Source organism: Diaphorina citri, unplaced genomic scaffold (assembly GCF_000475195.1).
Source record: "Diaphorina citri unplaced genomic scaffold, Diaci psyllid genome assembly version 1.1 scaffold51, whole genome shotgun sequence".
In the NCBI taxonomy this organism is placed as follows: Eukaryota; Metazoa; Arthropoda; class Insecta; order Hemiptera; family Psyllidae; genus Diaphorina; species Diaphorina citri.
In genome coordinates, this window is record NW_007377488.1 from 266,987 (window position 1) to 328,111 (window position 61,125).

The 61,125-nt window shown below is 38.4% G+C and overlaps 4 protein-coding genes across 4 annotated transcripts; 3 read left to right on the forward strand and 1 right to left on the reverse strand.

The window, feature by feature from the left end:
* The first annotated feature begins 21,855 nt into the window (after positions 1–21,855).
* LOC103516150 (A disintegrin and metalloproteinase with thrombospondin motifs gon-1-like) lies at positions 21,856–51,489 on the forward strand. The gene is made up of 7 exons (XM_026828453.1): positions 21,856–21,909; positions 22,801–22,989; positions 24,639–24,777; positions 25,199–25,269; positions 50,100–50,243; positions 50,742–50,844; positions 51,260–51,489. The coding sequence occupies exons 1-7, from the start codon at positions 21,856–21,858 to the stop codon at positions 51,487–51,489; spliced, it is 930 nt and encodes a 309-aa protein (XP_026684254.1).
* On the forward strand, positions 28,033–29,669 carry LOC103516101 (DNA/RNA-binding protein KIN17-like). The gene is made up of 2 exons (XM_008481057.3): positions 28,033–28,482; positions 28,748–29,669. Exons 1-2 carry the CDS (start codon positions 28,116–28,118, stop codon positions 29,560–29,562), a joined length of 1,182 nt encoding a protein of 393 aa, XP_008479279.1. The 5' UTR covers positions 28,033–28,115; the 3' UTR covers positions 29,563–29,669.
* An 828-nt stretch (positions 51,490–52,317) lies between the features above and the next one.
* On the forward strand, positions 52,318–53,911 carry LOC103516110 (DNA/RNA-binding protein KIN17-like). Its single transcript, XM_008481065.3, has 2 exons — positions 52,318–52,767; positions 52,989–53,911. The coding sequence occupies exons 1-2, from the start codon at positions 52,401–52,403 to the stop codon at positions 53,801–53,803; spliced, it is 1,182 nt and encodes a 393-aa protein (XP_008479287.1). The 5' UTR covers positions 52,318–52,400; the 3' UTR covers positions 53,804–53,911.
* Positions 53,912–54,605: 694 nt separating this feature from the next.
* LOC103516118 (PQ-loop repeat-containing protein 3) lies at positions 54,606–58,651 on the reverse strand. Its single transcript, XM_008481074.3, has 4 exons — positions 58,003–58,651; positions 56,339–56,561; positions 55,690–55,810; positions 54,606–54,947 (listed from the first exon to the last, which is right to left on the reverse strand). Exons 1-4 carry the CDS (start codon positions 58,149–58,151, stop codon positions 54,817–54,819), a joined length of 624 nt encoding a protein of 207 aa, XP_008479296.1. The 5' UTR covers positions 58,152–58,651; the 3' UTR covers positions 54,606–54,816.
* Between the last annotated feature and the right edge of the window lie 2,474 nt (positions 58,652–61,125).

Here is a 61,125-nt window from a genome sequence, read left to right on the forward strand (position 1 = left end):
TACTAAGTATGTCCGTATTATCAGCCGGACATCATTTGAGATTTTGTGCATTTCAACGTTTAATAATACCGCCAATGGTCGCTTCTCATTCAAACAAGTTGCTCAGTAGTCCTCACCAGACTAAGTGCACCGCGAATTTCAAGAGAAAAAAACTTGGCTCCGTCGGGAATCGAACCCGGGACCTCCGGTGTGCAACTTTACTGTGATGCGAATTGTGATGCCCCCTTGGGCACGGAGGTTTGTTTTCAATGTGTTAATACGAAATACGTTGTGTTGAGATGAGCTTGGAACTCTGAAATTCTATACTTTCCAGGTGTTAAGGAACATTTTTACCACCAAGATGTTATGTTGCTTATATGCTTGTGTTCCTAACAGAAGAATATACGAGTACACAGTTCCTTTCTTTAACAGAAGGATGATATGAGAGGATGTAGTGATGTGATGCGATGTTGCAATACGGGATACTTGTTGGTGCCAAGGTGCACGCTTCCTGTGCAACCTTATATGTCACTGGTAGCTTGCCTTATGACTCCTGTGCTCTGTGTTGCAGCATACCCATCCCGTAGTATGCCTCTCATCAGATGGGCGAGATGAGACATTATTATTGTTTTTATTATTATTAAATCAGATGGGCGAAAAGACACCTTATTTTTATTATTATTTAATGAGGTTTGATGGAGGGAACTGTAACTGCTAAGGTTTTTTTATCATCCCGAAAGCGAAGAGAGAAGGAAGATAGGATAGGAGAAAGTCAGTCGTTCCAAGAACAAACCTTATCTATTTAGAGTGTTTAGTTTACGATAAAATCCGTGCCGAGTGGGAAAAAGTAATCATAATAACAGTGCTTATTACTTATTTATACTGCTCGCATAGGACTGAAAAGTCCCTTTACTCCAGCAGTAGGCTACTACTATTATTGTGGTCAAATTCTCAAATTATATTGAGGATAAAATTCCATACCTCGGCTGGGATTGAACCCACGCCCTCCTGTTTACCAGGCGAGCGCCTTAACCACTACATCACCGAGGCATGTAATGTAATGCTCGATCTTAGCGCAGAGAGTTTTCAGTTAATCCAGAGTGCAAGACATACTGGCTTGTTTAAATCAAAGATGAATGCAGAAGAAATGAAGAATTCTACTTAATTAACCATTTGCAATCAATGAACGTTCAAAGAATAAATGTCAGTGTTACTTCTTGAATGATTCATTTGTTGTTCTCAATACTAATTAATCAATTTCATTCCACCTAGAACCTAATTGATGTTTAATTGAATCAAGGTGAAACCATGTTCTTTTTCACTTTGCTCTCATTTTAATTGATTTTTCATGCGAATGAAGGCAAGTGTCTCTTAAAATGCAAATCATTGTCATTGCCTGAGGACAGGAAATTACTGTCCATATATTAATATTTTATTTATTTACTTATATTTTATTAATATTTATTAGAGTAAAAAATTATTAACATAAATTATAACATGTACCTAGCTTTCTCCAACAATTAATGTTGGTTTACTCTTGAACGGTTTGCCCGATTTTGATAAAATGTGGCAGAACTGTTCAATGCTTCGGACATTTGGGAGCCCGATCCCTTTTTCAGAAATGAGTTTCATAGTTCATTGAAACACGTTGGTATGTGTACCTATGTATGTACTATCTACCAACTTGTACAATGTATATACGTCATTGTAATCGTTCTACATAAATATCCTTGTTGAAAGCATATTTCCCAAGCAACCTTTTCCTGGAGTAACCATTTTCCTTTTGTCTGACTACATCAAAATTCCAAGTGGATTTATTTCACTTTCAACTTTCTCCCAGCTTTCCCTAATCTTTTCAACAGTTCATACGTCATTGTAATCGTTCTACATAAATATCCTTGTTGATAGCATATTTCCCAAGCAACCTTTTCCTGGAGTAACAATTTTCCTTTTGTCTGACTACATCAAAATTCCAAGTAGATTTATTTCACTTCCAACTTTCTCCCAGCTTTCCCTAATCTTTTCAACAGTTGCTATGAAATCTACATCATCATTTATTCTCCATTCAAATGACGTCAATGGCAGAGATTCAATTGAATTGTAATTAGTCTTCCTATGAGAAACTACGGAGCTGGTCTAATTTACTTATTTGGTTTCATAGTTCATTGAAACACGTTGGTATGTGTACCTATGTATGTACTATCTACCTACTTGTACAATGTACATACGTCACTGTAATCGATCTACATAGGTATCCTTAATGGTGATAGCATATTTCCCATGCAACCTTTTCCAGTTTTCCTGGAGTAACAATTTTCCTTTTGAGATGACTTGTCTGACTACATCAAAATTCCAAGTGGATTTATTTCACTTCCAACTTTCTGCCAGCTTCCCCTAATCTTTTCAACAGTTGCTATGAAATCTACATCATCATTTATTCTCAATTCAAATGACGTCAATGGCAGAGATTCAATTGAATTGTAATTAGTCTTCCTATGAGAAACTACGGAGCTGGTCTAATTACTTATTTACACTTTTCCTTCACTTTCTGCATAATTGCTTCGTTAAATTTTCTTCACTCTGAAATCTTCCTTACTCCTTTTCTTCTTCTATTCTTCTTTTCTCTCACTCATTTTCTCTTCTATTCTCATTTTCTCTTTTCTCTTCTATTCTACTTTTCTCTCACTCCTTTTCTCTTCTATTCTACTTTTCTCTCACTCATTTTCTCTTCTATTCTCCTTTTCTCTCACTCATTTTCTCTTCTATTCTCCTTTTCTCTCACTCCTTTTCTCTTCCTTACTCCTTTTCTCTTCTATTCTCCATTTCTCTCACTCTTCTATAATTTTATTGATTGCACGTCCCCTTTCTTTTTCTCTCCTCCTCTTTCCTTCTTTCTGTTTCTTCTTTCATTTCATTGTCTTTTTCCTCACTCAGGATCACTTTTTTCTTCCTTTACCTCTTTTCTTTCCTTCTCGTATTTCTCTCTCTCTATCTCTCTCTCTCTTTTCTCTTATCCTCCAGGATTAACTGTCTCAATACATACATACATATTGCACAGTGTACAACTGTAGTTATGATGAGACCATCCTGAAAATTCGTTGTGCAAGTTGTCAGACCATCCTGTAGACTCCTTTTCTCTCACTCATTTTCTCTTCTATTCTCCTTTTCTATTCTACTTTTCTCTCACTCCTTTTCTCTTCTATTCTACTTTTCTCTCACTCCTTTTCTCTTCTATTCTCTTTTTCTCTTCTATTCTCCTTTTCTCTCACTCCTTTTCTCTTCTATTCTCCTTTTCTCTCACTCCTTTTCTCTTCTATAATTTTATTGATTGCACGTTCCCCTTTCTTTTTCTCTTCTCCTCTTTCCTTCTTTCTGTCTCTTCTTTCATTTCATTGTCTTTTTCCTCACTCAGGATCACTTTTTTTCTTCCTTTATCTCTTCTCTTTTCTCTCCAGCATTAACTGTCTCAATACATACATATTGCACAGTGTACAACTGTAGTTATGATGAGACCATCCTGAAAATTCGTTGTGCAAGTTGTCAGACCATCCTGTAGATAGGAATGCCTGAGAAAGTTGAAAAGTTTCACCCGTATTAAAATAATCGAATGAAATTTTCCGACAAACAAACTACACAATTTTTAATGAACAAATTCAACAGAGGTATAACTCTGGTTTATTTTCACAATACCAGCCCAAAGGTAAACAAAGTTTTATAAAAAAGCTAGCTAATTGGAGGAGAATAAAATTATACCAAATTAGAGGAGGGAAAAAACTTTCTGGCCTTTAATGGAAGTTTTTAGGAGCGAGCACTATTCATATTCAATTTTTTGCATTAAGTTTGAGTTTTGAGTTAATTACATAGTAGGAATTGAACTTTTTTCAATAATAAGTATCATCTAAAATTGGCTGTTGATAGGTACTTTTCGTAAGACTTGTCTCAATTGAATCCTACTAAATAACTAAATGAATTACCTAATGTAGGTACTTATTTACTTATTCCTAGTTCATTTTTAGGACCTTTTCAAGTTCATATACGAGGGTGATTTGGAATAGTACCTACCTATCAGGTCAATTTCCACAAAAAAAAAAAAAAATCCAAAGGCTAATGATGTGACAACGACATCAACACGCAATGGCGTCCTTTTACGACAAAAAAGGCCATCAAATCATTTTTCCCTCCATTTCCTGGAAAAAAAGGGAGAAAAAAAGCCTGAAATTCCAAACGGTGTTGATGACTATTCTGTCATCACAGGGATGTGCTCTGAATGACAAAATGTCAGCATCATCATCAGCAACACAGAGGAGCTCTGTGACAACATAATATACAATATGTAATTCAAAGAATATAAAGAAAACCAACGTTGGTATCGGTTGATGATAAAGCCCCTGAAATTTTATTGATAGACTGAGGATATGCAATATTCATACATGATGCATTCTTGTTGTTTTTTTTTCCTCAATCATCAATTCATCACTTTTCTGATTCTAACAATCAAACTATCTTGGAACTAGAAATTTTTCATATTTCATCATGGTAATTTTCATTTACTCAACTTATCGACTCCTTTACTTCCGAGAATCGTACAAAGTTCAAAATTCCCATGATTGAACCGTTCAGGTAATTTTGATATTCATCAATCATTATCATCATCACTTCATCACTATACAACTTTTCAGCTTTAAGCCACAAAAACTTACCTTCGTGAATGCTGGTGCGACCTACATTGTACATTCTAGATAGCTCTCTGAGGAGACTTTACAGGAATTTCCATCGAACTTTTCAGGAATTCCCCGTTCTCCCTCTCCCTTGCAGTACCTACGTCAGATAAAGTTCCTCATGATGCGGAAATTACCCTGAGGGGGGGAAGTATCTCAAGGTGACACAACATCATTAGAACGAAAAATAATCAGCAAACGAGATTTTTGCGCGCGATAGAAAAACTCATTAAAATATTCAAATCTTGAAGGCAGGTATATCGACGACGCTTTCAGCAAAATTTCACTTTATTAGACCTTGATAAAGGATACACGAAACTTGCCGCGATTAACATTAGTCTTAAAACCCAAAGAATTAGGAAACAATAGGTGATTCAAGGAATCCATCACTGTGACAACTTTCCCTCTCGAAGTTTTCTCCCTCTAAGTTTCTCCCTTTCCTCCCTCCCAGCTTCTCGTTTCCCTCAAGGATTACCATACACGGGTGGGAATCCGCATGCTATCGTAAAATGTGAAATTTAGTTCACCAGCGACACACGGGACGGCACGCAGCGCGACGATAGCACGCTAAATGCACCGGTTTTCAATGGATCACTGAAGTTAAGCAACGTTGCGCGTGGTTAGTATCCGAATGGGTGACCATCTGTACAATCACGAGCATGTACAGAAATTAGTTACTGTACGACAGCTCTACGACCCGTGTGGGGAAGCGTTTTCCTCCCTCTGTCCCTTTTCCTAATTTCCTGTCCTTCCTCCTGTGTTCAATCTGACCCTCATTCTATATTTTCTCTTTCATATTTCTCCCTTTATCTCTTCATTCTCCTTCTTCCTCTCCTCCTTTCTTTCCAATCCTCTCTTTATTCTCTCCTTCCTTTCGGGTCCTTTCCCTTCCTGCTCCTACACCTTTTTCCTACCTCTCCTCTTTCTTCTCTCTTTTCTCCATCCTCAGTTTATCTCTCTTCCTCTTCCTTCATTTCTTCTCCCCTTTTTATCTTCCGTTGTCAATAGCTTTCACAATTCCTTTCACTATCGCTTCTCACCTTGAGGTCTCTTTGACTTCCTCCCTTTATCTATTTTTCCTTCTTGTTCTTCCTCTCATTCTCCCTTTATCTCTCTCTTCTCTCTTTCAACCTCTCTTTCCTCTTCTCTTCTTTTCCTTCCCTCGTTATTCTCCCGTTTCGCTCACTCATTTTTCTATCTCCTCCCTTTTCCTACTTTATGTCTTTCCTTCCCATTTCCCTCTCCTTCCTCCTCTCCTCTCTCCATGCTTTCCCTTTCATCTCTGTATCCTCCCGAGGAAAAACAAGGTGGGAGAGAGAAACCTTTTCCACCCTTTCTTTATGAGGATCTTTTGAGCACAGTTTCGTATGTTTTTACTCCGTATAATTTCAAAATCTGGCTGTTTCTTCTTGTTTCAAACTTTTAATATTAGTCATCTCCTTTTCAACATAACTTATGATATTGACCTTTAGAAAGTCATGGTTGACATTTTTGAGGTCCTTAATTTGGTTTTTGACCATTTGGACCCCTATCAGTTGAGATTGAACGGAATCTGTTGTGTTTTTAGATTTTTTAAAGGTTTAGGACATCAAAGGTTTAATTTCCCATATTTCAATTTTCTCTTTCAAAGCTTTCCACTTTAGTATTTTAGGGATTTGCTACCATTCCCGTGTCAGAATTCGCCTCTAAAAAACCCACTAAGGATTCACAGCGTTTCGCTCCAACAGGGACCACAACCTTGGCAAGAGCTCCTACATAACAAGAGCTAGCCGTATCATTATACTATCCTCCCTTCCTCTCCTCTTTCTCCCCCTCCCTCATCCACTTCATTGAAAGAGATGAATGTTGAAATGTTGGTTGTTTTTTATTCAAAAGGAAGAAAGGATGAATTATTATTCACAAATAAATCCAGGGAAATGTATGCGACGCGAAACGCTGTTTTTTGAGGTTCGAAAATGGAGACGCCAAGTCACTTCTTTTTCCTGACATGGTTGCTAGAAGGTCTCTTCGCAATAGGATTTAAAACAATTTATAATCGGGCTGAATGGGTTTTATTTGGTTTTGTATCAGAAGTGGTGTGTTTTCCTCTCGGGAAACTTTCGGAAACGGAAACCGATTCCAATGGCACGCCATCTTGGATTTCCTATGATTTAGTGTAAGGGTCGGCAACCCCGCGCCCGCCAGCTTCAGGACCTGAGCAGATTGCGCCCGTGCATTAAAGGTGCTGACCCCTGGTTTAGTGCTTGCGACAGTTCAATTTCCAAAACGGAACCGGTTCCGTTCCGAAAGTTTATTGAAAGGAAAATACACTTGAGGTCTCTTCAACAGGACTGCAATTCCTTTTCCCAATAACAGCAGAGACATGTGTGGGTTTCAGTTCTTCGGGCAAAAGAGTCTGGGGGGCCGTAAATTCGTTATCCAACTTCTCTCCAAATTTTGGGCTAAAGTTTGTACCACAAAATAGCCCCCCTTATCTTGATTCTCAAAAGTTTGGACTTCAGGGTATTCTCCTCAAGCTCACCCCCCCACATGACTTGGGGGGGGGGGGCTGAGCAACTTGCTTTTGATCTGGAAAGTTCAGCTAAAGTTCACCAGTTACCAAGTTTTGCTCCGATCTACCATTTCCCCATCAAAAACATGAAAGGCGTCCGCTACAAATATCTGTAAAGTTTTTCGACTTTTGCTACAGGGAGGAAAAAAGTTCAGAGGTCCTTTTTTTACCTTTGTAAAAGTTTAGTCTTATTCCTTCCTTCCAGTGGTATAATAAGCCGTATTTTCCTTTTGCAATTACTTGTTTCTGAAGCTCGTTTCCCCTCGTTTGGAGTGATAGGATAGTACCTGTATTAAACCTTGGGAAGAAGAGGGAAACGGTCTTCAGAAGAGGGGGAATTCTGAAATTAAAATACAACTAAAGCTGGCAGTAAGATTCCAATTAGTGGATGTGTCAACTTTACCAAAATGATTCTCCCAATTCTTTATTAGTGGATGTGCTAACTTTACCAAAATGATTCTCCCATTTCTTTATTAGTGGAGACGCCATTTTCACCAAAATGATTTTCCCAATTCTTCATTAGTGGATGTGCTAACTTTATCAAAATGATTCTCCCAATTCTCTATTAGTGGAGATGCCATCTTTACCAAAATGATTCTCCCAATTCTCTATTAGTGGAGATGCCATCTTTACCAAAATGATTCTTCCATTTCTTTAGTAGTGGATGTGCCAACTTCTCACCAAAATCATACTCTCACTTCCTTCTTTCTTTCTTTACTCTTATCTGTCGAACGACCTAGTTCTGTTTTATTTCTATTTTTATTTCTTTCGCCTCTTATTCAAGCCAATTTTTACTTTCCTTATCCTATAATTACTTTCTTTTTCTATGAGGTCGTAAAATCTTCACTGCTTTCTTATCTCTGCCTCGAGGAAAAAGCCAAAAGGTCAAAACTCGAAGGAAATTTTATCAGGAAGTTGGAAGAACACAATCTAATCAAAAATAGCTAAAATAGATTACTAGGAAGAAAGAGAAAGAGAGGTTAGGAGGAGGGAGAGAGAGAGGCTGGAGAGGGAGAAAGAGGGAGAGAATTCTTGGCTAATAAATTTAAAATGAGTACCACCTCCTTCTTATATCTTCACAAACCTTGTTACAAGGACCAATGGCTGAAACTTTGGATTTAGGCTCTAGGGACCTCAAAACATGTTTTGGCACTGTACGTAATAGTCCTATAACTTTGATTTATTATTCATGTAAAGATTTAATTATACATATTACTAAGAATAATGAGAAAATTACGAGTCTAGTTAGCTTGGAAGGTAGCACGCCTGCCTTGTAAGCGCTAGGTCGCGGGTTCGATTCCCGCCCCGTGTGGATGAAATGGAGACTGCGATGGAAAGATATGATCCATAAAGACATTGAAAAAAGAGGTTTAGATCCAACAACTATAATAAATGAAGAAAAGTTTAAAGATAGAACATGGTGGAGAGGCTTTGTTCACAGTCGACCCATTCTTGGAACGACTTAAGATTTGATGATGATTATCACTTTTACACTTGGAACTTTCATTATTACATACTTTCGTGGAACAAGCTACTGGTGATTTGGCGTCTCCACTAGTAGACATAATCTTTGATTTTTTGACTTGCCAAGTATCCGCCCTATTAATGTTAATCAATAAATTCTCTCCGTTTGCAGGGTAACAGAAAAGTGGTGGGTCGATGTGGGGGTTACTGTGGTCACTGCAGTCCGAACAATGGGTCATACTTTCGTGGAACAAGCTACTGGTGATTTGGCGTCTCCACTAGTAGACATAATCTTTGATTTTTTGACTTGCCAAATATCCGCCCTATTAATATTATCAATAAATTCTCTCCGTTTGCAGGGTAACAGAAAAGTGGTGGGTCGATGTGGGGGTTACTGTGGTCACTGCAGTCCGAACAATGGGATCAAACTAGACATCCTGCCCCCCTGACCGTACCAAGTTACCCCGCGAGACCCGTATCTCACTGCCAATACAACACTACTCGCAGCTTAACCTACTTCTTGAGACTGATTTACTATTAGCATTACCTTAATATTTATTATTATTACCTTTATAAATAGATGATACCTACTTTGAGTTTGAATATTCAATACCTTAACTCGTTATTAAGGAGCGCCTCGCCAAGTCAAGAATGTTTGATAGCGCTACTAACTTTAAAATGATGTTTTCGGTTTGAATATTCAATACCTTAATATTTATTAGTAGATACCTTTATAAATGATGTTTTGGTTTAGATATTCAATACCTCAACCTTAATATTTTATAAAGAATGTTGGTTATTAGGATTTTTAGGATTTGAATATTTAACCTGAATATTTTTTACTGTTAGGTACTAAGAATCTTTCTAAAGATCTTGATGGAAGACTCAGTAACTTTTGAAGTTCCATCAGGGCCGGATTACCCATAAGGCAGAATGGCAGACTGCCACGGGCCCCGCGCTTTGAGGTCTTACACTAGATATTATGGATTTTTCAAAAAAAAAAAAAAAAAAATCGCGCGGGCCCCTACTTTTACTAAGAATCTTTCTAAAGATCTTGATGGAAGACTCAGTAACTTTTGAAGTTCCATACGAATTGTGAAATGAAATGACTTATACTCTTCACTTGGGTTGGTAAGATCCCAAGTGAAGAGTATATTTCATTTCACAATTCTTTCTAAAGAGCCAATTTTGGCTTTGAATATTCAACAATATCTTAATTCAAATATGTTTTAATTCAATGAAGAATATTTTGGTTTGACTATTCAGTATTCAATTAGGTACCTTGAATATTTTTAGGTTTTAATGTTTACTGCATTGAATATTATCTTATTCTTTCTGACGATTTCGTTTTATGAAATTGAACTTTGTGAAGGATTAAAGTAAAGAAATGGAGCTCTATTGTTCGAATCGTGAGGAAGCTTATGAAAGCTTGAAGGTTTCCTAACCAAAATATCCTTAGGACTAAAACTTTTTATAGATATTCCTCAAGAAGTGTACTCATTTGGTGGGATCCTATAATAGGTATTACCCTAAGTAGGTAGGTACTCAAAATTATACCTAGCATATGCTACACTTTCAAAGTTTTTGCATATAAATACCCATGTAGAGCATTTACTAGACTATATAAAGTGAAAGCATTTTCTGCTTCGTTCATACGCATACCATCCATTGACTCTTTACTATGTCTGCCTGAGACCAAAATTTGAGTTAATAATCTGAGTATTTTAAACTCAATTTGTGGTACCGGCCATTAGAAGGTTTCATTATTGTACAGTATTAAATTAAAATTTACTATGTAAATACGTCCATGTATGATTTGTGTGTTACGATATATTTTTATGTAATGTAAATTGTTCTCATCTCTTACAGTAGTAGATATGGCCATTATTATTGGGCAGATTTAGCTACGTAGTTGTGAATTTAGGTTGTAAAAGAAATTCAGATTAATTTATTTTTAGAGATTTATGGTTCTATCGTCCTGAAAGCGAAAAAATAAGGAAGGCAGAAGGCAGGATAGGAGAAAGCCATAAGAAAAGCCCAATTATGTCGCTAAATCTGTCCCTTAATAGTAGGGAGTGTTATCTGTTACTTTGTTTGGTGGGATCCTATAATAGGTATTACCCTAAGTAGGTAGGTACTCAAAATTATACCTAGCATAAGCTACACTTTCAAAGTTTTTGCATATAAATACCTATGTAGAGCATTTACTAGACTATATAAAGTGAAAGCATTTTCTGCTTTGTTCATATAGGCATACCATCCATTGACTCTTTATTATGCCTGGGACCAAAATTTGAGTTAATAATTGCTTTATTTTAAACTCATTTTGTGGTACCGGCCATTAGAAGGTTTCATTATTGTACAGTATTAAATTAAAATTTACTATGTAAATACGTCCATGTATGATTTGTGTGTTACGATATATTTTATGTAAATTGTTCTCATCTCTTACAGTAGTAGATATGGCCATTATTATTGGGCAGATTTAGCTACGTAGTTGTGAATTTAAGTTGTAAAAGAAATTCGGATTAATTTATTTTTAAAGATTTATGGTTCTATCGTCCTGAAAGCGAAAAAATAAGGAAGGCAGGATAGGAGAAAGCCATAAGAAAAGCCCAATTATGTCGCTAAATCTGTCCCTTAATAGTAGGGAGTGTTATCTGTTACTTTAGACTCTTTAGAGCATACCGTCATACCGAATGTTGCTGAAGATATACTCCCTACTGTATTTTTGTCTCTCTATATTTTCTCATTTAGTGCCATGTTAATTTTATGTATTATGTAAAAAAATTGCCCTGCCTCGGTGGTGTAGTGGTCAAGACGCTCGCCTGGTAAACAGGAGGGCGTGGGTTCAATCCCAGCCGAGGTATGGAATTTTATCCTCAATATAATTTGAGAATTTGACCGCAATAATAGTAGTAGCCTACTGCTGGAGTAAAGGGACTTTTCAGTCCTATGCGAGCAGTATAAATAAGCACTATTATTATTATTACTTTAGATTTTTCAAAAGGAAAAAAATGTGTAACGAAAAGTCGTATTTTTTTATACTTACATTGCTTGTATATTAGTGTGCATACATATAAAAGAGAAACAATCCATAAAAATTATAACATAATAATTATCTCTCTACTGCCAGCATTTCAAAGTCCCCTTAAGACAGCCGCTAACACTGGATAAGATTTTTGACGTCGTGAGATTGCGCGAACTAAACACATTCTCAATGCGCGTGGTTAATAACCGGATGGATGACCATTTGGCAATCGCGTGCTGCACTGCACGAAACGAATTTTTCTTCGTCAAGATTTTGTTTTCGTAAGGCGCCTGACGTTACGTCGTAAAACTAGAAATCTTATCCCATGTAGGTGCGGACTTGAACGTGTTTCAGGGGATTCTCCATGTACTCCATATTGTACGTAACTTCTTTACTGCCTAAATATATCCCGTCCATACGATGACCCGGAACAATTAATATCTTTTGTAGCCATATGTATATCGTGTTCCATTGTAATTGTATATTTTATTGGCATTCATTAATAGAATAATGTTCATTATAGGTCAACTCAAATAATTAATTTTCATATTTTACGTAATAAGTTTTTATATATATACGTAATAAATAGGCCAATTTGTAAAGCTTGATCCTTATTGCCCAATATGCCATGCCCTATGGGTATTATAAATGAGGTGAAAATAGTCACTCCTTACACTCCTCAGCTATATTTTTTGTTTATACATACGAGTATAACATGCCTACTCATTGGTTTAGTTAGAACTTGGAATTCGCTAGAAGGAGGAAAAGAAAAAGATTGGGTGAAAAATGGAGGCGGAGGAGAGAAAGAGAAGGAGGAAGAGGGGGAAAGGAAGGAAGAGGAGTAGAAGGAGAAGAATATTGCGGTTTAGGATAGGAAGGAGGAGGAGGAGAAGAAGAAGGAGATAGAGAAAGAACGAGAAGGAAGTTTCTATGGGAGAAGGAGGAGAAAAAGAAGGAGGAGAAAAAGAAGGAGGAGAAAAAGAAGGAGAAGAAGAAGAAGAAGAAGAAGAAGAAGGATAATTGTTTTATATCCACAAATCTACAAAACAAGAAATTAGAATTAAAAGTTGAGCAACCTTCTTTTGATCTGGAAAGTTCAACCAAAGTTCACCAGTTACCAAGTTTTGCTCTGATCTACCATTTCCCCATCAAAAACATGAAAGCCGTCCGCTACAAATATCTGTAAAGTTTTTCGACTTTTGCTACAAGGACGAAAAAAGTTCAAAGGTCCTTATTTTACCCCTGTAAAAGTTTAGTCTTATTCCTTCCTTCCAGTGGTATAATAAGCCGTATTTTCCTTTTGCAATTCCTCGTTTCTGAAGCTCATTTCCCCTCGTTTGGAGTGATAGGATAGTACCTGTATTAAACCCTTGGGAAGAACAGGGAAACGGTCTTCAGAAGAGGGGGAATTCCGAAATTAAAATACAACTAAAGCTGGCAGTAAGATTCCTATTAGTGGATGTGTCAACTTTACCAAAATGATTCTCCCAATTCTCTATTAGTGGAGATGCCATCTTCACCAAAATGATTTTCCCAATTCTTTATTAGTGGATGTGCTAACTTTATCAAAATGATTCTCCCAATTCTCTATTAGTGGAGATGCCATCTTTACCAAAATGATTCTTCCATTTCTTTAGTAGTGAATGTGCCAACTTCACAAAAATCATTCTCTCACTTCCTTCTTTCTTTCTTTACTCTTATCTGTCGAACGACCTAATTCTGTTTTATTTCTATTTTTATTTCTTTCGCCTCCTTATTCAAGCCAATCTTTTACTTTCCTTATCCTATAATATTTCTATGAGGTCGTAAAATCTTCACTGCTTTCTTATCTCTGCCTCGAGGTAAAAGCCCAAAGGTCAAAAGTCGAAGGAAATTTTCTCAGGAAGTTGGAAGAACACAATCTAATCAAAAATAGCTAAAATAGATTACCAGGAAGAAAGAGAAAGAGAGGTCAGGAGGAGGGAGAGAGAGGGGCTGGAGAGGGAGAAAGAGGGAGAGAATTCTTGGCTAATAAATTTAAAATGAGTACCACCTCCTTCTTATATCTTCACAAACCTTGTGATCCCCTCGACTTCCTTTCCTTCTCTCCTTCTTCCTATCTCCCACTTTATTTTCTTCCTCTCTTCCCTTCTCTCAATCTAAATTCTTCCTCTCATTCCCTTCCTATTTACTTTATCCCTTTTTCCCTTCCCCTTTACCTTTTTCTTTCTTTATATCCCCCCATTTTTCTTTCTTTCATTCCCCTCTTCCTTTCCCCTTTACTTATTCTCTCTTCCCTTTCTCCTCCTCTTCTTTCTTTCATTTCCCTCTTCCTTTAATTTTACTCTTTTCTCTTCCATCCCTTCTTCCTGTATTTTCCCCCTCCTCTCTATCTACCTTCTTCACTTTCACCTTTACTTTTTTCCCTCCAGTTTATTTCATTTTTCTCTTCTTCTATCCCTTCTTCCTTTATCTCCCCCCTCTTCTCTATCTACTTTCTTCCCTTTCAGCTTTACTTTCCTCCCTCCTACTTTTATTTTTCCTCTTCTCCGTTTCCCTTTATCTCCCTCCCCTCATCTCTACCTGTAGGAAAATAGAATTAAACTAGAATAATGGCACTGTTGCTTCCAGGATAAAATTTATGCGTGAAAGTTCGAAAAGGTTAACGACATTTGGTTACTAAGTAGGCAAGATGCAAGGAGCAGATAAAGATGAAAGGATTTGTTTTTGTTTATTTATTTTATTTTATTATCATTTATTTATTTTTATTATTATTTTTAATTAGGAACACTTGAGATTTTTCTAAAGCCAGATTTACACTACATCCATTGCGGTTGCATTGGAAGTGTAGTCGTGCAACTTTTATCCATTTTTTTTGTTTTTTTTTTTTTTTTTTTTTTTTTTTTTTTTTTTTTTTTTTTTTAAGAGGTTTGACAGAGGGAACTTTAACTGCTATGGTCTTATCGTCCCGAAATCGAGGAGAGAAGGAAGACAGGATAGGAGAAAGCCAGCCGTTCCGAGAACGAACATTATCCCATCAGGATAAAATCCGCCCCGGGCGGGAATCGAACCCGCGGCCTAGCGCTTACAAGGCAGACGCACTACCAACTAAGCTAACTAGGCTTCTTCTGCTTTACAATGTTTGTTAATGACATGCTCAATTCCATGTTTCAGGTGTTCTGGGAGATTATAAGATAGAGCTTAAAGCTCATCATTGACTTGTAGAAGCTGGACGATTTGATGGGCTTGAGATTTCTTCAGTAAACTTATTTATTTACCTACCTATTTAAACAAATAAACTATAATAATTCTTTGAAGTTCTGCAAAATATATCTGCCTTTTGGTTCTCCTTATCAAGTTGACCCACAGAACTTATATATAATGACTGATGAAACCCTCCAAGAGATTACCTATTTTATTTTTTTGCAATTTAGCCACAAGACCATTTGCAGAGTTTAGAGTAACAGCAAGTCTTCAATAACAGAAGGTAGGTAGGTACCTACCTGTTTACGTAAATAGGTATCTACCTGAGTGAGGGCACTAAGTTCAATTGCAGAGGAAATCAAAAGGTTACCAGAAAAAATAACAAAAGTAAAAACCTCACATTCTGATTTCTAATTTGCCTGAGGTTAAAAAAAGGAAAGAAGAAGAAGAAAGAAAGAAAGGAAGGAAGGAAGAAAGAAAGACAGTGGAGCAAAAGACACTGAGGTTGGTACAGAAAACAAAGAAGTTAGGTTTTTCTTCTTCTTCTTCTTCTTCTTCTTCTTCTTCTTCTTCTTAGTATTTCCTTGTTTTGGAAAATTCAATTTTCCATCTAAATTTCTGTGCTTGAAACATGGTGGCTTATTCCACCCTATCAAATCTCAGAGTCCATTATGCCTTGGACACAACAAGTATGGTTCATCCAGATGGATATGGCAGCAATGAGTCATCAACCCAAAATGAAAGAACCAATCAGAATGCGAGAATTCCAACTAGGCTTCTTCTGCTTTACAATGTTTGTTAATGACATGCTCAATTCCATGTTTCAGGTGTTCTGGGAGTGGTGTTTTTTCTATAATGGTAAGTGTTTCAATCTTTTTGGCATGCTTGAATAATTATCGGGTGTTTAAACTGTCAAGCCGATGACTGACACTTCCAATCAGTCCATAGACCCATAGAGGATCAATCCCCTAACAGTGTGAAAAGTTATCAATTTCAGTTTTTTTTTTTTTTTTTTTTTTAAATACCTCTGTCTGTCACTGTCACTGCAGTCTTCTTCATTTGACATTGGTACGAGTAGTGTCCTAAGATCTTGCATTTGTAGCATTGCACGTCCTTAACACGCGGTGGCTGTGACTGCAATTTCCTCTTTTTAGCCGCTGATCCCGGAGTCTTCCTCTTAAAGTTGAAAGCAGCCAGTTCTTTATGAAGTTCCTGTCTTGTGTTCACCTCAGTCATAAAGGTCAGCCGTCTAACCCGTGGGTCAAACTTGGCCAAGTGAGCCAGTGTGAATTTGACGGCCATTTTGTCTCTGTCCTTTTTGGTCATGTCGGAAAAGACGATCGAAATGTCCCTCACACACTTGAAAGCGTATGTGGTCAAACTTTCGTCAGGTTGAGGGGAACTATTTAGTATTCTGTATAGTTCGGCTGCGTCTGTGTTACTCCCGTAGTTTGCTAGGAAATCTGCCCGGAATTCACTCCAGGTGATGTTCGGTTTCGCGGTGTTCATCAGCCATCGGTAAGCCGAGCCTTTCAGAGATTTGAGCAAAGCACACAACAGTTGTTCTCCCTCCAGCGGTGTTTTTTGCAGAATAATGTCTACGATATTGCACCAGGCTCTCGGGTTGGAATCGGGGCGATCCGAAAAGTACAGAGGTAACTGTAGTGAATCCCTTCTCGCATTGTCAACGGCATGTTTCCTTGTTTCCATGATCTGGGACATGAGTGCCGTGAAAAATTGTTTAAATTCCGCCATTGTTTGATCATTGGTGGATGACTGGTCACTACTACCGCTGATTGATGATCCCACTTCTGATTTAATGTCAGAAATGTCTGATTTACCGTCACACATGTCTGATTTAGTGTCACAAACGTGTGATTTAGCGTCGTTAGTGTTGCAAATGTCTGATTTGGTGTCACAGGCGTCTGATTTATTGTCACCAGAGTCTGGCTGTTTTGATGCCTCGCTTTCGCCGTATCCCATTATAGATTCCATTATAGCACTAGCAAAAAAGAGAACACTGATATTCACAAAAAAAGAAAAAAAAAACCGTAACTTGTGACTGAAAGTCAAAATAAAATTGGTCGGATAAAAGATTTTGGTGAAATGAAGTTCCAAGTTCCAAGTGTCGACTATTGGTGTACGACAAGACAAGAAATTTCTTGTCTCATCTCATTTCGAATTTTACGAGACGAGGGATAGATTTTGTCTCGTCTTTGTGATTTTTTCATGAAACGAGAAAGGGCATTACTATAGCTGCGAATTCTGCTATACTAAGAAAAACGATTGTTTGGCAAACAAGACAAATCATTTTCCCAACTTCTTTTTAGCACACCAAGTGTCGACTATTGGTGCACGACAAGACTAGAAATTTCTTGTCTCATCTCATTTCGAATTTTACGAGACGAGGGATAGATTTTGACTCGTCTTTGTGATTTTTTCATGAAACGAGAAAGGGCATTATTACTATAGCTGCGAATTCTGCTATACTAAGAAAAACGATTGTTTGGCAAACAAGACAAATCATTTTCCCAACTTCTTTTTAGCACACCCTCTATACGATTTTCCCTGCAAATTGGAATATTGTCATCGTCTTCTCCTTTATAGTTCTTCATTTTCTTCTTCACAATTTTCTCCCTGTGTTAAAGTTTCAGGATTCATTTTTCCATCATACACAGGTATTACTCAAATCTCTTTGAAGTAGTTTATTTAAAATTCCCGTACTTTTTTTTGCTCTCTCCAATTTTTTGCCCTGACCTTTTTGCTTTTTCTATTCTATTTTCTACATTTATACAACGTATTTTTCCCCGCTTTATATTCACGTCTCTCTCTCTCTTTCTCACTCGTTTTTGTCTACCTCTTCCTCCCACGCGTTCTCTCTCTTTTATCAATTTCTCTCTCTCTCTTCAATCCTGTTAATAATAGATAAAGTATTGTCGATTGGCCTTTGATTTTTTTCACTTTTTGCCTCGCTTTTGCCTATTCGTACGCATAAATTGTCCAATGCGAGCTTCTACTGCTAAAATATTGATAGGTTATTAGATGCATTAGGCCATATCACAGGCATTATAGTGGACGCTGAAAAAGCTTCTGACATCAAAGGTGACTTTCGGCGTCTAAAATGTATGTAGGTACATACATGAATGTGTGCTTACATAATACATATTGTATTTATTTACCTATGTATGCACCTGTATGTTAGGTATAACTATAAAATATGTAGGTAGGTATGTACGAGTACATACATACAGGAATTTGAATTTCATATTTCCCATAGCCTATACCTATGTTAGTCTATACGTAATTTAATATAAAGTCGATATGAGACTGTAGAGAGGGCAGTATTTTAGAGGGAAGCCCCCCCCCCAATCCCCTCAAAGCTTAATTTTTCTCCTTTACTGTAGGTCAGACTCCGAAAATGTGGAGCATCCCTTTGGATTTGGAGCATTCCAGTCCTATCCCAGCAGTTGTAAGCGCTAGGCCGCGGGTTCGATTCCCGCCCGGGGCGGATTTTATCCTGATGGTATATGTAATGTTCGTTCTCGGAATGGCTGCCTTTTTCCTATCCTGTCTTCCTTCCCTCTTCGATTTTGGGACGATAAGACCTTAGCAGTTACAATTCCCTCTGTCAAACCTCTTAAAAAAGATAAAAAAAAAAATAAAAAAATACTAGTAGTGTTATATCCTACCTAAGAGAGTTCTAATAGAAACTAGGTACCTGTTGTCAGAGGTCACAACTGTAGGGTAAGAGAGGGTGAGAGGAACGCTGAGGTAAAAAGTTGAGGGAAGATCCACTATGAAGGTATTAGAGGTAATATAGCTAGCTCAATAAACCATGATAAGTAATAGGTTCTACCCCCACCTTACCCTATCCATAGACGAGATATTTTGAAAGTTTAAATTTTTCATTACCCCTTTTCAGTTTTCCGCTTTCCTCCCTCTTCCCTCTGTCTCTCTCTCTCCTTTCTTTCTCTTCTTCCATTACCCCTTTTCAGCTTTCCTCTTTTCTCCTTCTTTCCTCTTTCTTTCTCTCCTATCTCTCTCTTTCCTCTTCCTCTATCCCACTCTTTTCCCTCTCTTCTCTCCCGTCGTTGTCTTTCCCCCCCTCCTATCTTTCCCTCCCTCTTCCGCTCTCTCTCTCTCTCTCTCTCTCTCCTGATGGAAAATGCACAAGATAATAAAGTAGATTAAGGAGCGCGCGACCACGACCGAGGATGAAGAGGGAGAAGAAGCAGAAGAAAATCAAGACCAAGAAGGAAAAGATCACGATAATGCAGACAAAAACGGAAAAGAAGGATAACAAGAAAAGAATGATATCCTACGGAAATATGAAAATGTGATATTCTTCCCAAAAAAGCAAATACGAGGGAAAGGGAAAAAAATGCTATTGTATTCCTGAATTTTCGTCTTCTTTTTCAATTAGACATTCAGAGCACGTTCTCGGGTGTTTTTTTCTGTTATTTAGCGCTCCGCCCCGCCAAGTCAAGAAAGTTTGACCGCTAGGAGATACCATCGGTAATTCGGTATAGTGGTCGGATTCCTCTTCAGTTTTCAGTTATTCCCTTTCTTTATTCACATCCCAACCAACCTTAGTGGTGCAGTTGTTAACGCGTTGGACTTTGGATCTGGAGGTTGGTGGTTCGAGTCCAAGTCAAGTCATAAAATTTATCTAGGTGTAATTATCGGGGATCGATATTTGTAACAAGCATTTAAATATGCTTAACACAATTAAAAATTCCTTATACACTTCCCAAATCCAGGCTTTTTTAAATGAGATTCGCCTGCAGTGGCCCCATTCGAGTCCAGAATCCCAACACACCCCGCATGGCCGCATATCGGTGATAAAAACCATGGGTAACTTTTCAACATTTCCCAACAAATCACCACAGGGGAATATAACTACTCCGGACTTTCCGACTTTTGTTTTCTCCTCTTTCATTACCCCTCTTTTCTCCTTCTTTCCTCTTTCTTTCTCTCCTGTCTCTCTCTTTCCTCTTCCTCTATCCCACTCTTTTCTCTCTCTTCTCTCCTGTCGTTGTCTTTCCCCCCCTCCTATCTTTCCCTCCCTCTTCCGCGCTCTCTCTCTCTCTCTCTCTCTCTCTCTCTCTCTCTCTCCTGATGGAAAATGCACAAGATAATAAAGTAGATTAAGGAGCGCGGTAGCGCTCCGCCCCGCCAAGTCAAGAAAGTTTGACCGCTAGGAGATACCATCGGTAATTCGGTATAGTGGTCGGATTCCTCTTCAGTTTTCAGTTATTCCCTTTCTTTATTCACATCCCAACCAACCTTAGTGGTGCAGTTGTTAACGCGTTGGACTTTGGATCTGGAGGTTGGTGGTTCGAGTCCAAGTCAAGTCATAAAATTTATCTAGGTGTAATTATCGGGGATCGATATTTGTAACAAGCATTTAAATATGCTTAACACAATTAAAAATTCCTTATACACTTCCCAAATCCAGGCTTTTTTAAATGAGATTCGCCTGCAGTGGCCCCATTCGAGTCCAGAATCCCAACACACCCCGCATGGCCGCATATCGGTGATAAAAACCATGGGTAACTTTTCAACATTTCCCAACAAATCACCACAGGGGAATATAACTACTCCGGACTTTCCGACTTTTGTCATAAACTCCGATAGCAATATATACTTACTAATAGATTTCTCCGAAACGGGGTCAGTTTAGATTGGAATAATACAGTCCCGTTCCCATCTATCCCTACATTCCGTCCCCATCCATCCCTATATTCCGTCCCCATCCATCCCTATATTCCGTCCCCATCCATCCCTACATTCCGTCCCCATCCATCCCTATATTCCGTCCCCATCCATCCCTATATTCTGTCCCCATCCATCCCTACATTCCGTCCCCATCTATCCTCACATTCCCTACGTCCCGTTCCTACATCCACATCTATCCCTACATTCCCTTCTGGCGTCCCGAGTTCCATTCCCTCCTAGTATAGCACAGATACCATCGGTATAGTGGTTGGATTCCTCTTCAGTTTTCAGTTATTCCATTTCTTTATTCACTTCCCAAATTCGGTCTTTTTGTAGTTGGGTTTAGCTAGAGGCAACTACTGAGGTGTTATAGTCCCGTAAGCGAAGAGAGAAGAAAGACAGGATGGGAGAAATCCAGGCGTTCCGAGAACGAACATTATCCGTTCAGGATAAAATCCGACCCGGGCGGTAATTGAACCAGCGGCCTAGCGCTCACAAGGCAGACGCACTACCAGCCAACCTGACTAGGCTGGCGAAGAGAGAGGGAAGAAAGCCAGCTGAGTGAAATGTTCCGAGAACATTTCGGTCTTTTTTTCGGCGTGTGCTGCTGGCACACAGTTTGTGGTGCGAAGTTCCAAGATATTTCTGAAACAGGCGAGGCGCCTGCAGTGGCCCCGTTCGAGTCCAGAATCCCAACACACCCGGTGATAAAAACCATGGGTAACTTTTCAACATTTCCCAACAAATCACCACAGGGGAATATAACTACTCCGGACTTTCCGACTTTTGTCATAAACTCCGATAGCAATATACTTACTAATAGATTTCTCCGAAACGGGGTCAGTTTAGATTGGAATAATACAGTCCCGTCCCCATCTATCCCTACATTCCGTCCCCATCTATCCCTACATTCCCTACGTCCCGTTCCTACATCCACATCTATCCCTACATTCCCTTCTGGCGTCCCGAGTTCCATTCCCTCCTAGTATAGCACATTGCATCTCTGCAACTTTTTTTATTGCTCTGTTATTGTTTCTTCTTCTTTGTTCATCTAAAGTTATAGTTTCGTGCTGAAAGTTGCAAACGTCTCGTGTTATTGGTTTGGTGAGTTTGCAAGTTGCTCCGGAGTTCATAAAAAAGTGTTCGTGCATTCGACGTCATCTTCATTGTCAGACAAAGAAGATGGTAGGTAAATGGAGAGGAAGATAAAAATGGCGAAAAAGCTGGAAATGAGGAAGAAGAAGCTGAAAATGGCAGCTTGGAAAGTATTTAACACAGTTCCAATCGCTTCTTAAGGTAGAAACACACTACTATCATGTCACGAGAGCTCACGTGAAGTCAGAAAGATGTACATAGTTCAAAATTTGCCTATAATATTGTAGGTAATTTCGTTCAGGACAACCACACTCACGTCACGTGAAGTAACGTAACATGATGGCAGTGTGGCTGTTCTGAAAGAAATCACCTACAATATTATGGGAAAACTTTGAACTACATCTTTCGGAGTCACCTGACGCGATAGTGTGTTTCTACCTTTAGATGTTGCTCAGATGGAAACATGGAAATGACTTCGAGCTATTTGCTAGTGAATATTAGCAGTCATTTGCTAGGAGTATTATAGTATTAACAGCTATTTTAAAAATTAACTTGTGACAAAGCATGAGGCACATATCTACCTACTTTTTGAAAAATTTCGCCTGCGGCGCTGAAAATTTTAAGTTCGATCAGCCCAAACTGGGGGCCCCGCGCCTTTGAAACTGCCCCGGGCCCCACGGGGGGCTAATGCGGCCCTGATAGGACTGTGGACTTGAATAGTACTACGAGACTATTGGTTTAGGCATTAATGTTGCCAGTTACTTGAAATATTGTACAATGTATTGTAATTATTACCTCTGACAAAAAGGAATAACAATAATCAACAGAACTGTTTTACCCAAGAAAATAAAGTTCGGCCTTTCTTATATTGATCGGGAATCGAACCCGCGACCTAGCGTTTACAAGGCAGACCAAGGCCTTCTACGTTTAATTCGTGAATATGAGTTTTTATTACAATAAATCAAGGGGTTGAACGCAAAAACGACATACAAGTCTTTGAGCCTATAAGTCGTTTTCACGTCAAATCTCGATTAGAATATTCTTAACCCTTTTGTCCCCAGTGTTCGGTCAGTTGCGGGTCCGGGAAGCAAACCCGGGACTTTTCGTGTCGTCGCATTCGGGACAACACGTCTCTACCCCATCACCAGTGCGACGGAAGGGTTAAACCTCCCGCAGTCCGCGTCTGTCAGATGGAACCTTGTAACGCGGCAGCTAGTGACTACTACTGGGTACCTGGACATTGGCAAGAGGTAAGTTTTACCACGGAGAACCTGGGTTCAGATCCCTCTGGCAGTAGAAAAATAATACCTTTTTTTTAATATATCTAGAGATCTAATAAATACTCTATGTAGTTATGTATGTACATATTTTAAAATGTTTATTGTTTATTTACATTGATATAAAAGAGAATGAGAAAAATAAAGCAAGAATAAAAATTAATATACATATTTATCAATAGAATGAAACACACTACAATAAAACCACCTACACTGGTACCTAATATTGTCACATCAAGCTTGTCGTCCTTGCTTTTTCGTTGGGCTTTCAGCCAGCAGTTGTCCTCACGCTGAGTCCACCCCGAAATAAATAATAATAGTGCTTATTTATACTGCTCCCATAGGACTGAAAAGTCCCTTTACTCCAGCAGTAGGCAGGCTACTACTATTATTGTGGTCAAATTCTATTGAGGATAAAATTCCATACCTCGGCTAGGATTGAACCCACGCCCTTCTGTTTACCAGGCGAGCGCCTTGACCACTACGCCACCGAGGCAGGTTTGAAATACGAGGGCCGAAACATAGTCTGGTACTCCACAGTGAGATGTCAGCATTCTGTAACGTACATGAAAACAAAACACAGTTTGTTAAGTTTTCTCATAGAACCTTGTTGTACTGTTCAATACCCAGGTTTTTGTCGAGGGGAGAGGGGGGGGGGGGGGGGGGGCGAAATAAAATCTTAAAGAAGAATTTACATTACTACAAAATAAGAAGTCAACTTGTAAAATAAATGACACAAGTAGGTGCCTACTTTACTGGTACTGATTATATGGTATCACGTTATAATTAGACAAACAAGGATCTCACAATTTCTCCATCCGTGACAAGGTCTCAAAGGATCTCTATCAAGACTGATTGGGACTACTGGTAGATTTCACAAGGGGGTTGAACGGTATGCCTACCAACCCTCCTATCCTTCCTTTCCCCTTCTAGTCTCAGGATGAAGTAGAGGAGGACCTTTTTTTTTTCAATGAAACGATTCCCTGACTTGGGTTTTTTTTTTAAGAGGTTTTATAGAGGGAACTGTAGCTGCCAGGGTCTTGTCGTCCATAAATCGAAGAAGAGAGAAGAAGGATAGGATACAATGAAACGATTCCCTGACTTGGGTTTTTTTTTAAGAGGTTTTATAGAGGGAACTGTAGCTGCCAGGGTCTTGTCGTCCATAAATCGAAGAAGAGAGAAGAAGGATAGGATAGGAAAAAGCCAGCCGTTCCGAGAACGAACCTTATCTGTTTAGGACGGGAATAAAGTTCGTCCCGGACGGGAATCGACCTCGCGACCTAGCGCTTACATGGCAGACGCGCCACCTTCCTAGCTAACTAGGCTGGGAAATATAGGTACTTACATATGTAGATTAGTTAAATGTCTTCATAATTATTGCACTTTCTTTATTTGGCTTGATTGGTAGCGCGTCTGCCTTGTAAGCGCTAGGCCGCGGGTTCGATTTCCGCCCGAGGTGGATTTCATCCTCATGGGATAATGTTCGTTCTCGGAACAGCTGGCTTTCTCCTATCCTGTCTTCCTTCTCTCTTTAATTTCGGGACGATAAGACCTTAGCAGTTACAGTTCCCTCTGTCAAACCTCTTTCGAAAAAAAAACAAGCAAACTATTTTTGTTTTCAGTGCTCACACCCATGCGGTAAGAAAGGGAAACAGTCAAGGAAACTCTACTGCTATCATCAGAATGGAAAGCGAGTTAACAGACGTCTGTGTGATTGGAACATCAGGCCGCCTAAGAAACGAAGCTGTAACATCAAGAAATGTAAGGAAAATTTTGACGTAACTGGTGATGTTTAGAGTATAGTGTAGAGACAATTAAAATTCCTTTTACTCCCCGATATCAACTTCCCGAAAATACTCCAAAGTAGGTATCTCAACTCTAGTAGGCAACACAACAGAATGAACTCGACAGAGCTGCTTGCTCTCTACCAAACACACGATATGGCGTCATACTGCCATTCAGCACTTTTGCTAAGCGCGGTCTTTTCAACACAGGATATGCGGGGGAGGTGAACCGGGGTACAGAACATCTGAGCTGAGCCTTGATCTCTTACGCCGATATATCTCTTTATATTTTCGATTCCCGCCCGGGGCGGATTTTTTTTTTTTTTTTTTTTTTTTTTTTTTTTTTTTTTTGTTTAGGTGCCGAGAAAAGGACCAAGTTGGGGGGTCCTACAGGGTAGGCGGAGTTACATCATGTGCCGAGTACAGGACCAAGCTGGGGGTTCGTCAAGATGGCGAGTACAAACTGAACATCCTGGGGCGTAATCTAAGTATTTACTGTCACCGTATGAACTCGACGGAACCCCGGGAGTACCTTACAGTTCACTCGGAGACGAATAACTATGCAGAGAAATACGATAGGAGACTGCTAGACCCGGACACTTGTCCCAACCAGGTATTGGTTCATTTCTCTTGTGATTTTCATTATAAACTTTCCTTTAAGTCCGGTACCTACTCACGCTATCGTTACGTCTGTACGTAATATTTGCGCAAATTTCAGGTCTTCACGAGTGAAATTTGCACAAAAACCCGCGCTCACACGCAACAATATGCAGAAAGACAGAGTTTGGAGACATCTCATAATGTCTTTGGGAACTCTTTTTGCATACTGCTGGATTTTCCCGGCCCCACTCACGCTTTAGGAGACGGGGTATTTTGTCATCGAATGAAGGGTAAAACTCTCGTCAGTAAAACCTTTAGAAGTTATAAAGTAATGTTCAACATCTATGTCCAATATCAAACAATTTTTTCTTTGTAATTTTTCAGGATGTAGTATTTTTTCAAAAGGAAAAAAAATGTATAACGAAAAGTCGCAATTTTTTTATACTTACATTGCTTGTATATTAGTGTGCATAGATATAAAAGAGAAACGATCAATAAAAATTATAACATAATAATTATGTCTCTACTGCCAACATTTCAAAGTCCCCTTAAGACAGCCGCTAACACTGGATAAGATTTTTGACGTCGTGAGATTGCGCGAACTAAACACATTCTCAATGCGCGTGGTTGCTATCCGGATGAATGACCATTTGGCAATCGCGTGCTGCACTGCACGAAACGAATTTTTCTTCGTCACGATTTTGTTTTCGTAAGGCGCCTGACGTTACGTCGTAAAACTAGAAATCTTATCCCGTGTAGGTGCGGACTTGAACGTGTTTCAGGGGATTCTCCATGTACTCCATATTGTACGTAACTTTTTTACTGCCTAAGTATATGTATCCCGTCCATACGTAGATGACATGGAACAATTAATATCTTGTAGCCATATGTATATCGTGTTCCATTGTAATTGTATTTTATTGGCATTCATTAATAGAATAATGTTCAATATAGGTCAACTCAAATAATTAATTTTCATATTTTACGTAATAAGTTTTTATATATACGTAATAAATAGGCCAATTTGTGAAGCTTGATCCTTATTGCCCAATATGCCATGCCCTATGGGTATTATAAATGAGGTGAAAATAGTCTCTCCTTACACTCCTCAGCTATATTTTTTGTTTATACATACGAGTATAACATGCCTACTCATTGGTTTAGTTAGAACTTGGAATTCGCTTTGAAAAAAAAGCTAATACGGGTGCCTGAATTTTCCAATTAAAATTGGATTCAAAACCAGCAAATGTCCATTACCTATGTGTTTAATCAAATTTCAACAAAATCGGACTAACCGTTCGAGAGTTATTATGCCAGAACAAACTAAAAGAAAAGAAATTGGAAAAATGTATTAGCTTGGAGATTAGTTTATTAAGCTAGTATTTGTTTTTACCGATAAATATAAATGTTATTATTATTATTTTTTGTATAAAATATTTTCCATAGATTGTTTTATATTCAAAGAATACCTAATGGCTATTTTGTGTGTAAAAATGTTTACTTATGTCCATAGAAAATAAAACAAGTATTCCACAAACGAAGAATAATCTTATCCATTTTTTTTTTCTATATGTAGAGATTTTTTAGCCTAGGTAGTTAGCGTGGAGGGTAGCGCGTAACGCTCCTCAGCCTTGTGAGCGATAGGTTGCGGGGTTCGATTTTTTTTTAGAGGTTTGACAGAGGGAACTGTAACTGCTATGGTCTTATCGTCCCGAAATCGAAGAGAGAAGGAAGACAGACAGGATAGGAGAAAGCCAGCCGTGTATTTGGTTAAAATTTTCGATGGTTAATTTTTAGTTTTGAGGTCCCTAGAGCCTAAATTTAAAGTTTCAGTCATTGTCCGTGTGTGTGTGTCTGTAAACAAAATATTTCGATAACGGTATGAGCTAGAGACTTGAAATTTGGTATGCAGCTGTCAAATATGACAAGGATTTTGGTTAAGACAGGTGCTGCAGTTTGCGGTTCGATTTCCACCCGCCCGCGGTGTATGTATACTTGATCCTAAGGCCATAAACGGTACAGTTAACTTAATTAAGCCAGGCCTAGTTAGCTTGGTTGATAGCGCGTCCGCCTTGTAAGCGATAAGTTGCGGGTTCGATTCCCGCTCGAGGTCAACTTTATCCTAAACAGATAAGGTTCTTTCCTCGGACTTTCTTTTCTTTCCTGCCCTCCTTCTGTCTTCGATCTCGGGACGATAAGAACTCTGTTAGATTGTTACAGTTTCAACTATTAAACCAAAGCCAGCCTAGTTAGCTTGGACCTGCACGTGCATTGTAAGCGCTAGGGTTGCGGGTTCGATTCCGCCTGCGGCGGACTTTATCCTACATACACCCTAAACGGTGTAGATACAGTTTGTTCTTTGAACTACTGGCTATCTCCTATTCTATCCTTTTTCCCTTCAGTTTCGGGACGATAAAAGATCTCCGTTGTTACGGTTCCCATTATCAAACCTAATAATAATAAAAAAATCCAATAGGATAAGGAAAGTCGTGTGATGTTCACACCAGCTTTAAAAATGGCTTCACTTTTTCCAATGTTGCCTTATCTACAAAGTCTTACCTCCTTGAAACTGAGAGCGCGAAATTTTGAATTTCCATATTTTTCGTTTTTATTAAAATTTTGTAATTTTGTATTGAATTTTTTTGGTGTTTTATTTTTTGAATTTTGAAAGTTTATTGAAAAGTGAGTTCTTTATTGAAGGTTTTAGCCTGAAAGATGGGTAAACATGAAGTGGGCACTCCGAAATATATTGCCAACAAAATGAAAGCCAAAGGTTTACAGAAGCTGCGATGGTATTGTCAGATGTGTCAGAAACAGTGTCGAGATGAGAACGGTTTCAAATGTCACACCTCTTCGGAAGCTCATCAGAGACAGTTGCTCCTATTTGCTGACAATGCTGACCAATATCTTGATGAGTTCTCTAGGGAATTTGAAGAAGGCTACTTGGAATTACTCAGACGGCAGTTTAGCACCAGGCGAGTGTTTGCAAACAAGGTGTATCAGGATTACATTGCAGATCGCGAACATGTACATATGAATGCTACGCAGTGGGAGACATTGACTGAATTTGTCAAACATTTAGGTAAGTAAGCTTGGTTTTTTATGTACCTATTCATTATTGGTTCAGTTATTCATGCTTTACTTATATTTACTTAATTTAATTTCCCTATTAATCTGTGGCTGAATGTTTTGGCTCTATGACCAACGTCAGTGATTTTTTTTTTTTTTTTTTTTTTTTTTTCCTTTTTTAAAAACTTATTTTTTTTTTTTCCTTTCGGGCAAAAGGGGAAAATGGGTTGTAGATTTATGTCCTTTATTACATACATACTTTATATTTTTCCTTTCAGGCAAAAGTGGAAAATGTGTTGTAGATGAAACTGAAAAAGGCTGGTTTGTCACATACATTGACCGAGATCCAGAGACCATTGCCTTCCAACAAAAAATGGCCAAGAAGGAAAAAATGGAACAAGACGACAATGAAAGAAACATGGAATTCCTAGAACGCCAAATTGCCTTGGGCAAAGAGAAAGCTGCACAAAATGCACAACAGCAAGATCCTGTTTCTAATGAGCTGATTAGAAATGAAGACGAAAAACTAAGCTTGAAGTTAGAAACATTTAAAAAGCCCAGCTCTAGCAGTATTAGTCTGAAAAAGGTCAATTTAGACAAAGATGTATCTGAATCAGGTCCTAGTAGTTCATCTAAGAAATTCAGTGGAGAAAAGAGAAAATTGACAGCTCTAGAACAAATCAAATTAGAAGAAGAGGAAGCTAAAAAGAAAAGAATTGACCAGGAAAGACAGAATAGTGGGGAAGAGAGTTGGCTACATAAGAATATCATTGTCAAAATTGTAACTAAAAATCTAGGAGAAAAATTCTACAAGAAAAAGGGAACTGTGGAAAAAGTCATTGATAAATATGCTGCCATTGTGAGCTTGTTGGATTCAAAACACAAAATTAAGCTAGATCAGGAACACTTGGAAACTGTGATACCCAACTTGGGTAGACAAGTACTTATTCTGTGTGGTAAATATAAAGGAGAGAAAGCTGTTCTGAAAGACATCAACATAGATGATTGTAATGCCAATGTAGAGCTCATTGATCCTCATTATGATAACAAGGTGGTGAGAAATATTGATTATAGTCACATTTGTAAAATATGAGTAACTTTGAAATAGGTACCAACTATAGGCTGTACAAAAATCTGTGTAATACTTGTAATATACCTTTGTAAAATAATTCAAAAAAGTCATTAGTTTTCAATGTTCAATCACATGTTTTATTTCTAAAATTTATTTGTCAACAAGTTAAAAAGAAGTCAGTGGCCAGCCTAGTTAGCTTAGTTGGTTGTTGTTGTTAACGTTGGCGACTACATCTCCGTCTCCAGGCCCAGGAGCTGCGCCACCTCTACAGGGTTGGTCCATAAGGCTGTTGGGTCCAGGATGGTTGGAAGGTCTGGACAGTTGAACAGGTGGTGGACGTCGTGAGGTGATCCACTGCACCTGGGACATCGATCAGGCACAGATGGATCTATTTTGGCCATGTAGTGTTGCAGTAGTTTGCACCAGCCGGATCTGAGTTGGGCAAGGGTGGCTCGGGTCGATCTTGGAAGTGACACCTCCAAGCTTAGTTGGTAGTGCATCTGCCTTGTAAGCGCTAGGCCGCGGGTTCGATTCCCACCCGGGGCGGATTTCATCCTGATGGGATAATGTTCGTTCTCGGAACGGCTGGCTTTCTCCTATCCTGTCTTCCTTCTCTGATTTTGGGACGATAAGACCATAGCAGTTACAGTTCCCTCTGTCAAACCTCTTAACAAAAAAATACATGTGTTTTTTTTTTTTATCCTGATGGGATAATGTTCGTTCTCGGAACGGCTGGCTTTCTCCTATCCTGTCTTCCTTCTCTCTTCGATTTCAACCATAGCAATTACAGTTCCCTCTGTCAAACCTCTTTAAAAAAAAAGAAGTCAGTGAAGAAGAAAAAAAAAAAGATTTGTTTCTCTCTAAATGGAGTTAATACTGTATTTATCCTATGTATTTTGAGATCGGGTTTCTTGTTCTAAGGTTTGGGACCATACTTAATTACTTGAACTATCAAGCCATTAACATGATATAATATAATGTTTGCAATATGGTAATCAAAAAATAAAAATAGGTTAAGTGAAAAGTGATGAAACAAAAGCATAAACTTACTTTAAGTTGAATTGGCCCAGAGATTATTGGAAAACACCAACTTTTTTGTTCAAATTTCACAGAACAATATTTTGATCTCATTGTTCAATTATTTTTTCATGGTCATGTTTGTGGCCAAAGTCTGAAACAATGCTGGGGACAAAATTCCATACCTCGGCTGGGATTGAACCCACGCCCTCATTACCAGACGAGCGTCTTGACCACAACAACACCGAGGCAGGTCCTTCGAATTTGTTTCTCATGTCAGTCTTTTCGTTGTTCGATTATAAAAATCCCCGCGTTTACTCAGCCTTGGGTTTTTGTTTGAACAACACACAACATAGCGTGATTGAGCAACTGAGTAGCGAGGATAGAGTGAAGTTAGTCAGAAGGAGCCTGTCAGCTGAATCCGACAATATGGTTACGATCCGAGCTGAAAATCAAAACCATCAGTAAGATGTTAGTTTCCTCATTAAATAATAAAGCCAGCCTGGCTAGCTTGGAAGGTAGCGCGCCGGTCTTCTAAGCATTAGGTCGCGAGTGCGATTCCCGCCCGGAGACCCGGAGTGAACTTTCTAAACAGATAAGGTTCGTTCTCGGAACGGCTGGCCATCTCCTATCCTATTCTGCTTCTCTCTTCGATTTCGGGACGATAAGACCTCCATTGTTACAGTTCCCTCAGTCAAACATTTTTTAATTTAGGATATTGAAATTTGACCGTGAGCAAAGATTGCACATCCTTCACATTTCGCAAAATTTTGACGTCACAGCAACTACCATAAAAGTTATTACAGAGTTTTTCTTCTGTAATTTTCCGTCACTCATTATACCTCTTGCGAGAAGCGATTTTTTTGTAATTTATTTATTACTAGTAAATCCTTAAGGCATGGCCGTTCATGTCACTCATCCATTTAGTGGTCTTGCTCGGCAAAGCTTAACAAAAACGAACCGGAAAACAGCCTATAACCTTCACGGGAGTGCAAGCAATAAGTTGACAAAGTTTTATAGCATTCGGATGAGCGGTTTGGCCAGGCATAAAGTTCGAACAAACAAACACACACACATTCATTTTTATATATTAGATTTTATTGATGGAAGTCGGGCCTCATCATCCCCAGGATTAGATAGGTTCGATATGCCTGGGAGCAGTTCGGATTATGTACTCACTAGCATTTGTAAACGAAGACATGAGCCATGTATAGACACTGATGGATTCCACATTTCTCGTCGTCAGAATATGTTTCAACTGGATTGCTTTACTGGAGAGTGATACTGGAGTTGCCAACGACTGGAAAAGAAATGATTCATTTAACAAAATTACCAAAAATATAAAATAAATGCCAGCCTAGCTAGCTGGGAAGGTAGCGCGCCTACTTTTTAGTTGTAAGCATTAGGTCGCAGGTATACAATATATATTCTCACGCGGGGTGAACTTACCAAACAGATAAGGTTCGTTCTTCTGTAAGACCATCGTTGTTACAGTTCGCTCTATCAATTCTAATAATAATAAAATGCCAGCCTGGTTTTAAATGTCGCGACCTGAATTCCTGCCCGGGCCATGTTTATCCCAAACAGATAAGGTTCTTTCTCGGGACGCGGACGGCTGGCTTTCTCCTATCCTGTCTTCCTTCTCTCTTCTATTTCAGGACGACAAGACCATAGCAGTTACAGTTCCCTCTGTCAAACGTCTTAAAAAAAGGATTTTTTTTTATTTTATTATTATTATTTTAAGAAGGAAATTTGCGAGTTTTAGCCTGGGCACTCTAGGCCTTTGGAAGGGGGGAAGAGCGGGCTGAAAAATCTGACGGCAACTTACCACACACAGTCCCAGTATCGAGGAGGGAAACAGTTTGAACATGACCGTCGTCACCAGGGCGGTATAAGCACCGAATATGCCGGCCAGAGTTGTAAACGGCTGAGAGGAAAAGAAGAGAACCAGAGCCACCAGTACCAACTGCTGACAGATGAGCAGCGGATACTCAAAGTACGAGATGAGCTTGTATCCGTTGAGGAAGTTGTAGCTCGCCATTGTGGTGTAACTGAGAAGAGAAGTGGTCAAATAAGAGAAGGTAAAAAAAAAAGATAAAAAAAACAACCTTGATTTACCTACAACAATATTTTCATATTGAACGATTGAAACCCACAGGGAGCCGAAAACATTCAACGCTTTCGGGGAATTAAAAATGATGGACATACATAGGTACGTAACAAAACTCATCGAAGATATCTTGAAAATCTCTCTCACACATATTTACTCGGAAATAGGTAAGTACAATACGAAGTAGTGCATAAAGAATCGGTACCATGGTAGGTACCTACCTCTATTACCATCCATTATGATGGAAAATAAACCCCAAGGTCAATTCAGTTACCTAATCCATTAATTAATTAATTAATATCATCGTAATTATTATTATTAGAGTGTGCCAACATAAATAATAATGATACTTGCTCTTAATTAATTGATTCCTGGAATCGATACGTGTTCTAATAAATGATGCGAAACTAACTCATTTAATTATTATTTTATTAAATGTAAATGTAAATGCAGTTTCTTTGTGTTATTATGTCACAACTTTGGTGCTCACTGCAGCATTGTAGGATTTTCCAATATCTCAATAATCCTAAAATCCAATGTTTACCACCATATTCTGGCACCGGTCGCTATGCGCATTTATATGTCATAGCTACTCATTTTCCTCACGAGGCTGAGTGGGCCCCGCAACAGCCAGTCACGGAATCAATCATTTGCATGATACAAATTTCTTGACCCCGCCGGGAATCGAACCCGGGTCTCCCGCGTGCAAGGCGAGCGCAGTGACCACTACGCCATGGACGAAAATAAATAAACAAACCATGGTAGTAACAACAACAAACAATTAATTGATCAAAGCGTCCTCAACAGAGCCGTGTAGAAAATGAAGAAATTGAGCCTAGTATTTTTTCTGCGATGCATAGTGGGAGCAGAACACCCTAAATCGTGGCCATAAATAAAGTATGGGAACCAATTATGAAATTCATAGATATTGGTATTGATATAGATCAGTATATTCATGGTAAAAATTTGGTGGTGATATCTATAATTTTGAGGACAAAAATCGCTTTATTAGCTTAACGGTTAGGGATATCAAACTTTTTTTATACATAGAATAAAATTTGTCCATTTTTGAACTTTAGGTATACAATTTTACTAACTGGCGGATAATTTCAGACTGATGGAGTTTGTGCCGCCCAACAAACGCTCGGACGAGTACTTCCGTACCGTGTTTGAGGAGAAGGGTCTGGCCGACATTGTCAAGCTCCACATGGCGCAGGCCTCGCAGGAGGCGAAGAAGGAACTGCAGGAGCAACTGGAGGAGCAGATCAGCGAGGGCGCCTCCATCAAGGACATCGTGGCCGACATACGGGAGATCGCCAACAAGCACTGCATCCCGGACCAAGAGCTTATAGTATTGGTGAGTCTGAATTCAATAAGGAATAGAATGGACCAGGCCTACCCAACCGGTCGATCGCGGATGCCTGAACAATTCCATGAACAAGCTCTCAGCTTGGCTGAACAATTCCACGAACAAGCTCTCAGCTTACCTGAACAATTCCATGAACAAGCTCTCAGCTTACCTGAACAATTCCATGAACAAGCTCTCAGCTTACCCGAACAATTCCATGAACAAGCTCTCAGCTTACCTGAACAATTCCATGAACAAGCTCTCAGCTTACCCGAACAATTCCATGAACAAGCTCTCAGCTTGCCTGAACAATTCCACGAACAAGCTCTCAGCTTACCTGAACAATTCCATGAACAAGCTCTCAGCTTACCTGAACAATTCCATGAACAAGATCTGTTATTTATGTGCTCGGTGGGAAATGGATCAAATATTTCGGAGGGAGCTCAAAATACCAATAAGATAGGTCTGTGTGTGGTACTGAGTAGGATTTCCTAAGTAAGATTCGTAGGCTTTCCAAACAAGAAATTCAAATTTCAATTAAAAAATACATAGGTACTTGCTGAAACTCTACTTGTTAATGACATTAGTATGATTTGCCTACCAGCTTATCTCCATACACAAAAAGCCCAAGGCTTAGGTGTAGGGGCAATTGCCCCAAAAGATGGGTTTTGGGTTAAGCTCATACACATCTACAAATGATTTGCCCACATTATGGAACACTCGTAAATCACCACAGGTGAGCTCTAACCAAATAAAGTTACGGCCTACATAATTATGTAGTTGGGATTTTCCACCACGTTCCAATATTCCAACAAGCAACAAGTTTTTCCCTCGTGCAACTTATGACTACTGAGAACTCGGTGGTGTAGTGGTCAAGGCGCTAGCCTGGTAAACAGGAAGGCGTGGGCTCAATCCCAGCCGAGGTATGGAATTTTATCCTCAATATAATTTGAGAATTTGACCACAATAATAGTAGTAGCCTACTGCTGGAGTAAAGGGACTTTTCAGTCCTATGCGAGCAGTATAAATAAGCACTATTATTATTACTACTACTACCTAACCTCTTCTGGACTTTCAACTTAAAGCAACGAGTGTCCATGATAAAGTAAGTTTTTATGGGTTTTACCCGTTGATTTGTTAATCAATAAATAAATCAATCAATCAATCAATCAATCAATCAATCAATCAATCAATCAATCAATCAATCAATCAATCAATCAATCAATCTATTATTTATGGGTTTTACCCGTTGATTTGTTAATCAATCAATCAATCAATCAATTTATTTTATTTATTTTTAACTTGGGTACACCGACTCCGGTAGTAATGACCAGAATATCAACTGAAAGTTCAATGAATTTCAAATTTGACCTTCTACTGCACGAACATGATCAAACAAGTTCCTTCAACACCAGCAGCTCACCCGAGTCATGAAATTTCCCTGTCATGACGATTTCAACATACAAGGTGGAATAACGAAGTACCTACTAGTTATTTTTAACTTGGGTAATACACCGACTCCGGTAGTAATGACCAGAATAACTGAAAGTTCAATGAATTTCAAATTTGACCTTCTCCTGCACGAACATGATCAAAAACAAGTTACTTCAACACCAGCAGCTCACCCGAGTCATGAAATTTCCCTGTCATGACGATTTCAACATACAAGGTGGAATAACGAAGTACCTACTAGGTCTTCACTTGACTAGAAATGAAAATTATACAAGGTGGAGTGAATGAAGAGTTCTTGGAATGAAATCTCAACCAGAGTGAACTTTATTTACGAAGACTTATTATGAAAATGACAATAATGACTTTGACAAATCTTAACATAGACATCATGGCAGTTGTGAAAATATTGGTAACTTGACGACGAACAGAATTTAAATTACCCAAAAGATAGCTTCGGTAAAAGTAAACCCCAAAACTTTGTCAAAACTGTCCTTTTTAGTCCGTCCTTCCTTTATTATTACAATAGTAATAAAAAAAGGTATAAGGGACGGACTATTGTATTCGCCTCGGTGTCGTTTTGACAAATCTTAACATAGACATCATGGCAGTTGTGAAAATATTGGTAACTTGACAATGAACAGAATTTAAACTACCCAAAAGATAGCTTCGGTAAAAGTAAACCCCAAAACTTCGTCAAAACTGTCCTTGTTTCCTTTACCATTAAGAGATTTCCTAGGCCAGCTCGCCTATCCTTTATCAAATCAAAATTGAAAGAGCTTTCTTAGGGCTTAGGTACCTCAGATTACGACAGCTGTTAGGTAAGGATTTTCTGGTGCTCATATTCGTAAAGATAGCCACAGATAGGCATCTTGGTATCAAAAAATTTCGACACGTCTCGTCTACTTGAACTTTTTTTCAGATTATTTCGCTAAGTCCTCTGTAAACTCCATGATACAGGCCATCCTGTAACCAATCTATTGTGAATGCAAACCATTTAAATAACTCCTACTATCCTACACGCTCAAATACTTTGTTCATTCCAATAACAAACCGATACAACATCGGAGCATAGAACTTGCAGGGTTCATGGCATCAAGGGAATTGCTGGCAGTGAGGTGTTAAACATGTTTGAACACGGTGAATGCAAACCATTTAAATAACTCCTACTATCCTACACGCCAAATACTTTGTTCATTCCAATAACAGACCGATACAACATCGGAGCATAGAACTTGCAGGGTTCATGGCATCAAGGGAATTGCTGGCAGTGAGGTGTTAAACATGTTTGAACACGACTTCAACAAGAAAGACTTCACTGATGATGATGACTCAACGCTCGGGTCATTGCAACTTCTTATCATAACCGTCTAGATAGCTTTGAACTTCAACTTCATTACGTTACCTTGGATACAGAAGGATTCAGAGATTCAGACTAGTTTGAGTCCCAGGCGATTCTAGTGAGCGGATTGTGTTTGAGATAACGAGAGCAGTATCGAATAAATAATTGTTATTTATTGTCAGATGACTTTTTAAACCATGTTGATTTCAACAGTTGTTTTGAAGGCAGGTATATCGACGACGCTTTCAGCAAAATTTCACTTTATTAGACCTTGATAAAGGATACACGAAACTTGCCGCGATTAACATTAGTCTTAAAACCCAAAGAATTAGGAAACAATAGGTGATTCAAGGAATCCATCAGTGTGACAACATAATAAACAATATGTAATTCAAAGAATGTAAAGAAAACCAACGTTGGTATCGGTTGATGATAAAGCCCCTGAAATTTTATTGAGAGACTGAGGATATGCAATATTGATACATGATGCACTCTTGTTGTTTTTTTTTTCCTCAATCATCACTTTTCTGATTCTAACGATCAAACTATCTTGGAACTAGAAATTTCTCATATTTCATCATGGTAATTTTCATTTACTCAACTTATCGACTCCTTTGCTTCCGAGAATCGTACAAAGTTCAAAATTCCCATGATTGAACCGTTCAGGTAATTTTGATATTCATCAATCATTATCATCATCACTTCATCACTATACAACTTTTCAGCTTTAAGCCACAAAAACTTACCTTCGTGAATGCTGGTGCGACCTACATTGTACATTCTAGATAGCTCTCTGAGGAGACTTTACAGGAATTTCCATCGAACTTTTCAGGAATTCCCCGTTCTCCCTCTCCCTTGCAGTACCTACGTCAGATAAAGTTCCTCATGATGCGGAAATTACCCTGAGGGGGGGAAGTATCTCAAGGTGACACAACATCATTAGAACGAAAAATAATCAGCAAACGAGATTTTTGCGCGCGATAGAAAAACTCATTAAAATATTCAAATTTCAAAAGCTCTCTCTTACTCTTATGATACGGAGATGCTTTTTTTTGAGGAAAAACAAGGTGGGAGAGAGAAACCTTTTCCACCCTTTCTTTATGAGGACCTTTTGAACACAGTTTCGTATGTTTTTACTCCGTATATAATTTCAAAATCTGGCTGTTTCTTCTTGTTTCAAACTTTTAATATTAGTCATCTCCTTTTCAACATAACTTATGACATTGACCTTTAGAAAGTCAAGGTTGACATTTTTGAGGTCCTTAATTTGGTTTTTGACCCCTATCAGTTGAGATTGAACGGGATCTGTTGTGTTTTTAGATTTTTTTAAAGGTTTAGGACTTCAAAGGTTTAATTTCCCATATTTCAATTTTCTCTTTCAAAGCTTTCCACTTTAGTATTTTAGGGATTTGCTACCATCCCCGTGTCAGAATTCGCCTCTAAAAAAACCACTAAGGATTCACAGCGTTTCGCTCCAACAGGGACCACAACCTTGGCAAGAGCTCCTACATAACAAGAGCTAGCCGTATCATTATACTTGTCACTGCCAATGGATGGGATGACCTAACATTACGCCAGATCCTGCTCAGATAAGAGCTCAAACGGCGAGAGATTATCTGCGGACTTCTCCGTGAAGAGATCAAAGTGATCGACATTGTCAAGACCGAGATAAACGACGTGGATAAAGAACAACAAGAAGGAGATGAAGAAGAAATAAATGACGAAGAAGAACGAGGAGAAAAAGAAGAAGAAGAAGAGGAAGAAGAAGAGCAAGAAGAAGATGAAGAAGAAAAAAGAGAAGAAGATGATCGTCATGTTGAGGATAGTCACAAAGGGGAAGAAGAAGAGCAAGAAGAAGATGAAGAAGAAAAAAGAGAAGAAGATGATCGTCATGTTGAGGATAGTCACAAAGGAGAAGAAGAAGAAAAGCAAGAAGAAGAAGAAGAAGAAGAAAAAAGAGAAGAAGATGATCGTCATGTTGAGGATAGTCACAAAGGAGAAGAGTAACGAGAATAACATCACGATGACGAAGATGGACATGCTGAAAAAGAAGAAGTCCAAGAAAAAGAAGATGATAACGGCAAGGAAGAAGAAGAAGAAGAAGAAGAGGAGGAAGAAGACAAGATAAGTCTTCGGCTAAGGATCATGTGTCTTTGGACATCTTGTGACGTAACTTCTTGTTAACTTTTCTGTTCGTCTTCGCAAACATTGTTTTGTTTTTGATTGTTTTTGCATCTCCGCCGTTGATACGAGCATCCAAGGTTTTTGCAACACGTTGACTTCATCTCTGCTGTGCTCTTGATATTCATGACTAAGGATATTTTAAATTTAGAAATAGCTTGTTTTAATTGAGCCTTTGTTGTATTTATTTAGTTTAATTTATTTTAATTGATCATTGATTGGCGCGTACTAGTCAGGTCATTTTCGAGGTTTTTTTGTATGTTTGCTGACTGCTGATTTTCTTTGTTAGTTTTGTCTTAAGGCCCATTTCTAGGATTTTTTTTTATTTATTTTGACTATAAATCGTTCTCTTCCATAGTCCTCTACAAGTTTTACTTCATTGCTCAGCATCTCCTCAGCCTTCAGACTCATGACTTTAGTTTCAGTGTAGCACTCACCGTGCTAATAGCATTGATGAATTTAAAATAGAACTTCCAGAAACAGCTAGAAGTTCGGAAACTTTTTTCATTCCTGAAACTTTTTTTTCTCTTCTCCAAGACGTATCACTAAGTTAGATAACTGTTACATAATCTGACCTTTTGCCTCTCCATGTTTCTTCTAGTCTCAAATCGCGTTTTGTTCAGTATCTAAACTCTAGACATCTAGAGGGATTCATCAGAGTTTCTGCTCCAATTTTAGCAAAAATCAAATCTACAGTACCTATTTACTATTTTTTGTTGAAAATTTGTTAAGTACCCTGTTGATATCTTCTAATTGTATATTAATAATCTCTCCTTCCAACACCCAAAGACAATAGAAACTCAATTCCCATCAGCAATTCAGCATTTAATTTCGAGCTTTGGAGTATGTAAGCTGATTAAGTCAGTATCATGTGAACTACTTTTCACTTCAAGCGTATTACTAACACTTCCTGGATATTGTTCAAAACAATTGTTTTATCTTCAAGGGTTTTTACCATGGTAACAACAGGGTTGGAGAAGGGATTTTGGATTGCCATTCAGAGTAACAATTTTCCTTTCTGACCATTTGTTTGTTTGTTTGTTTGTTGTTGGTTTACTCTTTAACGGTTTGCCCGATTTTGATAAAATGTGGCAGAACTGTTCAATGCTTCGGACATTTGGGAGCCCGATCCCTTTTTCAGAAATGGGTTGTGTGACAACATAATAAACAATATGTAATTCAAAGAATGTAAAGAAAACCAACGTTGGTATCGGTTGATGATAAAGCCCCTGAAATTTTATTGAGAGACTGAGGATATGCAATATTGATACATGATGCACTCTTGTTGTTTTTTTTTTCCTCAATCATCACTTTTCTGATTCTAACGATCAAACTATCTTGGAACTAGAAATTTCTCATATTTCATCATGGTAATTTTCATTTACTCAACTTATCGACTCCTTTGCTTGCGAGAATCGTACAAAGTTCAAAATTCCCATGATTGAACCGTTCAGTTAATTTTGATATTCATCAATCATTATCATCATCACTATAGAACTTTTCAGCTTTAAGCCACAAAAACTTACCTTCGTGAATGCTGGTGCGACCTACATTGTACATTCTAGATAGCTCTCTGAGGAGACTTTACAGGAATTTCCATCGAACTTTTCAGGAATTCCCCATTCTCCCTCTCCCTTGCAGTGCTTACGTCAGATAAAGTTCCTCATGATGCGGAAATTACCCTGAGGGGGGGAAGTACCTCAAGGTGACACAACATCATTAGAACGAAAAATAATCAGCAAACGAGATTTTTGCGCGCGATAGAAAAACTCATTAAAATATTCAAAATCAACACGCAATGGCGTCCTTTTACGACAAAAAAGGCCATCAAATCATTTTTTCCCTCCATTTCCTGGAATAAAAGGGAGAAAAAAAGCCGTACTGAAATTTCAAACGGTGTTGATGACTATTCTGTCATCACAGGGATGTGCTCTGAATGACAAAATGTCAGCATCATCATCAGCAACACAGAGGAGCTCGGGTATTTTGCATAAAACATTATTCCCTCTCCAAGTTTTCTCCCTCTAAGTTTCTCCCTTTCCTCCCTCCCAGCTTCTCGTTTCCCTCAAGGATCACCATACACGGGTGGGAATCCGCATGCTATCGTAAAATGTGAAGTTTAGTTCACCAGCGACTCACGGGACGGCGCGCAGCGCGACGATAGCACCCTGAATGTGCCGGTTTTCAATGGATCACTGAAGTTAAGCAACGTTGCGCGTGGTTAGTATCTGAATGGGTGACCATCTGTACAATCACAAGCATGTACAGAAATTAGTTACTGTACGACAGCTCTACGACCCGTGTGGGGAAGCTTTTTCTTCCCTCTGTCCCTTTCCCCAATTTCCTGTCCTTCCTCCTGTGTTCAATCTGACCCTCATTCTATATTTTCTCTTTCACATTTCTCCCTTTATCTCTCCTTCCTTTCCGGGTCCTTTCCCTTCCTGCTCCTACACCTTTTTCCAACCTCTCCTCTTTCTTCTCTCTATTCTCCATCCTCACATTATCTCTCTTCCTCTTCCTCCATTTCTCCTTCCTCTTCTTATCTTCCGTTGTCAATAGCTTTCACTATTCCTCTCCCGAGCTCTTCTATGTATTTTTCATTTTCTCTTTCCATTTCCCTTTGCTCTTCCTTCGCTTCTCACCTTGAATCTTTGACTTCCTCCCTTTATCTATTTTTCTTCTTCTTTCTTCTCTTTGTCCCTTTATCACTCTTCTCTCTTTCAACCTCTCTTTCTCCCTTCTCTTCAGAGAGAGAAAGAGAACCAAAACGATAGGAGAATTGAATTGAATCGAACATTGATATCGATACTTTATTTTTCAATTGTTTGGTCCTCAAAAAATGGGGAAAAGAATGAGTGAGAAAGAGAAAGAAAATTTATATCCCACACCATTTACTCTTTCTTTCTGTGTGTCTCTCTCTTCGCTGTTCGCTTCAATAAACAAAGTTCATAAACACACATGTCTGTACAGGTGATGCTTTACGAAAACAGATTGCGTGTAAAATGTGGAGGAGGGAAAACAGAGGAGGAGGAGGAGAAGGAGGAGGAGGAGGAGGAGGAAAAGAAAAAGATTGGGTGAAAAATGGAGGCGGAGAAGGGAAAGGGAAAGAGAAGGAGGAAGAGGGGAAAAGGAAGGAAGAGGAGTAGAAGGAGAAGAATATTGCGATTTAGGATAGGAAGGAGGAGGAGGAGGAGGAGGAGGAGAAGGAGATAGAGAAAGAATGAGAAGGAAGTTTCTATGGGAGAAGGAGGATAATTGTTTTATATCCACAAATCTACAAAACAAGAAATTAGAATTAAAAGCTGAGCAACCTTCTTTTGATCTGGAAAGTTCAACCAAAATTCACCAGTTACCAAGTTTTGCTCCGATCTACCATTTCCCCATCAAAAACATGAAAGACGTCCGCTACAAATATCTGTAAAGTTTTTCGACTTTTGCTACAAGGATTCAGAGGTCCTTTTTTTACCTCTGTAAAAGTTTAGTCTTATTCCTTCCTTCCAGTGGTATAATAAGCCGTATTTTCCTTTTGCAATTCCGTTTCTGAAGCTCGTTTCCCCTCGTTTGGAGTGATAGGATAGTACCTGTATTAAACCTTGGGAAGAAGAGGGAAACGGTCTTCAGAAGAGGGGGAATTCCGAAATTAAAATACAACTAAAGCTGGCAGTAAGATTCCTATTAGTGGATGTGTCAACTTTACCAAAATGATTCTCCCATTTCTTTATTAGTGGAGATGTCATCTTCACCAAAATGATATTCCCAATTCCTTATTAGTGGATGTGTTAACTTTACCAAAATGATTTTCCCAATTCTTTATTAGCGGATGTGCTAACTTTACCAAAATGATTCACCTAATTCTCTATTAGTGGATGTTTCGACTTTACCAAAATGATTCTCCCATTTCTTTATTAGTGGATGTGCCAACTTCTCACCAAAATCATACTCTCACTTCCTTCTTTCTTTCTTTACTCTTATCTGTCGAACGACCTAGTTCTGTTTTATTTCTATTTTTATTTCTTTCGCCTCCTTATTCAAGCCAATCTTTTACTTTCCTTATCCTACAATATTTCTATGAGGTCGTAAAATCTTCACTGCTTCCTTATCTCTGCCTCGAGGTAAAAGCCCAAAGGTCAAAAGTCGAAGGAAATTTTATCAGGAAGTTGGAAGAACACAATCTAATCAAAAATAGCTAAAATAGATTACCAGGAAGAAAGAGAAAGAGAGGTCAGGAGGAGGGAGAGAGAGGGGCTGGAGAGGGAGAAAGAGGGAGAGAATTCTTGGCTAATAAATTTAAAATGAGTACCACCTCCTTCTTATATCTTCACAAACCTTGTGATCCCCTCGACTTCCTTTCCTTCTCTCCTTCTTCCTATCTCCCACTTTATTTTCTTCCTCTCTTCCCTTCTCTCAATCTAAATTCTTCCTCTCATTCCCTTCCTATTTACTTTATCCCTTTTTCCCTTCCCCTTTACCTTTTTCTTTCTTTATATCCCCCCATTTTTCTTTCATTCCCCTCTTCCTTTCATTTTACTTTTTTTCTCTTCTTCCATGCCTTCTTCCTTTATTTTTCCAACTCCTCTCTATCTATCTTCTTCCCTTTCACCTTTACTTTCTTCCCCTTTTCCCTCCTACTTTTATTTTTCATCTTCTCCGTTCCCCTTTATCTCCCTCCCCTCATCTCTACCTGTAGGAAAATAGAATTAAACTAGAATAATGGCACTGTTGCTTCCAGGATAAAATTTATGCGTGAAAGTTCGAAAAGGTTAACGACATTTGGTTACTAAGTAGGCAAGATGCAAGGAGCAGATAAAGATGAAAGGATTTGTTTTTGTTTATTTATTTTATTTTATTATCATTTATTTATTTTTATTATTATTTTTAATTAGGAACACTTGAGATTTTTCTAAAGCCAGATTTACACTACATGTACCTATTTTCTACACAGGAATTACGTGGGGGTAATTACCTACCTACGTTCAGAAGATTCCTTTCTGACTAATAATAATTTTTCTAGTAGGAACTGTATATTGCTCTGTCCACCTGGTACTCTGTCTGACTCAGGTGGTCTATGAGTTTTCTTCGATAAAAAATGAGAAGATCTCTTTGAAATAACGTACATAGCAGGAGAATTGAGCACAAATAAAGTTACTATTTTTTTTAAAGAGGTTTGACAGAGGGAACTGTAACTGCTATGGTTTCATTGTCCCGAAATCGAAGAGAGAAGGAAGACAGGATAGGAGGAAGCCAGCCGTTCCGAGAACGAACATTATCCCATCAGGATAAAATCCGCTTGCTCCCCCCATCCCCCCTAAATACAGTTTTGCACTGAACCTGTATTGCTTATATCTGGTCTAATCTTCTTCTTCCTCGCCTTTTTCCGTGTTCAAACGGGGTCGGAGTTTTTCGTCAGCCTCTCAATCAGCCCTAGCTAAGGTGATTGCTTTGGGCTGACATTTGGTTTTAGATACAAAATTTTTACGAGTAGATGCACTTCGCACTCAACCTTTGCATTTCTTTATCAAAAGGGAAACTTCAGGCTGATATCCTCCCTGTTCAAAATCCTCCAGCCAGTCCATCTGGTCTAGTCTAGATACTCAAAATATGTAGGTACCTCTTGTTCTGAATGTTCTGACACCTCGATAGAGGGAACTGCTTAGGGAACTCTAATATCTTGTGGTCTAGGTAGTAGATACCTACTCGCATTACAACATTAAACCTTTTGTCCAGAGAAAGAAATGAACTAAAACTCCAAGTGACGATTCCACTTCTGATTAAATTAGGTACGCATGGTTTTATATAATTACGCAGCTCTATATGTGTCATATAATGTATAAAACAATATCAAGGGTGTACTTTCACACGGCCTTGACGGGGGTTTTACTTGTGACCACAAAATATTGTTTCGGTTGTGTAATAAAAAATCTGGTGTGAACATCACACGACTTTCCTTATCCTATTGAATGGTGCTTATTTGGGTGTTCTGTTGTAACATTTACAATATCACTAACCGTTTAGTCGATATAGATGAAAACCGCCAAAAAGCGGTCGAAACCCGCCAAAAGCGGTCAAAATACCGCCAACCGCAGCACCTATTTTAACCAAACGTTTTGTGTCGCATCCCTGTCACATTTGAAAGATACATACCAAATTTCAAGTCTCTAGCTCTTACCGTTCTCGAGATATTTTGTTTACAGACAGAGATACAAGGACCAATGGCTGAAACTTTGGATTTAGGCTCTAGGGACCTCAAAACATGTTTTGGCACTAAAATCTGACCCGATTACATTACTTTCCTTCCTATAGGATAAGGAAAGTAAAAAAAGTCTCAAGTCAACTCTGAAGAAAGTAGGGTGATAAAAGTGACAAACATGTGTTGGAAAGAAATGAAAGAATATTTTGAAAAAAGAGGCACTCTAACAAATTGAGGGGAGGTTTTGTTGAATAATATCACTGTATAACTGCTAAGGCTTTTGGTGTTTAGTGACGCGGGCTTATACACACCATTCGGTGACAAGCTATCCGCTTCCTCACATTAACCTCACCCAACTTGATTAGGGCCGGGAAAAGCCAGCAACACGCGTTTTTTTTTTTTATTTATTTATTATTATTTTTTTTAAGAGTTGGATCTGTAACTGCTATGGTCTTATCGTCACGAAATCGAAGAGAGAAGGAAGACAGGATAGGAGAAAGCCAGCCGCTCCGAGAACGAACATTATCCCATCAGGATAAAATCCGCCCCGTAGTGTGGCTGTTCTGAAAGAAATCACCTACAATATTATGGGAAAACTTTGACCTACATCTTTCGGAGTCACGTGATGTGATAGTGTGTTTCAACCTTTAGATATTGCTTAGTTAGATGGAAACATGGAAATGACTTCGAGCTATTTGCTAGTGAATATTAGCAGTCATTTGCTAGGAGTATTATAGTATTAACAGCTATTTGCCTGTGAGCGTTGGCGAATTTTCCACTCCATTTAGAGGCGGTTGTTACAAGTGCTATATGTTGTCGTGAAGTCATACCGGATTCTCGCCTCTAGAGATTTCAAAGGCAATTGTCAGTAACTGTCATAAAAGGGATAAACAGTTAAACATTTACGTGATTATTACATTTATCGACATACGGTTTATATGACATCATCCACAGCTTTCAGCAGAAAGACTCCTCCAATGTCTTAGTCTTAGCGTTCTTGAGAAACATGGATTAATTGAGAGTTATTTACTTAGGGAAACTATAACAATCAGAGTCCTTGTCCCGAAAAAACATGGATTCATATAGATTTCAGGGCAGGGAGGGGAATCCTAATTTGAAAATTGAGCTAATTAAGCAAAAAGTAGTAAGTGAAAAAGGTAGTTAAAATCAAAGTACACAAAGTAAGCAATATGTTGAAAACTGATGAGCCCAGCAAAAAGCAACCGGCAAGATGTTCTTAGTCTGTTCTGAATTGTTGAATTTCCAGCTAGAGGATGGACGACTTTTTGATCCGAAGCTCAGTTATTGACATTCACAAGTCTCCAATCCTCCATCTTTGAAAATTTGTGCTTTCAAACTACATTGAATCATTTGAGGAAACACATTCTGATAGAAAACCTCTCATATGATCCTAGCACAACGTGCTCCACTTTTCTTCAAGGTTTTTGAGTTTCTCATTATATTATCCTTCTCTTCCTTTTCCTCCTCCTCTTCATTTTCCTCCTCCTCTTCCTTTTCCTCCTCCTCTTCATTTTCCTCCTCCTCTTCCTTTTACTTCTTCTTCTCCTCCTTCTTCTTCGTCTCCTCCTCCTTCTCCTTCTCCTCGTGCTCTTCTTGTTCACGGGGAAAAATCTTAACTTCATCAAGATCCTAGTTTGTTTCCTTGTTATCATTTTTCCCATTTCCATCTTGTTCTTTTTTCCAAACACTAGAGACGACGACAGCTTTCTCTTTTCGTCTCTCGAGCAGAATGAAATTAAAAACTTTCACAATTTTTCTTCTTTTCGGGTGAAGGAGCGTCTTGACAAATAGTAAGTTGGCGGGAACAATGCAGGATTTCAACAAGTGCTTCTTATATCTCTTCATATATTCTTCATAATTATCTATGTATATCTCTTCTTCTACTTATAACTTTGCTAATCTTGTCTTTCATTTTGATATTTTTGATGAGTTGTTTCGTATGCTCAAGAAAGTGGATAAAGCTAATATTAACAGTGATACAGATGATAGTGGAAGAGACAACAGTCACTAATTAAATTTAAAACATGTTGGAGTATATGGAGAAGAGAACTTAGACAAGATATGGGACATTTCCAGAGTTGATTTTAAAGGTCTGCAATATTTGGCCTACCTATAACAATCATAACTTCAACTTTTATACGAAATACTGTCATATTCCAACTCGTCCAACTCATCCAGCTCGTCCAACTCGTCCAACTCGTTCCATGTGCGAACGGTGCGCTTGTGGAACGCTTTGCCTGTGGTCCTTAGAAATGTTCTTCTTCTTCTATTCATTTTCTTCATCTATCTCTTCATCTTCTTTTTCTCCTTTTACTATCCTATCTTTGGTTAGGTGGAAGAGCTCACTGTGTGAGAATTCTGCCATAAAGCCGAAAAAAAAACAACCACACCGGAGATTTAGCTCTACGAACGTTGATGCGTTAAATTTTTCTATTAATAGATTCTACATTACCTACATTCTTTTCTTCGTGTAATATTTTGACTAGAATTGCATTTATTTTCACAAGGAGAACACCTCTCTATTTTATGACAAGATCAATTAGAAACCCAAAGGTTTGCTCGACAATTTAAAGCTGAAAGCTGAGGAAGGATATTTATATCCCTATACATTCTTTTCTTCGTAATATTTTGACTAGAATTGCATTTATTTTCACAAGGAGACCACCTCTCTATTTTATGACAAGATCAATTAGAAACCCAAAGGTTTGCTCGACAATTTAAAGCTGAAAGCTGAGGAAGGATATTTATATCTCTCCAAAGCACAGGATACAGCAAATATCTTTCCAAAGCCATTAAGTCGAAACAAAATGCAGACATTAACTACTTGCTCTTGTTCCTGCGAGGTTTCAGGTCAACTCATTGAATACATTAGTTTGTTTCGTGTGGTTTGGTTTGTCCATTAGTAAATTGACTCGGGATTCTCTCGATATTTTATTTTCCTTCCACACAGACATGAACGAAGCAGTTTCCGTAGTAATTATATGAGGACATTTGGGAAAACTGGCGAGCAGGAATTAGATGAGACAATCACAGGAGAAGAAGGAATAGAAAGAAATTTATTCAGGATAGTTAATAGCTAATCTAAATCGTTTTATTACCTTCAGACAATATGGATTTTATTTCCCCGTACTTACACAAAAGGTCCAAAGTGCTCAAGGTAACCCTAGCCTTGTAGGGAAAGCTTCAGGTTCATGTCAAAGTATTTGTTAAGAATAATTATTAGCTTTATGTCCAAATAGAGCCAATATTAAACACCCTCACTTGCCAAAAAAGTACGTTTTGATTTTTTGGGAGTAAAATAAGTTTGATAAGTAGGTACCTAATTGTTTTTATGGCCATCATATAAGAGGTGAGCATGTGTTTTTAAAATGAACAATGTGACGACAAATTTCAATGTTATGTTATCTCAAGTTGAGCAGAATGATAAAGTACCAAGTAGGGCGCTACCCACTCTAACACAGACGATTTACTTCAGGGGTCAAAATGCAAAATGGTAAATGGTCGAAGATAAACAATGTGTTGAAACGAAGAGAGGAAAAGAGAGAGAGAGGGAGAGAGAGAGAAAGAGAGAGAGAGAGAGGGGGAGAGAGGGAATTAGAGAGAGAGAGAGAGAGAGAGAGCGAGGAAAAGAGAGAGAGTGAGAGAGAGGGAGAGAGAGAGAAAGAGAGAGAGAGAAGGGGAGAGAGGGAATTAGAGAGAGAGAGCGAGGGAAAGAGAGAGAGAGAGAAAGAGAGAAAGTTATCTTCAAAGAACACGTGGAAATTTGAAATTAGGTATTCCTTTTACCCCTTTATTGTATTACAGGCTATTGTATAATTATTTATTGTCCTCCAGTGTAAAGTTTCATTGTTGTTAATTTTACTTCTAATACCAACTCGTGCAAATTTACATCGGTAAGTACCGAACTACCTGCTATAAAGGTACCTTGTATGTAACTAACCTCAACTTGAAAATTTTCTTTAAAATTGGACGAAATCCCAAAATTATTCAATATTTATGTGAACATACCACAGCATAGGTAGGTATGTACGAGTATGTGCATAAAAAAAGTAATAATAATAATAATACGCTGTTATTTATGTGCTCGGTGGGAAATGGATCAAATATTTCGGAGGGAGCTCAAAATACCAATAAGATAGGTCTGTGTGTGGTGGAGGTAGTGTCGAATTGACTTCGGTGGTTTGGTGTTCGCTGAAAATTTCAGGCTGTGGTGAAACATCACGAATTTTTTAAAAAAGGACCGGGGTTGAATCAAAATTCATGTTGACAGCAAAGGATATACCTAAATCCTTTCGATTTCTTCGTATTGTCAATGGGAAAGATTTACCAATTTCTTCCCTATTTTCGATACCGATAGGTAGGAACCTTTATATTTCTCCTTTAAGTTCCTAGTCCGAGCTTCATAGCTACAAAAAAAGCTCCCATATTCCCTCAACACCTTTCAAAACCTGACTTGAGAACCCAGAAATATTGATGCAGCTCCTTCTCTGGTAAAGTCACATTTTTCATTGAACTGATAAAAAAGGAACAATAATATGAATATATTCCCTTATCATTCAAAATTTTCCTTTGTGTCAAATATTTGAAGATTTTGATGCTAAAAATGAGTTTTGAAGCTCTGCCGTAAATAAGTTGGATACGACAAACTCTGGGCATTCTCGGAAAATACGCCCGAACAGTCTTCGATCTCGTTAACAATACTTTGAGCTGTGTAAAGCTCATCTGGGGACAACGATAATCAAAATCACGATTTTTGGACACCCAATTCCGTCCCTGAAATGTCAAATTTTAATATGCCTAATCTCCACACACGGATACATCTAATCCTCAAAGCTTCTGAAATGGAACAAATTAATTTTAACCGAAATTTTTTCAATTTAAATTCCGTCTGCAACAGATGAACATCCTGGGGCGTAATCTAAGTATTTACTGTCACCGTATGAACTCGACGGAACCCCGGGAATACCTTACACTTCACTCGGAGACGAATAACTATGCAGAGAAATACGATAGGAGACTGCTAGATCCGGACACTTGTCCCAACCAGGTATTGGTTCATTTCTCTTGGGATTTTCATTATAAACTTTCCTTTAAGTCCGGTACCTACTCACGCTATCGTTACGTCTGTACGTAACATTTGCGCAAATTTCAGGTCTTCACGAGTGAAATTTGCACAAAAACCCGCGCTCACACGCAACAATATGTAGACAGAGTTTGGAGACATCTCATAATGTCTTTAGGAACTCTTTTTGCTTACTGCTGGCTTTTCCCGGCCCCACTCAGGCTTTAGGAGACGGGGTACTTTGTCATCGAATGAAGGGTAAAACTCTCGTCACTAAAACCTTTAGAAGTTATAAAGTAATGTTCAACATCTATGTCCAATATCAAACAATTTTTTCTTTGTAATTTTTCAGGATGTAGTATAACTTTTTGTCTTCTATACAGTATGTAACAGTAACTGGTTATTTGTTATACAGTGTGTAAGAGTAAGTAACTGGGTAGTTCTTATACAGTGTGTAACAGTAACTTATTATTCTTTATACAGGGTGTGCGTGATGATTCGTGTCGCTGTACTGATGCAGCGAGTGATGCTGGCATCACCACGTTCTATAGGTTGAGACTCAACATTACCTCTCTCAAAGTCAACAGTAAGTTCCCTTTTTACTTTCCTTATCCATAGGAAGGAAAGTAAAATGTATTTGGTCAAAATTTTTGATGGTTAATTTTTAGTGCCAAAACACGTTTTGAGGTCCCTAGAGCCTAAATTTAAAGTTTCAGTCATTGTTCGTGTGTCTGTCCTTCTGTCTGTCTGTAAACAAAATATTTCGAGAACGGTATGAGCTAGAGACTTGAAATTTGGTATGCAGCTGTCAAATATGACAAGGATTTTGGTTAAGACAGGTGCTGCAGTTTGCGGTATTTTGACCGCTTTTTGCCGGTTGTCAGCTGTACAGAAAGCTTATGTGGTATACCTAGATATTCTATTAAACCATTCACAGTAGGAATTCTATCAAACCAAACCATTCAAAGTTTTCAATCGTTCAATTTTGTTTCCCCCCTCAGCCAAAGATTTCACGTTCTCCCGTCAGAGGCAGGGCCAGCCGCAGGCCTATGGGGAGGCAGGGGACTGCTACAGTCGGGTCAAATGTCCCCAGGGCCGATTCAGTATAGATCTGACTGGGACCGGGTTCATGATCTCTGCCCAGACTACCTGGGTATCACACGGCCCTAGTGCCTCCATGGTGTTCAATAAACTAGATGTACGTAATAACTTTGATTTATTATTCATGTAAAGATTTAATTATACATATTACTAAGAATAATGAGGAAATTATCAGCTTGGAGGGTAGCGCGCCTGCCTTGTAAGCGCTAGGTCGCGGGTTCGATTTCCGCCCCGTGTGGATTTTATCCTAAACAGATATGGTTCGTTCTCGGAACGGCTGGCTTTCTCCTATCCTGTCTTTCTTCTCTCTTCAATTTCAAAATGAAGAAAAGTTTAAAGATAGAACATGGTGGAGAGGCTTTGTTCACAGTCGACCCATTCTTGGAACGACTTAAGATTTGATGATGTGCGGGTTTGATTCCCGCTCGAGGTCAACTTTATCCTAAACAGATAAGGTTAATCTTTCCTCAGACTTTCTTTTCTTTCCTGCCCTCCTTCTGTCTTCGATCTCGGGACGATAAGAACTCTGTTGTTAGATTGTTACAGTTTCAACTATTAAACCAAAGCCAGCCTAGTTAGCTTGGACCTGCACCTGCATTGTAAGCGCTAGGGTTGCGGGTTCGATTCCGCCCGCGGCGGACTTTATCTTACCTAAACCCTAAACGGTGTAGATACAGTTTGTTCTTTGAACCACTGGCTATCTCCTATTCTATCCTTTTTCCCTTCAGTTTCGGGACGATAAAACATCTCCGTTGTTACAGTTCCCATTATCAAACATAAAATAAAATAATAATAAAAAAAATCCAATAGGATAAGGAAAGTCGTGTGATGTTCACACCAGCTTTAAAAATGGCTTCACTTTTTCCAATGTTGCCTTATCTACAAAGTCTTACCTCCTTGAAACTGAGAGCGCGAAATTTTGAATTTCCATATTTTTCGTTTTTATTAAAATTTTGTATTGAATTTTTTTGGTGTTTTATTTTTTGAATTTTGAAAGTTTATTGAAAAGTGAGTTCTTTATTGAAGGTTTTAGCCTGAAAGATGGGTAAACATGAAGTGGGCACTCCGAAATATATTGCCAACAAAATGAAAGCCAAAGGTTTACAGAAGCTGCGATGGTATTGTCAGATGTGTCAGAAACAGTGTCGAGATGAGAACGGTTTCAAATGTCACACCTCTTCGGAAGCTCATCAGAGACAGTTGCTCCTATTTGCTGACAATGCTGACCAATATCTTGATGAGTTCTCTAGGGAATTTGAAGAAGGCTACTTGGAATTACTCAGACGGCAGTTTAGCACCAGGCGAGTGTTTGCAAACAAGGTGTATCAGGATTACATTGCAGATCGCGAACATGTACATATGAATGCTACGCAGTGGGAGACATTGACTGAATTTGTCAAACATTTAGGTAAGTATGCTTGGTTTTTTATGTACCTATTCATTATTGGTTCAGTTATTCATGCTTTCCTTAATTTAATTTCCTTATTAATCTGTGGCTGAATGTTTTGGCTCTATGGCCAACGTCAGTGATTTTTTTTTTTTTTTTTTTTTTTTTTTTTCCTTTTTTAAAAAGTGATTTTTTTTTTTTATGTCCTTTATTACATACATACTTTATATTTTTCCTTTCAGGCAAAAGTGGAAAATGTGTTGTAGATGAAACTGAAAAAGGCTGGTTTGTCACATACATTGACCGAGATCCAGAGACCATTGCCTTCCAACAAAAAATGGCCAAGAAGGAAAAAATGGAACAAGACGACAATGAAAGAAACATGGAATTCCTAGAACGCCAAATTGCCTTGGGCAAAGAGAAAGCTGCACAAAATGCACAACAGCAAGATCCTGTTTCTAATGAGCTGATTAGAAATGAAGACGAAAAACTAAGCTTGAAGTTAGAAACATTTAAAAAGCCCAGCTCTAGCAGTATTAGTCTGAAAAAGGTCAATTTAGACAAAGATGTATCTGAATCAGGTCCTAGTAGTTCATCTAAGAAATTCAGTGGAGAAAAGAGAAAATTGACAGCTCTAGAACAAATCAAATTAGAAGAAGAGGAAGCTAAAAAGAAAAGAATTGACCAGGAAAGACAGAATAGTGGGGAAGAGAGTTGGCTACATAAGAATATCATTGTCAAAATTGTAACTAAAAATCTAGGAGAAAAATTCTACAAGAAAAAGGGAACTGTGGAAAAAGTCATTGATAAATATGCTGCCATTGTGAGCTTGTTGGATTCAAAACACAAAATTAAGCTAGATCAGGAACACTTGGAAACTGTGATACCCAACTTGGGTAGACAAGTACTTATTCTGTGTGGTAAATATAAAGGAGAGAAAGCTGTTCTGAAAGACATCAACATAGATGATTGTAATGCCAATGTAGAGCTCATTGATCCTCATTATGATAACAAGGTGGTGAGAAATATTGATTATAGTCACATTTGTAAAATATGAGTAACTTTGAAATAGGTACCAACTATAGGCTGTACAAAAATCTGTGTAATACTTGTAATATACCTTTGTAAAATAATTCAAAAAAAGTCATTAGTTTTCAATGTTCAATCACATGTTTTATTTTTAAAATTTATTTGTCAACAAGTTAAAAAGAAGTCAGTGGCCAGCCTAGTTAGCTTAGTTGGTAGTGCGTCTGCCTTGTAAGCGCTAGGCCGCGGGTTCGATTCCCACCCGGGGCGCATCCTGATGGGATAATGTTCGTTCTCGGAACGGCTGGCTTTCTCCTATCCTGTCTTCCTTCTCTGATTTTGGGACGATAAGACCATAGCAGTTACAGTTCCCTCTGTCAAACCTCTTAACAAAAAAATACATGTGTTTTTTTTTTTTATCCTGATGGGATAATGTTCGTTCTCGGAACGGCTGGCTTTCTCCTATCCTGTCTTCCTTCTCTCTTCGATTTCAACCATAGCAATTACAGTTCCCTCTGTCAAACCTCTTAAAAAAAAAGAAGTCAGTGAAGAAAAAAAAAAGATTTGTTTCTCTCTAAATGGAGTTAATACTGTATTTATCCTATGTATTTTGAGATCGGGTTTCTTGTTCTAAGGTTTGGGACCATCCTTAATTACTTGAACTATCAAACCATTAACATGATATAATATAATGTTTGCAATATGGTAATCAAAAAATAAAAATAGGTTAAGTGAAAAATGATGAAACAAAAGCATAAACTTACTTTAAGTTGAATTGGCCCAGAGATTATTGGAAAACACCAACTTTTTTGTTCAAATTTCACAAAACAATATTTTGATCTCATTGTTCAATTATTTTTTCATGGTCATGTTTTTGGCCAGAGTCAAAACACTGCCTGGGACAAAATTCCATACCTCGGCTGGGATTGAACCCACGCCCTCATTACCAGACGAGCGTCTTGACCACAACAACACCGAGGCAGGTCCTTCGAATTTGTTTCTCATGTCAGTCTTTTCGTTGTTCGATTATAAAAATCCCCGTGTTTACTCAGCCTTGGGTTTTTGTTTGAACAACACACAACATAGCGTGATTGAGCAACTGAGTAGCGAGGATAGAGTGAAGTTAGTCAGAAGGAGCCTGTCAGCTGAATCCGACAATATGGTTACGATCCGAGCTGAAAATCAAAACCATCAGTAAGATGTTAGTTTCCTCATTAAATAATAAAGCCAGCCTGGCTAGCTTGGAAGGTAGCGCGCCGGTCTTCTAAGCATTAGGTCGCGAGTGCGATTCCCGCCCGGAGACCCGGAGTGAACTTTCTAAACAGATAAGGTTCGTTCTCGGAACGGCTGGCCATCTCCTATCCTATTCTGCTTCTCTCTTCGATTTCGGGACGATAAGACCTCCATTGTTACAGTTCCCTCAGTCAAACATTTTTTAATTTAGGATATTGAAATTTGACCGTGAGCAAAGATTGCACATCCTTCACATTTCGCAAAATTTTGACGTCACAGCAACTACCATAAAAGTTATCAAAGAGTTTTTCTTCTGTAAGTTTCCGTCACTCATTATACCTCTTGCGAGAAGCGATTTTTTTGTAATTTATTTATTACTAGTAAATCCTTAAGGCATGGCCGTTCATGTCACTCATCCATTTAGTGGTCTTGCTCGGCGTAGCCTAACAAAAACGAACCGGAAAATAGCCTATAACCTTCACGGGAGTGCAAGCAATAAGTTGACAAAGTTTTATAGCAATCGGATGAGCGGTTTGGCCAGGCATAAAGTTCGAACAAACAACAAACAAACACACACACATTCATTTTTATATTTTAGATTTTATTGATGGAAGGCGGGGCCTCATCATCCCCATGATTAGATAGGCTTGACATGCCTGAGAGCAGTTCGGATTATGTACTCACTAGCATTTGTAAACGAAGACATGAGCCATGTATAGACACTGATGGATTCCACATTTCTCGTCGTCAGAATATGTTTCAACTGGATTGCTTTACTGGAGAGTGATACTGGAGTTGCCAACGACTGGAAAAGAAATGATTCATTTAACAAAATTACCAAAAATATAAAATAAATGCCAGCCTAGCTAGCTGGGAAGGTAGCGCGCCTACTTTTTAGTTGTAAGCATTAGGTCGCAGGTATACAATATATATTCTCACGCGGGGTGAACTTACCAAACAGATAAGGTTCGTTCTTCTGTAAGACCATCGTTGTTACAGTTCGCTCTATCAATTCTAATAATAATAAAATGCCAGCCTGGTTTTAAATGTCGCGACCTGAATTCCTGCCCGGGCCATGTTTATCCCAAACAGATAAGGTTCTTTCTCGGGACGCGGACGGCTGGCTTTCTCCTATCCTGTCTTCCTTCTCTCTTCTATTTCAGGACGACAAGACCATAGCAGTTACAGTTCCCTCTGTCAAACGTCTTAAAAAAAGGATTTTTTTTTATTTTATTATTATTATTTTAAGAAGGAAATTTGCGAGTTTTAGCCTGGGCACTCTAGGCCTTTGGAAGGGGGGAAGAGCGGGCTGAAAAATCTGACGGCAACTTACCACACACAGTCCCAGTATCGAGGAGGGAAACAGTTTGAACATGACCGTCGTCACCAGGGCGGTATAAGCACCGAATATGCCGGCCAGAGTTGTAAACGGCTGAGAGGAAAAGAAGAGAACCAGAGCCACTAGCACCAACTGCTGACAGATGAGCAGCGGATACTCAAAGTACGAGATGAGCTTGTATCCGTTGAGGAAGTTGTAGCTCGCCATTGTGGTGTAACTGAGAAGAGAAGTGGTCAAATAAGAGAAGGTAAAAGAAGACAAGAGAAGGTAAAGAAAAGATAAAAAAAACAACCCTGATTTACAACAATATTTTCATATTGAACGATTGAAACCCACAGGGAGCCGAAAACATTCAACGCTTTCGGGAAATTATAAATGATCATGGACATACATAGGTACGTAACAAAACTCATCGAAGATATCTTGAAAATCTATCTCACACATATTTACTCGGAAATAGGTAAGTACAATACGAACTACGAAGTAGTGCATAAAGAATCGGTACCATGGTAGGTACCTACCTATTACCATCCATTATGATGGAAAATAAACCCCAAGGTCAATTCAGTTAATCCATTAATTAATTAACATCATCGTAATTATTATTATTGGGGTGTGCCAACATAAGTAATAATGATGATACTTGCTCTTAACTAATTGATTCCTGGAATCGATACGTGTTCTAATAAATGATACGAAACTAACTCATCTTATTAGGTATTATTTTATTAATTTATTATAAATGTAAATGCAGTTTGTGTTATTATGTCACAACTGTGGTGCTCACTGCAGCATTGTAGGATTTTCCAATATCTCAATAATCCTAAAATCCAATGTTTACCTACCTTGCTGGCACCAGTCGCTATGCGCATTTATATGTCATAGCTACTCATTTTCCTCACGAGGCTGAGTGGGCCCCGCAACATCCTGTCACGGAATCAATCATTTGCATGATACAAATTTCTTGACCCCGCCGGGAATCGAACCCGGGTCTCCCGCGTGCAAGGCGAGCGCAGTGACCACTACGCCATGGGAGCTGACTATTATTTTATTAATTCCTTTTACATTACGTCTACATTCCTTTTACTAATAACATAAGAGGATCATCTCGTTAACCTATAATAATAATCTTTATGCACATATTGAACTGATACTTAGGTACCTAGGTAGGAAATAATTTATTATAATAATAATAATAAAGTTGGCACTCTTGGCAGGTAGTTGACAAAGGAAAACCCATTAATAATTTGACATGTTTCCAAACAAGGAATTTGAAGCAGTTACCTACCTCAACAATTCCATGAACAAGCTCTCAGCTTACCTGAACAATTCCATGAACAAGCTCTCAGCTTACCTGAACAATTCCATGAACAAGCTCTCAGCTTACCTGAACAGCCAGCTTAGTTAGCTTGGTTAGTAGCGCGTCTGCACTGTAAGCGCTAGGTTGCGGGTTCTATTCCCGCCCGGGGCGGATTTCATCCTAAACAGATGTTCGTTCTCGGAACGGCTGGCTTCTTTCCTGTCTTCTTTCTCTCTTCGATTTCGGTACGATAAGACCTTAGCAGTCACAGTTCTCTCTTTCAAACCTCTTTAAATAAAAATAATAATGAACAAGCTTAGCTTACCTAAACAAATCCATGAACAAGCTCTCAGCTTACCTGAACAATTCCATGAACAAGCTCTCTTTGCTGATTCCGTCACTGGATTCCACTTTGAGTATCCGCATAATCTGGGGCACTTTCTGGAAACCGCACATCGTGATGGTGACAATACTGAGGATGTTCATCAGGCTCTCTGTGAAATCCATGGCGAAAAACTTTCGGGGGCCTCAAAAAGGCGCACAAAAAAAAAAAAATGGACACTTAAAAAGCTTCTTTTTTTGATCTTGTATATAAGTTTATGAGATTGATGTTGGAAAAGATCAATGTTTTGCACAACTGTTTTTGCAAATATGAATTATTTTGGTTGGACTTGAGTTAATGTTTTAGCAAATATTACCTAATTATTTTGATTTAACCTAATTTGACTCTCTTCAATACTATTTAATGTTGTTAGAGGGTTTCCGAACTGCAATGTTCTAGGGTATGAATCTAGCTACACCATTGGGACTTTACTGTAGGTGAACAGTAAACAAATAACACTCGTATGTTAGTGCGTAAATAATAATAAAATATTGTTAATTTTTTAAAATGTTGGTAAGTTTTTAAAAGTGCTGTTCGCTGTTCAATTTGTTTTGTCTTGTACAACCTCGATGTAAAAGCTTTATTTGAATGATAACGCTAAGGGAGCGTTATTGATAACTGAAACACATACGCGAAATCGCGAACGGGTAACCCAGGGCGCGGAGAAAGTGGGAGGTTGTGTGTTCGATCTATGCGCAAGACGAGAAAAAACTAATAGGAGGGACGGGAACCCCTCTTACCTGGCCTAGACTTGTCAGACTAGAGGAGTAAACACAGTGGGTAGGCAGAATACATACAATATTGCAAGAGTCTTTAGAGTATACAATAGTTACAATACACGGTAGTTTATGTACAATACGTACAAGAAAGGAGGGAGAGAAGGAGATCGGAGAGGGTATACAAATGTAGGTATTATACCGGTATTACCGGTACCTCCCTTAACACGTGAATCACGTGATATAGGTACATATAAGAGGGATAATGGGATATTTTTTCTGGCATTCTTACTAAATTTAATTAGCTGAATCTAATTACGGGCACAAAATATTCTCTTTTTGCCAATACAAAATAAAATTATACTAGTCCGCCCTGATTACCTAGATATTACAGTCGAACCTGGATAAACGAGAACCCAAGGGACTAGGTCATTTTTCTCGTTTAAAGAGGTTTCTCGTTTAAGGAGTTTCTCGTTTAAAGAGGTTTCATATAACTTTTTCTCGTTTATAGAGGTTATTAGTAGAGTCGAATAGTTAAGTAGACACGTTCATGAAATGTACCGACAGATTTAAACAAGTTAGAACAATTTCTCGTTTAGAGAGGTCAGAAAAATCCAAAATTCTCCTTTATAGAGGCTCGCGAAGCGCTACAGTTTGAAAAAATAGCCAAAGATAGAAAAAGGTGACATTTTCTCGTTTACAGAGGTTCGGAGATTTGAATTCTCGTTTATAGAGGTCCATTTTGCCTTGTTTATATGAGCGTGGGACTTAGCAAAAAAGGGGCCATTTTCTCGTTTATAGAGGTTTTATTTTCTCGTTAAACCAGGTTTTTGGCCCGAAAATGAAGGGGATTTGAAAATTTCTTGTTTATCCAGGTTTCTCGTTTATCCAGGTCTCGTTTATCCAGGTTCGACTGTATTACATCAAGTAACTGAGTTTGTGGAATTAAAAGTTCCTATTTATGTATTATGTTAATGCGGCTCTCTTCCTGATCCCTTGTGTGCCGGCCCATTTAATTGTAGGAACTATTGCAGCTAAAAGTTCCTAAGTAAAGGTTGATTGAGTCAGCCTCAGGCCGACTTGATAGCCTCACCTGCTTTGTAAGCGCTAGGTCGCGGTTCGATTCCCGCGGAGATGACTTGTCATTTATCCTAAACAGTAAGGTTCGTCTCGAAAGGCCAACTTTTTCCTATCTGTGTCCTCCTTCATTTCGATAAGAAACAATAGTAGTGCTGAATAATAAAAATGTCATTGATTTTAAAATAACATTTTCTTGTATATTTTTTTAAATTATTTAATTATTTTTATTTATACTCATTTTATACTTAATAATAATCAATTATTTATGTATTATTCATAAAAAAAAACTGAAATATGTAGTAGGTAATTTAAATTAAAAAAATAAATACATAGAGAACAAAGTTGAAAGAAAAAATAAAACAATAATAAAAGTGCAAATGAAACTTTGAATATGTTTTTTTCCGTCCTTAAAAATATAGGAAAGAAATTAAGAAACTATAAAAGTAGAAGAATATTATGATCTACGGGCAGTAAAGGGTTGATTAACCCTTGTGATGCCACACTATGTAGAAGAGTTAAGATTTAACTAGCATGGAATCGGAGCTGCCATGACAACCAAGACTCAAAAGACAAGGCTGCAAAATAGATACCTACCATGATTTATTATTTCTTTAGCCATCATGAATTTGATTTATTTAGAATATATCTACGCTATAGTACCTTCTGGTTTATACCGGGTCCTATAAAACAAGAAAATAGAACACTGAACACCAAATAGCCCAATAAGCCTTCACCAAAAATATTGTCAATGCAAATAAATACCAAACTGGAAATTAGGATGGTATGTACCTAGGTAGTTTCTTTTCTTTTGTAGAGGTACACCCACTTTTAGCCAGGTGTAAAAAAGACAAAAAAAATCGCTTTTTTTATTCCTCTTTTATTTGAATTTCTACTGCTCACATAAATGGATTCGTCGAAATGCCAGCAGCCTGTTTTAGTACCGCATTACATACAAGTAGCCCCTCAAAGATTCCACTTCGGAACCGATTTCGCAAAACTCCAAGGCTCATTTTTTTACATGCCTATCGGGGAACGTAACAGTTTGCTCATAAAATTTCAACCCAGGCCGGAATTCGAGCCCAGCACCTCGAGGTAGACAATCAGTGCTCTTGACCACACGTAATATTTGTGTCCGAATTTCAAATCATCACTTAAGCAGTCCATTTATTTTGTGCTCTTGCTGGGCCGGATCACGGGTCTCCCGTACAAAGAGCCATCACGCCCAACTGTACAGTCAAAACCGCGTGTGTAGATCTACAGTGTAGAGATTCTACACTCAGGAGAAAAAAAAAAAAAAAAAAAA

Excerpts from the sequence above, each read along its gene's own strand:
- LOC103516150 (XM_026828453.1), top strand. The coding sequence starts at position 21,856 with ATGGCGAAAAAGCTGGAAATGAGGAAGAAGAAGCTGAAAATGGCAGCT. Across the intron at positions 24,778-25,198 it reads AAGCTGTAACATCAAGAAAT|GCGGAGTTACATCATGTGCC; the intron begins GTAAGGAAAATT and ends CCTACAGGGTAG. Across the intron at positions 50,244-50,741 it reads CGGACACTTGTCCCAACCAG|GGTGTGCGTGATGATTCGTG; the intron begins GTATTGGTTCAT and ends TTCTTTATACAG.
- LOC103516101 (XM_008481057.3), top strand. The coding sequence starts at position 28,116 with ATGGGTAAACATGAAGTGGGCACTCCGAAATATATTGCCAACAAAATG. Across the intron at positions 28,483-28,747 it reads TGAATTTGTCAAACATTTAG|GCAAAAGTGGAAAATGTGTT; the intron begins GTAAGTAAGCTT and ends TTTTCCTTTCAG.
- LOC103516110 (XM_008481065.3), top strand. The coding sequence starts at position 52,401 with ATGGGTAAACATGAAGTGGGCACTCCGAAATATATTGCCAACAAAATG. Across the intron at positions 52,768-52,988 it reads TGAATTTGTCAAACATTTAG|GCAAAAGTGGAAAATGTGTT; the intron begins GTAAGTATGCTT and ends TTTTCCTTTCAG.
- LOC103516118 (XM_008481074.3), bottom strand. The coding sequence starts at position 58,151 with ATGGATTTCACAGAGAGCCTGATGAACATCCTCAGTATTGTCACCATC. Across the intron at positions 56,562-58,002 it reads TTGTTCATGGAATTGTTCAG|TTACACCACAATGGCGAGCT; the intron begins GTAAGCTGAGAG and ends TTCTCTTCTCAG. Across the intron at positions 54,948-55,689 it reads GTCTTCGTTTACAAATGCTA|CTCGGATCGTAACCATATTG; the intron begins GTGAGTACATAA and ends TTTGATTTTCAG.